This window comes from Elgaria multicarinata, chromosome 16 (assembly GCF_023053635.1).
Source record: "Elgaria multicarinata webbii isolate HBS135686 ecotype San Diego chromosome 16, rElgMul1.1.pri, whole genome shotgun sequence".
NCBI lineage: Eukaryota > Metazoa > Chordata > Lepidosauria > Squamata > Anguidae > Elgaria > Elgaria multicarinata.
In genome coordinates, this window is record NC_086186.1 from 10,437,401 (window position 1) to 10,500,554 (window position 63,154).

At 47.8% G+C, this 63,154-nt stretch overlaps 1 protein-coding gene across 1 annotated transcript; it reads right to left on the reverse strand.

Annotated features, from left to right (window-relative positions):
• Window positions 1-17,182: 17,182 nt before the first annotated feature.
• CD276 (CD276 molecule) lies at window positions 17,183-55,943 on the reverse strand. The gene is made up of 8 exons (XM_063142154.1): window positions 55,792-55,943; window positions 36,679-36,815; window positions 30,024-30,374; window positions 29,122-29,418; window positions 25,275-25,415; window positions 23,934-23,966; window positions 20,840-20,875; window positions 17,183-18,906 (listed from the first exon to the last, which is right to left on the reverse strand). Exons 2-8 carry the CDS (start codon window positions 36,803-36,805, stop codon window positions 18,884-18,886), a joined length of 1,008 nt encoding a protein of 335 aa, XP_062998224.1. The 5' UTR covers window positions 36,806-36,815; window positions 55,792-55,943; the 3' UTR covers window positions 17,183-18,883.
• Between the last annotated feature and the right edge of the window lie 7,211 nt (window positions 55,944-63,154).

Genomic DNA, 63,154 nt, shown 5'->3' on the forward strand with positions numbered 1-63,154 from the left:
GACATGTTTTACTCTGTACAGCACCATGTACATTGATGGTGCTATATAAATAAATAATAATAATAATAATAATGTCCCATCCCGCACTTCTCCTCTTCTTGCGGCTGGAGTACCACCATTGCTGCCCCAGTCCAGCAATCCTGAAGGGGAAGGGAGTTTGGGGAACAAGTTATAAGATAAAAGGAGCTGGCTGCAGGGGCGACATGGAGCAGTGCACAGGGGGCTCAGCAATTTGGGGTTGGCCCCAGGCTGCGACTGGGGAAGGCAACGGCAAACCACCCCGCTACAAGGTCTGCCAAGAAAACATCAGCAAAAGCAGGCGTCCCTCTAGGAGTCAGCAATGACTCAAGTGCTTGCATGAGAGGTTCCTTTCCTTTCCTTTCCTTTCCTTTCCTTTCCAGAAATCTACCAGGGCATTTCCCAGTTTTCTGTGGCAATAGCCAGCTCATTTCCAAGCTGAGTCAATATGAGCCAGGGAGAGGTGTCTTATCTCTAATTCAGGCATCCCTAAAGCGTACTCTTTAAGCAAGTCCAGAAACTTTAACTTCCAAAAGTATTCTCCGATACACACACACACACACACACACACACACACACACACACACACACCATATTATTCCTGGGGCTGCAAGGTTTAAATTAATGAACTGATGCAATTAGTCAACTAAAGTTTTAATAGCACATTAAAATCCACCCACCCCCAACCCAACGTCAATGGAGTTGGCAATAAAGATCTTTCCAGATGATTGGCTTATAGCAGAAGAAATAGGTAGGCTGCGGCATTACTCATCGGTTGCATGGGATGCCTTCCTTCCTTCAAGGTAGCACTTATGCCGGGGGAGTAGCTCAATTTCCCTGCACTCCAACTGCTATTTCCAGGGGCTTAGAAAATGCTGTTCTTCCAGCAGCTAGGGCTGGCGAAGAGCAAATTCCCTCCTTTGGTTGACGGCTTCCTGAGTTTGCTCTGCCCTCTGTTTCACTCCTCCTGCATTCCAGTTTAATGAGGAATGTTTCTAAAATTAATTCCAGGTCTGGAAATCTTCAGCTCATCGGCACGGCTTCGCTCAGACAGAGCGGATGCAATGTGTCCGGCGCTGATAACTGGGTACCTATGCTTGAAGGCCTCATTGCATTGCACCAAGGGCTATTTCAACCCTGTGCAAAGCCAGGTCTGTTTGCTAGCGGAGAACAAGGCTACCAATGTCTGCTATGGTCATGTTCAGGGATAATGGAGAAATCTGTAACAGATTCAAATCAGTTTGGATTCTGCAGCAGACCAGGTTTTTCCTCCAAGTCACGTGGATTCCTCAGATTTGCAGACCATTTTTTTTTTCATTTTAGGGTGGGGGGTCGTTGTGCTAATTTGCTTTTGTGCTTTTGTGCTAATGTATCTTAGAGGTGAGGAAGGAAGGAAGGAAGGAAGGAAGGGAGGGAGGGAGGGAGGGAGCCAGGTGGCTACTAGGAGGAGGGCCTTCTCTGTTGTGGCACCCCGGTTGTGGAACAAGCTCCCCAGAGAGGTTCGCTTGGCACCTACATTGTTTTCTTTCCATCACCAGCTGAAGACCTTTTTTATTTTCTCAGTATTTTAACACCTAATTTAACTTAAATTTAAACTTTGCTGTTTTGATCTCATATTTGAACCTATATTAATTTTTGCTGTGTGGTTTTATTCTGGTTGTGCTTTTGTATTTGTGTTTTAAATTTGTTGGTCATTTTTATGCTCTTCAAGTTTTTAATTTTTGTGAACTGCCCAGAGAGCTTCAGCTATTGGGCGGTATAAAAATGTAATAAATAAATAAATAAATAAATAAACAAACAAACTAGTGCACATTAGCGCCTTTGCGCAAGTAGAACAAAATTATGGTTAAAAAAGAATCTCCAATATTTATTTATTTAATTTATATACCGCCCCATAGCCAAAGCTCCCTGGGCGGTTTACAAAAGTTAAAAAAGGGGGAAATAAAAAAGTATACAAAATTTTAAACCATCAACTATATATATATATATATATATATATATATATATTAAAAAACAGTATAAAACAACAGTATCCATTTAAACAACAACAGTTCTGGGGTCCATTAAAAAATGACACCAGACTGTCCACAGAACACATACAGAAATGATTTAATGAAATTGCTGCATCCCTAGTCCTGATGAAAATATTCAACCAGAAGTGCCGAAATGGCGTCAGGAAGGCTAAAGCTCAGAATGAGCTGAGATTAGCGAGGGATGCTAAAAGCAATAAAAAGGCTTTCTTCAGATACGTGAGTAGTAAAAGACAGAGGAAAGAAATGGTGGTTCAAGAGGCAGCTGGACTACCATCTGTCAGGGATGGTTTAGGGTGGATTCCTGCATTGAGCAGGGGGTTGGACTCGATGGCCTTGTAGGCCCCTTCCAACTCTGCTATGCTATGATTCTATGTCTTATCTAGAATGCCTCTCAATATCAGTTGTTGGGATCACAAATGGGAGTTTGCTATTGCACTCATGTCCTACTTCTGGGCTTCCAATAAGCATCTGCTTAGCTACTGTGGGGACAGAAAGGTGGACTAGATAGGGCTGATCCAGCATAGCTCTTCTTTATGTCCCTAAATTCTAGATACCCACCTGAAATGTAGTATGTCCCGAGGACCTCCCTAAAAACACAGGGACAACATTTTGAAGATGCAATGGTTTGGCAAGCACTTGCTTAACAAATTGACCTCCCACTCTTCAGTGTGAATATTTCCAGCCAATAGCTATAATTACAAATGAACCAAGAAAACAAATTACATGGCGTGTACACCACCTCAGTCCCAAACCCCAAATCTGAGTAAAAGCAGGCCAAGTTGGCGTATCTCAACACGAATCCAATTCAGGAACGGTTTGGGCCGCCTCAACGCAAAGCGGCCAAGTGCTTTGGGCCAATTCAGCTGATGGCTGGCTGCTGCCCCCTGCTTACCTGTGGGAAACACCTGAAGCTTCTGCTTGCACCATCAAGCCATGTGTTGTAAACTACGGTGGCTGGGAAAGGCCATGTCCTGCCACCATAGCTTGCGATGGCCTTATAGGCCCCTTCCAACTCTGCTATTCTATGACTCTATGTACGACAGGCCAGAGTGCATCTTCTGGAAGATAGGTGGCCCGCTGGTGCAAGTGGAGTCTTCAGGTGAGGGGCACGGGTGGGGGGCAGCTGGGTTTGGGGGATCAGTGGGGGGGGGGAGTCCTTGGAAACTGCAACAGCCAACCTGTTTTGGAGTCGGAAACAAATCTAAAGTGGGCTGGGGGGGGTGTTCCAAGACACCCCCATCTCTCTCTCTCTCTCTCTCTCACACACACACACACCGGGTACACTTAGTCCTTGTGGCTAAAAAGCTCTCTCAAGCTGGACATCACATTACCATACCTTCCAGAGTGAGAAAAAATGAACCATGAGAACTATTGTAGCGCACGAAGGCTTATTTTGCATATTCAATCTGAAAGGACTGGTGACAATAAAAATAATTAGGGTAGTGCCAAGCTGAACGCTGCCCTCCACTCCTAATCCATCATTAAGGAGCTCATTTTTCAAGGAAACCCACTGGGAGGAATAAAACTATATATATATATATATATATATATATATATATATATATATATATATATTGTGTGTGTGTGAGAGAGAGAGAGAGAGGAGGGATTGAACAAACACCAAGCATATTGTGGAATGAAATGTATAAGTTAATAAAGGAGTCGGTGCTACCTTGCAGGCTTCCCTTATTGATTGGTGGCGCATTGTAGAATACACATAGCCATTACCTTCCATCCATCGATGTGGCCTTCTGGGACCGAGACAGAGAGAGAACACCAATGAATGCACTCCTACAGCAATGATTATGGTCCATAAGAGTCTATGGTATCCTTTCAGCATCCACATCTTCTTTCCTCTCACTTTTTTATCTACACGATAATGCTACTGTTTAAGCTGGCCATCCCCAACCTGATGCCCTCTGGATGTTTTGGACTACAGCTCCCATCATCCCCAACCACTGGTCATGCTGGCTGGGGCTGCTGGAAGCTGTAGTCCAAAACCTCTGGAAGACCCTAGGTTAGGGAATGCTGGGTTACCCTACCCCACAAGCTCAGATCTACAGGTTTAACTTGGATGCCTTTTATTTGTTGCCTATGGGTGGAGGTCACATACTTTGCACACAGGAGGCCCCAGGTCTGATCCTTGATATAGCTCAGGAATAGCGTGCATGCTTGTTGAACCTCTATCAGCTCAAGGACTGAATCCTGTTTCAGAGAAGCTCTCACGGGCTTCTCTGTGGTGTGCAGAGCCAACATATGAGAACTACCAAAACCACCAGCATATTTTAGCTTTTTCATTTATGTGTTACATTCATCTCCTGCCCTATCTCGAAGGAACCCAAGCTGACGTACATGATCCTCCTCTTCTCCCTTTTCATCCTCACAACAACCCTGTGCAGGTTGGTCAGGCTGAGACTCAGTAACTGGCCCAAAGTCCACCAGTGAGTTTCATAGTCCATGTGGGGACTTCACCTACGGTCTCCCCGGTCCCAGCCCAATGCTTTAACCACTACACCACACTGGCTTTCTGATTGGGAGTAAAGCTCTTCCTGCAAGTCGATGTGCTTTAGAAGAGGAATTTAGAGTGCAAGGGTGAGGGAACCGTGCAACAGCCAGGAAACACCACCCAGCGATAGGCGGCCAGAAGAATGTCAGGTGCTGCACCCCTGGCCTATAGATTAAGGAGAGATACATGTTCAGCATATATATCTCACTGGCCATGGAAGTTAAAGAACTATGGAAACAGGAAAAAGTCACAATAATTCCATTAGTCACAGCAATCACTGGAATCACATAACAAAAAAACTATATAGAAAATCTTCAGAAACTGGGCCTACCAAAATCCACCCACACCAACATCCAGAAAGCAGTCATACTTAAAGTGTGCTCAATTGTCAGGAAATTCCTGAATCAGTAAAAGACAGCATGACCTGGCAAAGGACATCATGTCTGTCTAGAAAAACCGCCACCAGTGAGAAAAGGTAAGAGGAGGAGGAGTGGTAGTAGTAGTAGTAGTAATTCCTTCTGGTCACATACCAGCTCAGAATGATTATTTTATTATGGGAACTTTGGTTTGGAATCTGAGTTATTTTGCTATTCTGGAGAAATCCATTTGTTGACTTATTGGCGCTCTGTCACAAAATGACATAAGCCGAACTCATTGTGTCCAAAATGCATTATCTCTCCTGTGCCACCAATAAGGGAGGTTTTATGGAGTATCAAAAAGGACTTGTAAGTCAGTGAGTTCAAACAAAACCCACCACCCACCTACGCAAGGATCCATTCAATTAAAAAGAACTGAACAATGGCCTTTGGACTGTATAGAAAATTATCTTCTTTTAATTATTTAATTAGCCTGGGGGACGCTTAATGAGCATTGCAAATGCGCCTTCATAATGTGCCACTTACAGCCAGCTCACGACACAGGTGAATGAGCATAATGTATATATGCCCAGCTTCACGATTAAGGTTTCGTAAGTATATTGTACAGCCAGGCTTGTGTTGCTTCCAAATGACGTGGTTTATTCAAGTGCTTGTGTCTGCGAACAGCACATAGAAGATGATAAAATACTGATCAGAGGACACCAGGAAAAGGATATGCAGGGGAGAGAAATTTGGGGTCTGGGGTGTCCGCGTCAGGGTTCTTTTTCCAAGAGACCTTCTAGGCAACCAATCTGGTACCTCACCAGAGATGTTTCACTGTAAGAGGGGATGCTCATCACTCTACCATTCAGTCCGCCTTTGCCCAGCAAGACGGCACCATGAAAGCCTCCAATATTTCACAGTTAAAACTAGGAACATACTTTTAACATCACCCCGTTATTAAGTCCCTACCAGTGGAGGCTGATGGCTCTGATGTCAGTGGGACGATGGATCTACTCTGAGTTTCAGCCAGAACCCGAAACGGGCTACACAAGTTGCTCTGCAGAACCAGTCAGTGCTCCACATTTTGGATAGCTCCTTTGGAGTTCTGACTGGTTCTGACGGAAACCCAGAGCAGGGGCGGATCTACACTGCGTACTGAAGGCGTTTGCGTGCGCCTCCAGTGCGCCCCAAAAATGATTGTGTAGATCCTGCCTGGAAGAGGCGGAGGAAGAGGCAGAGGAGGAGGAGGCTGGGGAATCCGGCCGCGTCCTTGCCGCCGCCGCCGCCCACCTCCCCGCCGGCCTCCTGCTGCCGGCGAAAGAGCCACCCGGGTCGGAGAGCTCGGCAGAAGAAGCCGCCCCACCTTCTCCTCCGCCTGTTCCAGGCAGGATCTACACAATCGTTTTCGGGGCGCACTGGAGGCGCACGCAAGCGCCTTCAGTACGCAGTGTAGATCCCCTCCAGATTAACCACTCTGCTGCCAGCAGAGCTACCAACCTCCACCAGTCCCAACTCCACCAGGTTTATACTAGGACTGTTCATATGCCCCCCCTCCCCCTCATTCAATATATGTATGAAGGAGAATGGGATTGTGCCTGCTGGCCATGCCTTCCCCCCGCCCTCTCAGTGCATCCACCACTATTTAGCAGCCACATCAGTGTGAAGCTGGGTCTATGCACATCTGAATGCATGCATAGCTCCTCCAGGCAAGCATAAAGAAGTGGTGGCCCACCTTGGGTGCCCAGACATTGTCGGTCTCCAACTCTGTTTTAGGGTAACCTGTGGCAGCTCAGCAGCTCCTGGGGATAGCGCTACCCAGGAGTGTTGCTAGGCACTTGAAAGAGTTGGAACCCAGTCCCATAGCACAGGCATTTGCATATGCTAATTTATACATGCAGATTTAGAAATAATTACTAGGATTTATATAAATTTCACAAGAGACAAAGCCAGCCAGTGAATTTCTCCTCCGAGTCCCCTCAAATAAAATAAATTCTTTAACATGCATCCCAGCCCAGATCAACCCAAAACAGGAGTTCCTCTTTAATTACAATTAATTTGCTTTCTTCTGCTCTCCCATCCCCACTTCTGTCTCCCCATTCACACTTCTCTCTTTTCCTCCCATATGAAAATTGCTCCCACCCCATACAATTAATCTTAAAAGAAAGAAAAAATCATTTGGCATCAATGGACGCGGGTCCCAGGGGAATAGTTCCGGGGCCCAAGGGAATAGTTCCGGGGCCCAGGGGAATAGTTCCGGGGCCCAGAGGAATAGTTCCGGGGCCCAGGGGAATAGTTCCGGGGCCCAGGGGAATAGTTCCAGGGCCTAGCCCTAGCAATACCCCTGTTACTATAAGTTGAGCAGCAGAGAGCTTGCAAAATCGTGCCACGGTTTTGTGCCGCATTGATGAGCAGAGAGAGTGTGCTTTGGGTTCCTTCCAGTCCCAGACACGGTCACCGCAAGGCACTCAGCGGCCCTCCCAGAACTGCAAAATCCAGCTGCCCCCATCGCAGCGTGACAAGAACTTCGAACTGTGGAATGTCACATTTGAAGAAACAGCCTCACACGGCCATAACAAACGCCTCCTTTGTTCGGAAGGCATATACATGGCATCTAATGATACACAAGGTGATTTTGGCAGTCGAAGGACGACGGTGCATGCAGTGCCTCTTTTGGCTGGCAGGCATCTGTTAACTGCGGGAACCCATGTCATTTGTTTCAAAAACATCCCCTCGGCTGCCACACAGAGCACTTTTTTTTTAAAAAAAACTTACTTTAATCCAATACAAACCATCTTGTTCCAGCCCATGACTCTCCTCTTCTCCCTTGTTGGCTTGTAAATCAGATGCACAGCTCCTCCAGATCATTAAATTCTGTAATATGCAGTGCCTTTGGAGTCTGTGTTTGCTTTACAGCATCATTTCCTCCTCCTCCTCCTCCTCCTCCTCCTCCTCCTCCTCCTCCTCCTCCTCCTCCTCCTCCTCCTCTTTTTTCGGCATATGCCAGCAGTATCCCATCCTGGCTTCTGCATTGTTCAGCATGACAAACGTTCTACATTCTCGCTTTCCTTTTTAGAGCCAGGCTTTCCCTCCCGTCCCCCATCCTCCCAGTTCCAAGAATTGCATTTGCACCAGCTTCATGGTTAGAAACACAGGAAACAGCCTCAGACCACTGGTCCATCTGGCCCAATATAGTTGACACTGACTGGCAGCAAGGGATCTCCAGGGTTTTAGGCAGTATTCTTTCCTAGCCCTACCTGGAGATGCTGGGAATCGAACCTGGGACCTTCTCCATGCAAAGCTACGGCCCAACACTTGACTCTTACTTCAACACTTAAATCTTACTTCAGCACTGGCAATGGGACAGCAGCATTTATCCCATCCAAGGACAGCAGGCTAGCTGATGAATCATAGAATCATAGAATAGAAGAGTTGGAAGGGGCCTCTAAGGCCATCAAGTCCAACCCCCTGCTCAATGCAGGAATCCACCCTAAAGCATCCCTGACAGATGGTTGTCCAGCTGCCTCTTGAAGGCCTCTAGTGTGGGAGAGCCCACCACCTCCCTTGGTAACTGGTTCCATTGTCATACTGCTCTAACAGTCAAGAAGTTTTTCCTGATCTCCAGCTGGAATCTGCCTCCCTGTAACTTGAGCCCATTATTACGTGTCCTGCACTCTGGCATTTATTTATTTATTTACTTATTTATTATTTTATTTATTACATTTTATACCGCCCAATAGCTGAAGCTCTCTGGGCGGTTCACAAAAATTAAAACCATAATAAAACAACCAACAGGTTAAAAACACAAATACAAAACACAGTATAATAAAGCACAACCAGGATAAAACCACACAGCAAAAATTGATATAAGATTAAAATACAGAGTTAGAACAGTAAAATTTAAATTTAAGTTAAAATTAAGTGTTAAAATACTGGGAGAATAAAAAGGTCTTCAGCTGGTGATGAAAGGAGTACAGTATAGGCTCCAAGCAGACCTCTCTGGGGAGCTCATTCCACAGCCGGGGTGCCACAGTGGAAAAAACCATCCTCCTGGGCCTTCTCTGTGTGACAATATTTCAAGTAGAATCATAGAATCATAGAATAGCAGAGTTGGAAGGGACCTACAAGGCCATCGTGTCCAACCCCCTGCTCAATGCAGGAATCCACCCTAAAGCATCCCTGACAGATGGCTGTCCAGCTGCCTCTTGAATGCCTTTAGTGTGGGAGAGCCCACAACCTCCCTAGGTAACTGATTCCATTGTCATACTGCTCTAACAGTCAGGAAGTTTTTCCTGATGTTCAGCTGGAATCTCGCTTCCTTTATCTTGAGCCCGTTATTCCATCCTTCACTCTGGGAGGATCGAGAAGAGATCCTGGCCTTCCTTTTGTGACCTGAAGAGTGCTATCATGTCTCCCCTCAGTCTCCTCTTCTCCAGGCTAAACATGCCCCGTTCTTTCAGTCTCTCCTCATAGGGCTTTGTTTCTAGACCCCTGATCATCCTGGTGGCCCTCCTCTGAACACACTCCAGCTTGTCTGCATCCTTCTTGAAGTGTGGTACATGAAGTATGGAGCAGGCTATATGGCACATCCTTCTCTGCTTGCCAGCACTTCACTATCACTTGCCCGCCACACGTGCAGAGCAGCGCATGCACTTGGGAAATGCCTGCTTGGGGGGGGGGCATGGTCTGGCTTGGCTTCTTCTCTGCATGCTCACTTAGGAGCCTTTCGCAATGCGATGTGCTGGGAGAAAGCGACTAAGCCGGCCAGCCTAGGCCAAAAAGGATCCAGAGGCGGCCACCTCACTGCCTCATAGTACAGTCAGTCTTAGCCTGATCTTGGTCTGGCCAAACTGCATATCTAAAAACAGAGCTCTAGAAATACAGATTTCTAGTGAAAACAATAAAGCACCTCCCAAATCTCCCCCGTTTGGAGAAATACTTGGCCAATGAAATGTTCTCGCAAACGCGTGAAGGCATAGACAGCCTTTTGTTTTGATCTCAAATGATGTCCATGATGACTCTTCAAGGAAGACCATCTCCAAAAGCACACCTGTGGCGTCGGACAAAAAAAAATTCTCCTGTTATATGGATCTGCTAGAATTAAGCTGGATAAAGACTCTTGGATAGAGTTTCTGGCGGATCCAACCCACTAAAGATTCCCTATCTGTTAAATGGAACCGATTTATTCATTATGCGCTGGAAGCCAATTTCTGCCGCTTCAGTTGCAAAAACTCCAAGCTGTGTTTGCAAAGGGTGCCGGGACAACCTGGAAAGTGGACACCTCGACATGAGGGCTACTTTTTGCAGCGGGTTTCTTTTCTCCTTGGGTGTATGATGGTCCTAAATTGACATATTTGTATTTCTTATGCATGTGTTCAAAATGGCAACGACTGAGGCCGTAGCTAGACCTAAAGTTTATCCCAAGATTGTCCTGGGGTCAAACCTGTTCATCTAAGTGCCACACAGGGCATCCAGCGTTCAGGCAGAGACGAACCCGGGATGATCCTGGGATAAACCTTATGTCTAGCTACGGCCTGAAACAGTTAAAAATGGATTCATTTCATGACGGACACTCCTGATAGTCAAAGTAGCAAGAAAGCAAGAATCATGATAACGTCAGTGATTAGATAGGGTCTAATGCAGCCTCCCCCAACCTGGTGCCTTCCAGATATGTTGGTCTACAACTCTCATGGGTCATACTAGTTGGGGATATTGGGAGTTGTAGTTGAATACTTCTGGAGAGTGCTGGTTTCATAAAGGATGGTCTACTCGGGAATAATCTGAATTAAGCCATTGTGCCTGCTGTAGAGAATGTGGATAAGGAGTCATTTTTCTCCCTCTCTCATAATACTAGAACCCATGAACCTGATTGGTGGGAGATTCAGGAGAGATGAAAGGAAGGACTTCTTCACACAGCAGACAGTCAAACTATGGAATTTGCTACCTCAAGATGTAGCGACAGCCACCAATTTGGATGGCTTTAAAAGGGGCTTAGCAAATTCATAGAGAAGGCTATCCTTGGCTACCAGCCCTGATGACTATATGCTACCTCTGGTATCAGAGGCATTATGCCTAGGCACACCAGTTCCTGAGGAACATGGATGGGAAGGTGCTGTTGCACTCATTTCCTGCTTGTGGGTTTCCTGTGGGCAGCTGGTTGGCCCCTGTGTGAATAGAATACAGGACTAGATGGACCCTTGGTATGATCTATGGGTCCTCCAATGTTCTTTTGTTCTGGTGTATTAGCAGAGCCAGCATTGAGGGTAGGCATGGTTGGGCACCTACTGAGGGCCCATGTCCCACTGACAAGAACCCCTTGGACTTGCTCCTCCTCCTCACCATAGCAACCTGATTCTTGCTCTGGCCCAGACAACAAAGGAGATGAGAAGGAGGACCAGTAGGTGCCACTGCCGACATGCTCACTGGCACTCAGCCTGTCAAGCAAGCCATGAAGAGAAAGAGGAGCAGCAGCAGAAGGTGGCAACGGTGGACTTCTCGATGGAGTGGACCCACTGGGAGTTTCTTGTCTTAAAGCCCTGGAGCCGGCACTGTTCACTGGCATCCCACAGTAAAGATGTTGCTCCGAACCGACCCAACTGTTACTCCAAAGTGCTTTCACCATGTTCACTGCGCCCAACCAGTCCTGCTTGGAGTGCACTGGACCAAAGGCAGCTCTCCTGGGTTACCCATCAAATCTGTAGTGGGTCTCCCCCACCCCACCCCCACCCCACGCTTTTTGAGTCTGCTTGTTCTTGTGCATTGGCTAACTGACGAAAGTGAAATTTGTATAATTGCTCTGAGCTTCAGATGTTTTCCACTCTAATGAGACCTCATTAAGATTCTTGTTGCTATCGGTTGCACTTCTATTAAGTAGTTGAGCATTTCAGCACTTAGGCACTTTAATATTTTTATGGCTACTCTATCGGAAGTATCGATTTGCTGCACACGGATCTTGGCCGGCTTTACCATCCACCTTGGCAATCAAATTCACAACAACTGGGAAGAGAACGGATGCTTCTTCTGAAGTCATCCTCAGCAGACAGGGTGCGAGAGAAGCAGGCCAGTTAAAGGGAAGAGGGGCTGGGGATTTAGTAGCTGTACCCTCATTCCGATCCTTGCCCCAGATTTAATTGTTCTAGTCGCCTGGCTAGCAAACCAGTAGGCCTCGTGGTGGTGGTTGCAGAATGTCAGGTCAATGTGCACCAGAGCATGTCTCCAAGATATACTTCTGGAATAAGGCACTGACCCGGCTTGCATTAGTAACATCTGGGTGGATGCAAGATGTGTGTGTGTGTGTGTGTAGATTTCTCTCAACTGTGCCCACCTGGGTTCTGGGTACAGCTCCAACAGAAAGATACTATAGTATATCCCCAGGGCCACCATCAAAGGTAGGCATAATTGGGCACCTGCTGAGGGTCCACACCTTAGCAGAGGCCCACTGGCAACAACTCCCTGGACTTACTCCTCCTGTTCACCACTGCATCCTGTTGGTTCACCTGCCTCTTGTTCTGGCCCAGACAAGGGTGGTGGTGAATAGGGTGACCATATGGAAAGGAGGACAGGGCTCCTGCAGCTTTTAACAGTTGCATAGAAAAGGGAATTTCAGGTGTCATTGGTATTTATGCAGCTCCTGGTGAAATCCCCTCTTCATCACAACAGTTAAAGCTGCAGGAGCCCTGCCCTCTTTTGTAGCTGGTCAAGAGGGCAGGGTTCCTGCAGCTTTAACTAGATGAAGAGGGGATTTCACGCGGTGCTACATGCAACGACGCCTGCTGAAATTCCCTTCTCTAGACAACTGTTAAAGATGCAGGAGCCCTGCCCTCCTTTCCATATGGTCACTCTAGTGGTGAGAAACAAGAGCAGTAGATGCCCCTACCTGCTTGTGCATCGGCTCTCTGCCTGTCAAGCAAACAAGTCATAGCAATGATGAAGACCAAGAGCAGTTGGTGGCAGTGGTGGTGAGAAGTTAGACTCCCTGAGGGAGGGGACCCATTGAAAGGGTCTTGTTTGAGTGCCCACAAAAACTTGGGAGTTGGCTTGGGAGTTATCAACCACAGCAGTCATGTCAAGAGAAGGCCATGGTAAAATAATGTTTGTAAGGCCTTCTTAAAAGCCTGTGATGATGGAGCATGGCGGACCTCTGATGGCAACTTGTTCCAAAGGGTTGGGGCCACTGCAGAGAAGGCCCTCTCCTGTGTGATCACCCATCTAACTGCTCTCACGGGTGGGCAAATGAGAAGGGCCTCTTTTTCTGATCTTAAAGCGCAGGCAGGCTGATCTGGGTGAAGGCGGACCTTCAACCGTTTAAGGCCTTTAAAGTCAAAACCAGCACTTTGAATTGGGCTCCGAAATGCACCGGTAACCAGTGTAACTTATTCTGTTCTCTTTCCATTGTATTTTGGCATGTGCTGCTTTATTTTATTCTTTTTGCTTTTTATTGCTGTACACCACTCTTGAGAGCTTCAGCAGAAGAGCAGCTAATTAAAATAATAATTAAATAAATGCATCTATCAGACTCCTGGATTTGCCTGGTGCACATTCTGGTTTCAGTTGTCATCCAAAGCACGTTTACGATGAAGTCAGCCCCGTTGGAGTCAGAGGGGGCATTTTTCAAATCAGCATGTTTCATTCAGAGGGGGCTGATGGAGTGTGCGAGGAGGACTCTTTCCTTTTCTTTGCAACTATGACTTCATCGGGGAATACGGACTCCAGAGCTGAAATGAACATTTCACACTAAAGGCAATCTGGGAATGGAAGGAATCTTAATTCAGGTGGTGGTGGTGGTGGTGTTTTGCATTTCAGTGTGTCGGAGTCAAAGTAGATAGATGTGACATTTCCCAAATACCAACTACCCAAGGGGAGGCTATTTCTTTAATGAAATAGGCAGCACAGGAGGAGGAGGAAGAGATCAAGAGCCAGGTTGAGATTGTGGTGGAGGGTAGAGTTGCCATATTCTGAATCCACAAAACCAGGACAATGTTTTCTTGGGGGGGGGGTTTCTTTTATTTCTCCCCTCTCTCCTTTCCTCTCCTCCACCCCCTCACCCCCCAAAAAACTCTCTTTCTTCCCCCACAAATCACCCGGTCGCTTACCCTAAAACTGTGACCACAACCAGCCAAGTCCTCCAAACTCCTTTGCATTGCATGGGACTCAGGCAGCATGAGGAGAGCACGTGCGCCTTTCCTTGCTGTTGTTCCTCTTCTACACAGTGCCTGAACTGAGCATATGGAGGAGCGGTGTCACTCTGGAAAAGGTGCCAGATTGATGCATCTTTTTCTCTGCTGCTGCCACTCCACTGAGCAGGCTCAAGGCACCATTTCGGAGGTTGGGATTTCTCTGGCTGGCCGGACCAGGATTCTTGACTGACCTGCGGGACGTTTTGGAAATGCTTGGAAACCATAACATTCCCCGTTATCCGGAACACATGGCAACCCTAGTAGAGGGACGCCTTCAACCCCACTGTAGTCCCAATGAGGCAGGCGCCCCCTATTGTTTATAATGAGAAGGTCTCCATTTGGCACCCATAGCAGCCTCCTTCCCATTGCAAAAAGTAGATGCACACAGATGGGGAAGAGATCGCAATTGGGTCCATGGCAAATGTGAAGGATAAAAAGCAAGGGTGGGCAACTTGAAGCCCTCCAGATGTTTTAGCCTACAACCCCCACAATCCTCCACTGGCTATGCTGGCTAGGGCTGGTGAGACTTGTAGGCTGAAACATCTGGAGGACGAGGACGAAGTCCGGATGCTTGTAAAATTCTGTGAATGGGGACGGGTGTTGGAAGCCTTGTCTGGAAGCACACCCTGTATCAAACTTTGGAAACAAATTACAATCAGCAGAACCTAAATCTGTTTCAGCTCTAGATTGAATTCACTTGTCTTGTGGGCGGATTGACTGCGCCATCTGCCTGTTGGCAAATTTTGTTTGGTGAGCAGGAGAAATCCAGAAAGAGGCTGAACTCTCTTGGAAGATACCTCCTTAACACTTTGATGAGGGGCTTTCAAGAAAGAAAAGAAAAGAGAGCATTCTGTGCAACTTTAACTGTTTTAATTTCTAGACAGCTCTTTCCAAAGAGTCTTGAGGCAGGTAACAATGCGTTGGACTCGATGGCCTTATAGGCCCCTTCAAACTCTACTATTCTATTTCTTCCCCTCTCTCCATCCTCAAAAATGCATAAAATAGCTGCTTAAAAATAACCCTAGCAAATACTTCACATACTCCTTTTACCAGCTCAACTGAGAAAACCCAGATGCATCGTTTGAGAAAATGGGTGGGTGGGTGGGTTGAAATGTGCACCACGTTTACCACTTACAAAAGCTTCATCTTATGACATCATTTCCTCCTAATGACAATAGAATCCAGGTCCTCTGTCCCTATTAGTCGTAATAGCTTAACATACCAGTCTTCAATATACGCTTTCACTTCATGTCCTCATTGAGATCAATCTCTCTGGACTACAAATGGGAATTCCTGGGCAAGGCGGAACTGGCATATAAACACTTGGACTGGGGAAACACAAACACAAACACAAACACAAACACACACACACACACACAGAGTTCACCCCATGGCTTCAAATGTCCAGAAATACTACATCTCCACCACGAACAAAGGAAATATTCTCCAAAGGAGTTGAGCATTTATTAGATTTCAAAAGGCACCAAGTACTAATTCATTTTAAAGCTCAATAAAAAATAAATGACACAAGTTTCTAGCCCTTTTGAAAAACCTGTCAAGAGACTGGTCTTCAGACACAGAAAGCAGATCTTTTAGGTGAGACATCTGGCAGTCGCTGGCTCATTAGAGGTTGTAGACCTTCCACTTGGCCTGCAGCCCCCTATCCCAACCTTTGTACAGACCTACTCTACTTTGAAGTGTTCCCTGACTTCCAACTCTCCTGCCCCATTCCTTAGGGGTGGGAGGAAGAGGGAGAGGTTATCCCCTCCCATCAGAATGGATCTCTGTGAACATGACAGGGTAGTCAACCTGGTACCCTCCAGATGTTTTGGACTGAAAAGTCCCAAGCTTCATGGTCAATGGACAGGGATTATGGAAACTGTAGTCCAACACGCAGGGAGGTTACCAGTTGACTAACCCTGGCATAGTTCGTGCTAAATGTAGAGTGTTCTAGCACTGTATTCTAAATTCGTTGACTATCGTTTGGGCCATGCACAGAAATGCAATAAACTACATCTACCCTTTGGTTTAATCTACAGCTATGTCCCTCGGAGCATCATAAAAGGGGAAACAATCCAACCAGCAGATTTTCCCTTAGCTAGTACCACAACCAGCTGTACGTTTTCAGTCTTGGTTTTTTTTTCGAGAGACATACCTTTCCTCCTAAAATCCAAGAGCCAAACACAACTGGAATTAACTCCAACAGCAGTTACATGGTAGGGACAGATACAGGAAATAGACGATTAAGGCGGAACAACATGGCCACATGGATCCGTATAACGCCACCCCCTGTTGCGTCGTGACAAAGAAGCCAAATGCAGGAGATTAAACAGGGCTCCGGAGTGGCCCTTTCCAATCTTGGATCCCCAGAGGTTGTTGGACTACAATCCCCAACATCCCCAGCTAGCATGGACAATGACCAAGGAGAATGGGTGTTGTAGTCCAACATCTCTGGGGCCAAGTTTGGGAAAGGCTTCCATCATCAAAGCCTAAACCAGATACCCACATTTTTGGAAGAGGGGCACTCTTGAAAAGCTCCCAAATCAATCTACCCGCCACCCCACAGCCTTTGCTACCCGAGATCTTTTTAAACAGAGGTAGGATGGACTGAACCTGCAACCTCCTGCATGAAAAAAGCAGCTGCTCTGCTTCAAAACCCTTCCCCATTTGAATCTAATTCCAAACCATTTTCTCTTGCAATAGCCCCAATTTTCACTCTGTAGTTCTGGATTTGCGCTCCACCGTGTCAAACAGCTGTTGACAGTTGTTGCAAAGCGCCTTCGGGATGTTTCGATCCTTTCCAGCAAATCAAGAAACACGAATGGAGAGGAAATGCACCTGATCCTGCAACATTCCCGTTGCACAGAATCAAGGGTTCAAGTTGGTGCTGCGGCTTAGTCCTGGAAGATGTGGTGCAGGAAGGGACCTCTGAGCGTGCACAAAAGGCCCACTGGGACTGCAATCCTGGGCACACTTGCCCAATGAGCCCCACTCAATGAAGTGGGATTGACTTCCGAGGAAATGTGCATGGGAGGGATGGTGCTGCCCCAGATGGCCCCACCCCTTCCTCTGGCCCCACCCCCTTTCCCCCAACCACTGATTGATTGGTGGTTTCCATTCCCCCCTTCCACATTCTAAAAGGTTGAAATGTCCCTCCTAAAGCTTAGTTACTGGCAGTAAGAGCTTCAGGCTAAAATATGCAGCTATTTGGGCTCTTCCCCTTTGCTTTTAGCCCCGCCCACCACTGAGATGTGGTTCCCGGAATTTGCCCCTCGGGCTGAAAACGGTTCTGCACCTCTCTTTTATAACAACTGCAGAATGAAGGGTGCAGTTGGGAAGTGGGGTTATTGAACGCCAGGCATCTTCATGCAAAGGTCGAGTCCTTTCCTTCACGGGAGAGTGAAGACCAGCTCACCTGGAGGACGGTTGACTCTTAATCTTAAAGTTATTACTTGTGTGCATTATATTAACTGTTAAGATTCAGGGCCAGCCGAGCAAACCAGTCCATCACTCCACCCAGTCCAGAGCCGACTTCTTTAGCTAGCAACAGCTCTCTGGAGTTTACAGGAGAGATCTCTTCCTGCCGGCACCTCCTAGTGATGCTCCTTGTTGGAGATGTTAAGGGTCAAACCCGAGGCCTTCCACCATGTGCGTTGCCCACTGAGCTACGGCCATTTTCCTGTTCCTTGGCAGCTCTCATGGTGAAGTTATAGAAGCAAGTACATGTGGCAAAGGACCCGTGATGTAGTGGTATCGGGGGGCTCACAGGGTCAAAGCGCTGGGACATCTTGATTGGCAGGGCTGATTGTACTATCTGCCACCCATCAGGCTACCTATCTCTGAGCACAGTTGCAACGCTCACAGCAGCTGAGGAAAAGGACGGGGATGGATTTCCCCTGCAGAAGTGCGCTGTTGAGAGCTATCCCTGTTGCAACGCAAAGCCTTTTGGGGTGGGCTTGGTCTCCAACGGGCAATTAAGACCCATCCACATGACAAAAGAACTGCTCCCAGCAGAGATGAAAAACGCTAGAAGTGTTTTGTTGATCCGGATCAGCACGGCTGCCTGAATATCTGGCCTGCCCTTAGGGGCTGAGCAATGGGGATTGTCATGAGGAGGCCAGATCGTTAAGGTTTGCACTTCAAAATTCACCACTGCAAAGGATTGTGCCTCCAGCAAAAGAGGGGAGGGGAGGGGAGGGGACCAAACCGGTCTAGCTCAAAATTGAAAAGACAGAATCCCTGCTCATAAATCCAACCGGTGGCAGAAAAGAACCTGAAACGGCTCTGGGCACCACAGTCTCCTGGGTCACTCTCACAGCAGAGGGTGCCGAGTTGATCCATGCTCTCTACCCTTCCAGTACGGCACAGAGTAGGGTCCACATTCCTGCCAAGGCAGAGTTTGCTATGTTGATGAGACCTTTGTTGTCGAACTGACAGTGCAGCGCACAAGTCTGTGAAGAAGGATTTCGGGTGGGGAGGAAAGGATGAGTAAGAAGAAAAGGAGGATGTGCTCTGTGTCTAAACGCACAATGAGAATTCTGGGGAGGGGGGTGTAGAGGGGGGGAATGCAGCCAAGTCGATCCAGGGTTGATCTTTATGTATGAGAAGGAAGCGGGGAAAGGCGACGGGGCCAAAATCAGCAAGGTGCAGGTCCGGGCAAGAGGTCTGTGCAGCCGTCCCTCCAACATGTTTCTACAGACCATCGCTGGAGGAAAGTCTCTGGGACGGGACGGGAGGGCACGGCCTGCCAACATGAACCCCGGGGTGTCGTTATTGCATCTCTGCTCATCCCCATCAGTCAATCTCTTCTCCAATGTCTGGAAAGAAAGAGAGGGGGAGTTAAAACAACACAGGGACAATCAATAACCAGACGGAAGGAAGAGAGGCAGGTCGCCATGCGATGGAGCAGGATAAGGGACATTTAGAAGCCTGTAACTGATGCTGTATTTGCCGACGAGGCATGCCAAAGCATTAGAAGGAGGCAGAGAGACCAGGGCAGGGATGAGCCAAGAGTGCCCCCCTTCCCGGCAATGCAGGCATGGCGTTTGCTTTGCAAACAGGACCAAAGCGGTCACATCTGCTATGTGGACGTGGCTGTGAAGCTTCTCTGTCCCGTTCCTGCTCTTTGGTTTGTGGTAGTGGTTATTTTAACGTCTCAACATGCTCTCACTCTGAATTGGCTTCACGATGTCCGAAGAAGAATCAGACAGAGGCCAATGCTACCTACCCTCACTCTGGTGTCTGGTAGATAAAGCGGATGGAGGGGGGGGGATGTATTTTTCATATTTGCGTTTGACTAAATTTGTGTACAATTCCAGAAAGTAAAAACAAAAAACAAAAAGCCTGGTCCGCCAGCCCGTGGAATCGGTGAGGCTCCGAAAATGCTGGTCTGCTGCAGAATCTGCAAGGGAGATTCAAAGAAATCCGAACACATTTGAATCCATTGTGGATTTCTCAAACGTTCCTACTGATACCTATGAAAGGAAAGGAACCTCTCATGCAAGCACTGAGTCATTACTGACTCTTGGAGGGACGCCAGCTTTCGCTGACGTTTTCCTGGCAGGCCTTATAGCGGGGTGGTTTGCCGTTGCCTTCCCCAGCCATGATTACCTTTCCCCCAGCTAGCTTGGTACTCATTTTACCGACCTCGGGAGGATGGAAGGCTGAGTTGACCCGAGCCGGCTGCCTGAAACCAGCTTCTGCTGGGATCGAACTCAGGCCGTGGGGAGAGTTTCAGCTGCAGAAACTGCTGCTTTACCGCTCTGCGCCACACGAGGCTCACTGATACCTATAAGGCATTCAAAAGTGCCCTATAAAATGTTGCCCTTTGGGAGCGGAGTAGCAAGTTGATCTATAATAAAAGTTTTTCTCCGGAGCCTAACAACCACCTGTGTGTGTGTGTGTACATGTGTGCATGCATGCATGTGTGCATTGGGTACGGCAGGGAAACCAGGAGGTGACTAGTTGGATAAAAGTAATAAGACGTTGCCCTCCCCCATTCCATTTGACAGCAAACACCGTTTTGTGCAGCATCTGCAAACATAATTGTGTTTGGCACAAGGCGGAGATAGGAAAGCTCACCCCAACTCACTTCAGGTGAGGCAGAAAGGCCAAAGCACAATTTGCTCCATTGTCCAGCTCTGATGAAAGGTGAACCTCCTGGGTCGGCCTTTTGACTGGACTTCTTACGACAGGGGCTGGGCAACTTGTGGCCCTCCAGACGTTGGACTGCATCCCCCATCAGCCCTTGCCAGCACAGGCAATGGTGAGGCACAATGGGAGACACAGTTCTGCAACCGCTGGTGGACCACCCCTGTTCTATGAGAACTCATACCAACTCCAGCCCAGGACGCGACTGTCTGTGCCGCCACAAAATTAGCTGGTAGAACATCACAACATCAGGAGGTGCTTTACCCCGAGGCTCACGAAACCATGAAACCAGGCCTGGTGGGACATACAAAGCTGTCATACATTCAAGTCAGACCCTTGGTCCATCTAGCTCAGTATTTCCTACTCTGCCTGATAGAAGCTCTCCAGGGTTTCAGACATGGGTCTTTCAAGGTCCTACATGGAGATGCCATGGAGTGGACCTTCTGCATGCAAAGCAACTGCTCCACCACTGAGTTATGGCCCCGTTCCCACTGATAGTCTTCCACGGAGAAGACCATCAATTCATTTACTGAATACATGCAGGTTCTCGCCTCAAACAGCTCAGCAAATTAACGACCATCAAGAGGACACTTCCTTTACCTTCTTTGACGTCCATGTTCTTCAGGGGCTGCAAAGCTGTCGGAGGAAAGAGAAAGAGAGAGGAGACGTGTGTGAGTTTATTGGGCCCCAGAGCACGATGCCAAGTGAACGGACTGAAGAGAGCAGCAGGAATCTCGGCGGATCTGAATTTCTGTCTACGAGAATTTCGCGGCACCTGCGTTGACCTTAACTCTACTCCAAAGAAAATTCTTTCCTTCCTTCCTTCCTAAGCTGCCTACCTCAGCAAGCGCTGCACTGCCCCCTGCTGGTCACTATCAAAACTATAACAAGGCAAGGGAGCTCGAGGTCCCCGACTTTGATTTACTGCTGCTCTTTTTCTGGGTTGTCCAAGGGAGCTGATGGCAGGTTGTAATACGCCCCAAGCTACTTTTATCCTTCCTCCAACCTTCTGAACTAACAAACCCTGGAAAAAACCAGGCATGAATTTTGTCTGGGACTGAGCTTTGTGGCTAAGAGGCACCCTGTTCAGCACCGGATCTGTTAAGCGGGATTCCAGGGTTATTGTAAAGAACAATGAAGTAGGATTCCACCATTAAAGGCGGCCTAAAATAATTCAAAACCAAATACAGGTTTGGTTGCGGAATTCTGGGAATTGTAGGACTTTTTTTTTCTATCTAAACGTGCCTACGGTTCCACCCATAAAGGTTTTATATCACACATGATCAAACTATATTTGGATGGCTTTCAAAGGGGGTTGGATAAATTCCTGGAGGAGAAGTCTACCCATGGCTACTAGCCCTGAGGGTTATGTGCTGCGTCCAGTATCCGAGGCAGTGAGCCTGTGCGCCCAGTTGCTGGGGAACATGGGCAGGAGGGTGCTGTTGCACTCATGTTCTGCTTGTGTGTCTCTGGTCGACAGCTGGTTGGCCACTGTGTGAACAGAGTGCTGGACTATTATTATTATTATTATTATTATTATTATTATTATTATTATTAATTGCATTTATATCCCACCTTTTTCCTCCAAGGAACCCAAGGTGGCATACCTCCTCCTCCTCTCCATTTTATCCCAACAACAACCCTGTGAGGTAGGTTGGGCTGAGGGCCTGCGACTTGCCCAAAGTCACCCAGTGGGTTTCCATGGCCGAGTGGGGACTAGAACCCGGATCTCCCGATTCCCAGTCCAACACTTTAGCCACTACACCACACTGGCTCTCACAACCTGGCATTTCCATCTTTAATACCTTCTATTCCCCAGCTCAGTTTACACTCCTGGGGAATTCCACCTGCTTCTCGAGGTCCTTCAATTCCAGTATGGAATTGTGGATTCCTGGTTGGCCACTGTGTGAACAGAGTCCTGGACTAGATGGACCCTCACTCTGATCCAGCCTCAGGGCTCTTCTGATGTTCTTATATACAAAGGTTTTAATTTTAGTAAACTGCCCAGAGAGCTTTGGCTGGGCGGCATAGAAATGTAATACCGTATTTCTTCGATTCTGAGACACCATCGATTGTAAGACGCACACTAATTTCAGTACCACCAACAGAAAAAAGGCTTTGATTCTAAGAAATAATAAACGCACCCGCGATTCTAAGACACACCCCGTTTTTAGAGGTGTTTATATGAGGGGGGGAAGTGTGTCTTAGAATCAAAGAAATACGGTAAATTAAAATAAAATAAACATTAAAAACAAAACTGGGAGTTGGGACCGCTAAACTGTAACTCCTCCCCGGGCTCACGGTCAACTGGCACGATCTCGTTAGCGTGCAAAATGTCAGCCCGAGCACCGCCTACGAGAGGAAAGGCTACGGAGCATTTATTGGAAGAAGCGGTGAACGCATTCACAAACCTCCCCTCCCCACCCCTGGTTTCAAATACCGCAGTCAGCCACGCCACCGTCACGCAGGTAGGCAACAAAGCCCTGAGCCTATGAAGTCTCGGGGAAAGATTCGACACCAGCCAACCTGAGCGTGCTGCGTCTACCGCTGTGCTCCGAGCAGATAAAGGGAATCACCGGGCTTACAATTAATCCGTTTGATTGCGGCAGAGGGCAGCTATCAGACTTTATTAAAACGATAATCCCGTTTATCACAGATCTGCTCGGCTGTCAGCCCGGCTGCAGCAGCACAGAGGGGAATCCTAAGCTGCAGGATGAGATTTACCAGGGGGGGTTGGGGCAGGGACGACATCAAAAGCTGCCTGATACTGAGTCAGGTCCACAGGTCCATCTAACTCTGTATTGTTTGCACTAGGGGTGCATAGTCTTTCCAAGGTTCTTGATTCAGCTCTCCAGGGGTCTCCAGAAGGCTCCACTCCTTATGATCCTCTCGTGCAAGCACTGAGTCATTACTGACTCTTGGAGGGACGCCAGCTTTCGCTGACGTTTTCTTGGCAGGCCTTATAGTGGGGTGGTTTGCCGTTGCCTTCCCCGGCTGTTATTACCTTTCCCCCAGCTAACTGGGTACTCATTTTACCGACCTCAGGATGATGGAAGGCTGAGTCGACCCGAGCCGGCTGCCTGAAACCAGCTTCCGCTGGGATCGAACTCAGGCTGTGGGGAGAGTTTCAGCTGCAGAAACTGCTGCTTTACCACTCTGCGCCACACGAGGCTCGACTCCTTATGATAGCACTCTTCAAATACTTAAAAGGTTGTCACACAGAGGAGGGCCAGGATCTCTTCTCGATCCTCCCAGAGTGCAGGACACAGAATAACGGGCTCAAGTTACAGGAAGCCAGATTCCGGCTGGACATCAGAAAAAACTTCCTGACTGTTACAGCAGTACGACAATGGAATCAGTTACCTAGGGAGGTTGTGGGCTCTCCCACCTTAGAGGCCTTCAAGAGGCAGCTGGACAACCATCTGTCAGGGATGCTTTAGGGTGGCTTCCTGCATTGAGCAGGGTTTGGACTTAATGGCCTTGTAGGCCCCTTCCAACTCTGCTATTCTATGATTCTATGATCCCCCAAAACAGGAGCAGCCCTAGACCAGCAGACAGTCCTTCCTGTTCCCCATGGCGCCCAAGTTGGGCATCTATGCATGTGTGCTCTGAAAGCAGTCTAAGATGGAGGGGATGTGTGCAGTCAGATCAGTTGGCAGAAACCGAAGAGAAAAAGACTTGACGCTTGACTGACCTGTCTTGGATCCTTCTCCTTCATCCTCTATTCCTGGGGAGGGGGAGCACAAAAGGGGCAGGGGAATAAATGAGACATGTTGCCTACCAACATCCATTTGACAAAGGTTTACAATTCCCACACCTAAATCAGGGCAGGCAGCACTGTGTATCACAGAACATACTGAGACGATCAAGACTCAGATTGTCTTAATCCTAACATAACACACACACACCTGTAAACATGAACAAAGTATCCCAGATTTATTTAAGCCACTCTGATTGGGGCATGGGGGTCATTTGCAGATCACTGTAAATGGAGACCTCCTTTAAAGTTCTGACTGAAACCCAGAGCAGATTCACCATTCCACTAACAGTGGAGCCACCAGCCTCTGCTGATGGTAGCTCCAGAAGCAGCAACGGACCTCCTGGCGATGGTTGCTATGTCCCTCCCCCGCCTGGTATGACACTATTGTTCCAAGGGACGGTCATGACCCCCCACCCCCAGTCAGACCTTCCAATGTGCAGGAGAGAATTCTGATGAGGACCGGGCTACTTCCTTGGGGGTATGGCAGTTAGTGCTTTATCATCCCCTGCCATGGCCTGTGGCTCAAAGAATGGGCGCCCAGCAGAAACTTCATCTCCCCAACCTTGCAACAGCAGTCTATAGAACCCTTAACAGTCAAATCAGCAACTTCACATGACAGAACTTATCATCCTGTTGAGAAGAGTGAGACAACATCCTCCTATTGTTGTAGCTCTCTGCTGAGACAACATCCTCCCATTGTTGTAGCCCTCTGCTGAGACAACATCCTCCCATTGTTGTAGTAGAGGAGAGTTCGAGTCAGCAAGACAATACTCACAGATATCCAAGCTCCTATTTTCTCCTTGCTTCATTCTGAATGCCATTGGCTACTACTCAATGATCCTTAAGGAACCACAGAATGGAACATGGGCATTCTGGGACAGGGGGATGACTTTTGCCTATCCCTCCCTCCCTCCCTCAAATGCCCTTCAAAATAACTACATTAGGGCAGCCTTCCCGAATGTGATGCCCTCCAGATTTTTGGACAACAATTCCCAGGATTCCTGACCATTGGCCATAACAGCAGGAGCTGATGAGAGTTGACGTCCAACACAACACAAAGGGGTGGTGCTCCATTGAGGGTGGGTGAATGGCAGATGCCAAGGGGCATCCCAAAAAAGAAACCCCAGAAAAGAAAGCCTGTCTTGGCGCATCACTCTACCCTGGCTTCTTCCTCGGTCAGCTCTTTGGGAGTAACGAGACTTCCCATTTCTTGAAGGGAGAGCTGAAGATTACGTCGCTCAGAAATGGAACAAGTCCACACCCGATTATAATTACCGGCGTTCTCTTTCTCTTCTTTGCAGCTCTGTCGGATCTTCTTCTGGCACACATATGCCAGGACAATCAAAAGGACAACAAGGCAGACGGCCAATCCCACTGTTACCCAGAGAGCCACCGCTGGAAACAGGAGGTGCTGACCTGGGAAGGAGGGGTGGGAAAGAAGACACCGTCACTGTCCACACCACCGATTGGACAAAAAGAAGGAAACCTCTCTTAAGGGGAGGAGAGCCCACAGGGGGCACCGCAAGGTTGCCTGCATACAGACAACCTTGTGGTGTCACACGGGGTGCAAGAGGAGTTGCGTTACACTCATAGGCAAATCTCACACATTCGAAAGCGATCCAACGTCGGCTTTGCTCCTTGCACAAAGCTTCTGAGTTGGGTTTTCGTTTGCTGATGGAACATGGATTGCCCATGCGCTTGAGGGGGAGCAGCTGTGCACAATGGAAAGTAACTGGGGAACATGGGCCGGAGGGTGCTGTTGCACCATGTCCTGCTTGTTCATCCCTGGCCGATGGCTGGTTGGCCACTGTGCGAGCAGAGTGCTGGACTAGATGGACCCCTGGTCTGATCCAGCATCAGGGCTCCTCTTATGTTCTTATGTTCTAACTGCCCCGCTTTAGCTGTTCACATGTGCAATTTCCTTTGCTTTGCCAATTCATCACTGGTTGGGAGAGTCCACCACCCTCACCCCTACAACCGCATACAATTCTCTTAGAGAGCAATCCTACAGTCCCTGGGAGAGCAAAGGATGGCTTTTAAGACCAATCGGAGATGGCTCTCCAATGGAGCAGTGGCCGGACACTTCCTGCAAAACCGGATTCAATCATGCACTGTCGAGAGCCAACAGTCCACAGCCCATGACCAAACGTCGCACCCACTGGAGCCCATGGACGGTACGCTCAGACCCTCCCAAATCAGAGGCTTAATGATGCTGGCAGACGCTCCAGTTCCTGCCTCTTCGCAGGGCCTCCGGATGCCCGAGAAAAGGCGAGGAAACAGCAGGTTGAATTACCCTATAAAACACTTCATTAACCTTTAAATAATTATGCTAATAAATTCAAATAGATGCTGATCTGTCACACTTTGCTGGGAGGAGTGGAGGATGGGCTAAAGGTACTTTGAACACGACCGATTCCCTACAGAGAGAAGTCCTCTGTGTGTCTGGGGGCGGCAGGCAAACTCACGCCCTTCGGTAGGGATACACTGGTACTCTCACTTCCAGAAACATTTCGTCAGCCACACCACCTTTGTCATCACCATCATCAAAAGCCTTTTGCTGCCTTTTCTATGCTCTGCGGTGGGCTAATTTAGGAATGAGTGAGAATTTGGGGGGTGGTTGGGTAAGAACTTTAGCAAAATTCTGGGCTCCACAATTCAAGGACGCAGACAAGGTGGAGCGTGTTCAGAGGAGGGCAACCAGGATGATCGGGGTCTGGAAACAAAGCCCTATGAAGAGAGACTGAAAGAACTGGGTATGTTTAGCCTGGAGAAGAGAAGGCTGAAGGGAGACATGATAGCACTCTTCAAATACTTAAAAAGTTGTCACACCAGGAGAAGGGCCAGGATCTCTTCTCGATCCTCCCAGAGTGCAGAACACGGAATAATGGGCTCAAGTTAAAGGAAGCCAGATTCCAGTTCGACATCAGGAAAAACTTCCTGATTGATAGAGCAGTACGACAATGGACTCAGTTACCAAGGGAGGTAGTGAGCTCTCCCACACTAGAGGCCTTCAAGAGGCAGCTGGACAACCATCTGCCAGGTATGCAGTAGATTGGATTCCTGCACTGAGCAGGGGGTTGGACTCATTGGCCTTATAGGCCCCTTCCAACTTTACTATTCTATGATTCTAAGATGTAGCAATGGCCACCAGTTCGGATGGCTTGAAAGGGGGTTGGATAAATTCCTGGAGGAGAAGGCTATCCATGGTTCCTAGCCCTGATGGTTATGGGCTACTTCCAGTATCCAAGGCAGTAAGCCTGTGCATGCCAGTTGCTGGGGAACATGGGTGGGAGGGTGCTGTTGTCGGTTTCCTGTCGACAGCTGGTTGGCCGCTGTGTGAACAGAGTACTGGACTAGATGGACCCTCAGTCTGATCCAGCAGGGCTCTCCTGATGTTCTTCCATTGGGAACTGTGTGAGTTGTATATCTCGTTTCCCCTCCGTTGGGTATCCACTTGCGGGGAAACCCACCCACTGTGAAGCCTGCAGCACTTCTATCCATTTCAAGAAGAGTTGCTGGGGAAGTGAAACTAGGGCCTTTTGCACGAAAAGCAGGAGCTGCCTGGGGATGATGGGAGTTGTAGTGTGACACATCTCGAGGGGGCTAGGTTGGGCAAGGCTGCCATAGAACCGTTGAGAAGCCCCCATTAAGGGCAAGTGGGACAGTTCTCTTCTCCCCCGCCCCCCACCGCCCCCATCCTTTTCATGCAGCTAGCAAAAACGTAGGGCTTCAAAATTAAGCATGCAAATTAAATGTGCTCCTTTCCTTTTAATGTCAGCATTATCATAATGGCTGTTGCTTTTTACAGCAATTGCAAGACGAGTGAAAGGGAGGGTGGAGGGGGAGAGGGATTTAAGAAGGGAGGGAGGAGAAGTGTGGGGGGGGGTTATAAAAAAAATAAAATGTGAAGGATTCAACAGGTGTTGTGTGTGTGTATGTTTTTGCAGTGTGCAAAAAAGCTTGGAGGATGGCAACACGGGAGAGGGCCTTTTCGGTGGTGGCCCCCTGACTGTGGAATGATCTCCCCGATGAGGTTCGCCTGGCGCCAACATTGTTATCTTTCAGGCACCAGGTCAAGACTTTTCTCTTCTCCCGGGCATTTAAGTTTGTTTTTTTAACGCACCCCCAGAACTGTTGTTTTTAAATGGATACTGTTGTTTTTATATTTTTAAATTTTGTATACTTTTAATGTTTACTGTTTTTAACTTTTGTAAACCGCCCAGAGAGCTTCGGCTATGGGGCGGTATATAAATGTAATAAATAAATAAATAATAAATATATAAATAAAGCAAATCCATGACCCTGACTTATTCCCATTGCAGAATTTTGAGGATTCAGGTTGCAGAATGAGAGGGGAGCCCACTGTAGCACAGAATCCCAGGAGAAACGCCCGTCCGCCCATCCCAACACTACTTCGAGGTTACAAGGCTGCCTTCAGCTTCGGCCGCGCCGAAGAAAGGGTGCCCCGCCGGGTGCCCCGTGCCCAGCTGCACTCCCGTCACCGCTCAGGTGGCACTGTGCATTTAGCCAAAAAAGGTTTCCGCACCTGGGGGGACCCTCGTTCACAAGCCAGCAATTGCCGCGCCAAGGGTAATTGAACACTAATTAATGTTACCTGCAAACGAACAAGGTTACAAAGAGCTCGAGGGGGGTCTATAAAAGTTGAAATGGCGTGAAGACAACTTGGAAGCCGCTCCGGGGAAAAAAAGAAAAACAAGGTAAGTCCCTCGAATGGGAGTCTGTCAGCTCCATAAAGCATTTTACAGAGGTGTGGGGGTGGGATCAGAGCTTCAGCAGAAATTGAACGTCTCAGCCTGCGATTGTAAACCTACCTACCTAGGAGTAAATCCCACTGGACTCAGCTGGGTTATACTTCTGAGTAGACATGCATAGGATTACCTTGGAAGGCTTCGACCCTCACATCCCACTGCTAAGCCAAATCCATGGCACCACAGTTGCACCAGTCCTGGAACTGGCATAAATAATTTCCCTCCCATTGTTTGGGACGGGAGGGAAATAGGTCAATGCCCCCTCCTGGCCACTGGAAGGCCGGGGGGGGGGGAGAATCTCACCCCTCCCTTATTGGTCTCCTCGCCCTCTCCCTGCCTCCCCGGGAACTGACCGGTGATGGTGACCGAGGCGTGCGTTTCCTGCCGTAGCAAGGGGTTCTTCACCAAGCAGCTGTAAGTGCTGTTGGGCTCCAGCACGACCCGCAGGACACTCCGAACATCAAAGAGGCCCTCCTCGTTGGCCACCTGGGAGGTGGTGATGTTCTCCGTGATGTTGCTGCCACGGCCGTCTTGCCAGACCACAATCGCCTCGGGATAGCCGGAAAAGGTGTGGCACGTCACCGTTACCAGGTCCCCCGGCTTCAGATTCTTGTTGGGTTCCAGATTCATGTTGGGCTTGGAGTAGAAAGCTGAAGAATAAGAATAAGAATGGACATGGTTTGGCTCACGAGAGTCACAACTGGGAGAGACAATGGCTGGATTCACACAACACGATAGCCAACATTCAAGGTTGAGTGTGGGTTAAGCATGTGTTGTCGTTGAGCCACGAGTTGCTGTTGAGCTGTGGGCTGCTGTGTTGTCTGAACTCAGCCATCCTAACAAACCATGGCTGGTTAACCACGAACAATCTGCAGTTCACAAGGCAACATGGGCTGTTTTCATGTGTTGTTCGTGGTTAACAAACCATGGTTTGTTAGGACAGCTGAGTTCAACACAACAACCCATATTACCATAACAACCCATGGTTCATTGACAACCCACACTCAACCCATATTCAACCTTGAGTGTTGGCTGTCGCCTCTTGATTGTCTTGGACCACATTAACTGCCTCTGGTCCTTTCGACCAACGTCTTTGGAACTGTGATGCACACCTGTCCTGGGCTGCGCAACCTGCCAATGGTCCCTTAGCCTGAGAGCCAGCAGCCCTGAACACCCCAAAACCTGGTCACCCGGCACTCTGACTCCACTGGACCCCCAACGCCGACAAGCGTCTTCCACCCGGCTCCTACCTCACCTGCCACCTGCAGTGTGACGGCCGCGCTACCGTAGTCCGTGACCCGGACAAAGCAGGTGAAGCTCCCTTCGTCAGCGATCCTCACGCGGTGCAGCAGCAGGGAGACGTTGCCCCGGGGCAGCTGGTCATAGAAGAGGGCGGTGCGGTTGGCGTAGTCGCCCCGTTGGTTGGCCAGCTGGTCCCGGCCCCCGGCAAAGCTGTGCACCAGCCGCTTGGTGTCGGTCAGCTGCCAGATGAGGGTCAGGTCGTCCAGGCTGAAGTTGGCGTCGGGAGAGAAGGAGCAGCGCAAGATGGCGTCGCGGCCAAAGATGGCGACCACAGGGTCATCAGGGACCTCGAGTTCCAGGGCACCTGATTGGGAGGGGGGGGAAGGTGAAAAGGCGCACGGCAGCAGTCTGAAGGCGAAGCCACACAAACACGGTGTGGCGCAACAGCGTGGCGGCAGGGCCTCAGGTCCCAAACTGGCTTTCCTGGAGTGCCCAGATGGCCCCGCCCCTTCCATGACCCTGCCCCCTTTCCCAACTGCCAATCATTTGTTTCACAGCTTTTGCAATTTCCTCCCATCCTGAAAGCTTGAAGCGCCTCCGCGAAGGGTTTAGTTACTGGCAGCTTTAAACTAAAACATGCTGCCATATTTTTAAATATATTTTGGCTCTCTGCCTTTGCAACCCCCCACCAATGCAATGTGGGCCCTGGAAATCTTCTCCACAATGGAATTTGGCCCCCAGGCTGAGAGTTTTTAATACCCCCGGCACTGCTGGGATAAGCCCTGGCTCTCATACTCCTTCCTTTCTTTGCTCACTCAGTTGAATTACTTTCCTTCCCGGTTTATGCAAACCACAGTTGCGTCTGATATGCGAACCAGCAAACCATGGTTTGCACTTGCCCTGCCAAAGTGATGCTCTGAAGAGGAATGGGGAGCCGCTTGGTTGTTGGCCTGGCTCTGTTGCATTTCAGAGCCCACCTGCTACTATGCCACAGCCTTCCCCAACCTGGTGCCCACCAGATGTTTTGGACTTCAGCTCCCAACAGCCTCAGCCAGCCTGGCTGATGGTCAAGAATGCTGGGAGCTCTAGTCCAAAGTATTTGGAGGTCACCAGGTTGGGGGCAGGGGGCTGCACTGCCACCTCTTCAGCTTCGACCAAAGTGTTGGATGGGGAGTCAGGAGACCCAGGTTCAAGTCCCCCCTCGGCCATGGAAGCTCCCTGAGTGACTTTGGGTGAGTCACAGACTCTCAGCCCAACCTACCTACCTCACAAGGTTGTTGTTGGGAGAATAAAATGGAAAGGAGGAGGAGGAGGATTATGTACACGGCCTTGGTTTCTTTGGAGGAAAAAAGGTGGGATATAAATGTAATAAATAAATAAACCAACATTTTCTTTTTAAAGGTGGAGTGGACAGCGGCAGAGCAGGACCACGCAAGTAACTCAATCCTCTCCCCCACACAAAAATAAATAAATAATGGTTGGAACGCACACGATGCTGATGCTCAAGTTATGGGAGCGGGGGCAGAAGGGGTCTGCCCTTCTTATTTTTTTATGCTGCCCCCTTTGACTACTGTTTTTAGAAGTCTATGCGAGCACATGGTTTGGCTATGGGGGGATTCGAGAAACGGGAGTCTAAATCCCATTAAAGCCCCCTCTCCTTCCCCAACCCATAATTTGAGCCCTATATTCTGCCATTAGCTACTTGCACCTTTCTTGCGCTATGCGGAAAAGGCAACCGGGGCTCACGTCGCTTGATCCCCTCTACAAGCCCCAAGACTATAATCTTGATGAAAAAGTACAATACTAGGGCTTTTTTTAAAAAAACAACAACACCAGCAGCTTGGAGCAAAGGCAGAGGTAAATGAACTCCGCAGCTCATCAGCAGGGCGGAATGAGACCAGTGCCATGCCAGGGCACTGCTGCCCCCTCCTGTCCAGCAAGAGCCATTGCATCTTCCTCCTGATCTGGAATCACGTCACCCTTGAGTTTTTGAACAGAATCATCAAAGTGCTAATTGCAGATTTCTAAACCAAAACCAATCCAACCCTAATCAAATCAGCAGAACCAACAAGAAAAAGGCAACTAGGCTGGATCTCTTTATAGCAGGCCCTCCTGATGTTGCTGGCCTGCATCTCCTATCATCCCTCACCACTGGCTTTGGCTGATGGGAGTTGCAGTCCACCAACATTGGGAGGCCATACGCGCCCCACCCCTGCTATTTATTTTTTCATAACTCATGCTTGCATATCACTTCATATGCTAACACCTCTAGCATGCATTCACTGTCTCCTCTCTGTACCGGATGCGATTGGAGGAGGAGAGGAACCCTTAAACATGATTTTGCACCAGTGTTTTGCTCAAACAAATGAACTTGGATGAAAGTTTTGATGGATCAGACTGAAACTCATAGAATCATAGAAGACTGAACAGTAGAGTTGGAAGGGGCCTATAAGGCCATCGAGTCCAACTCCCTGCTCAATGCAGGAATCCCCCTTAAAGCATCCCTGACAGATGGCTGTCTAGCTGCCTCTTGAAGGCCTTTAGTGTGGGGAAGCCCACAACCTCTGTAGATCATAGAATCATAGAATAGCAGAGTTGGAAGGGGCCTATAAGGCCATCGAGTCCAACTCCCTGCTCAATGCAGGAATCCACCTTAAAGCATCCCTGACAGATGGTTGTCCAGCTGCCTCTTGAAGGCCTCTAGTGTGGGGAAGCACACAACCTCCCTAGGGAATTGGTTCCATTGTCATACTGTCAGGAACTCCTCTTAGTCCAGCATCCTGAGATTCCTGCAGTGGCTGGCCAGTGGCCTAGGACAGGGTACAAAGGCAATAGCTCTCCCTGGCCTTCATTCCCCACCTTGAGCAACTGGTATTCAGTATGCCTCTGAACATGTTGATGCAGGGTGCTGAACCGCAGACCGAGGGACAGTTCTAGCCCACCTGGAATCCTAACCTGCCTCTCCAGGGTTCCCCAGATAGCCACGCCCACTTCCTCTGGCTCCATCCTTTTCCTCTGCCCCCAACCTTACCCCATCCCCCAATCATTTGCTGATTTCACATGTGTGTGCGTTTTCCCCCATTCTAAAAGGTTTAATTGCTTATTTGCTGGCAGTAAGGCAGCAGCCGAATTTGGACGAATCGCTCAGAATTTGGACAAACTGCTCAGGAGTTTGGACACACTGCTCAGAAATTTGCGCAAATTGTGGAGCTTGCGAGGAAATGCGCAAAACACCTGGAAAATCCACAAAATGTCTCCACTCGCTGCAGACTGAGTTGGGCGCTGCAGTGCGAACCGGAACGAAGTCTGAGCGGCTATATCTAGGGAAACTCGATAAACTCCACCCACAAACAGATTTTGTCGACGTCCCTCAAATTAACCAAACCAGGGTTTTTGACTCCAGCTCATTGACTTTATATGTATAGTAAAAAAGCAAAGCGAAGAAAAAAGGCAGAAGTTTCCCGACTCACACTCTAGATGTCACCCTTGCCCTGATTTTATTGCTCCAAACACTCCTCCAAAGACAGCAGGCCCTGTGCTTGTGGACAAGGCCGGTGCCAGACTATTTTGCACCCTAGGCAAGGTGAGCTACTTTCACCCCCACCCCCACCCCCCAAAACTGCCAACTTTGATTTTTAAGAACATGTTTCCTGGAAAAAATAAGCACAAAACTTGAAACTGCTAAATTTATTTTAAAGTGCAAGAAATATGTCATGCCAGTTATAGCAAACAAATTGGAAAGGAATGTCTATGGGTCTAAAATGCATTATTTAAAAGGAATATCACCTCCAAATCATCCCCCCCAACTCACATGCACGTGCGCGCACACACACACACTCAGCATCACTCACTCCAAACAAACATATGCATGAACACATGCATTCACTCAAAGACCCCATGCACCCCATACATTCTCTCTCTGTGTGTGTCTCTCTTCTGGGCACGTTCCGGAAGTCTGAACGTGGAGCCGCCCCACCCCCACCCCAGCGTCCCTGGCTTTGCTTCAGCTGGGTGGGCGCGGGGCGCCATCTCGCCTGCCCAGGCCCAGCTGAATCCTCGGGCTGGCCCGGCTCACAGCCAACGCGCCTGAGTGCTGTGCCCGGTGCCCCTCTTAGATTGGCACTCTAGGCAGCCGCCTGAGTGGCTTCTATGGTAGCACCGGCCCTGCTTGTGGATTCTACCAGCATTTAACACAATGAAAGACAATTGGGAAGGTGGGAAGGGAAAAGGTTCCTGGTCAGAGTTCTGAGGCCGGCCTCATTGTTACAGAGAAAGCGGGAGGGTGTATTCCACAAATGTACCTTGAGCAGAACCCCAGAATCATACACAGCCTCCTCTAGCTTTGTGGCTGACCATTAAGCAACACAAGATGGTTGCCTCAGGTGGCAAAAGCTAGGAGGTGACAAAGGTGTTGGAGGACAGAACTGTGTCGATGGACGCTACTGCCCCATTGTCAGCATTGAAGATTACAACTCCCAGTCTGGTTGGGGTTTTGTACATGAAATTGGGCCCAGGGACATCTCATTTTTTGCCTCAAGCAGCAAAATGTCTTGAGCCAGACAGAGAGGAACTACATCCTAAAGAGTGCTGTAGTGGCTGTAGTACTGGACTGGGAGTCAGGAGATCTGGGTTCTAGTCCCCACTCGGCCATGGAAGCTTATTGGGTGACTTTGGGCCAGTCACTGACTCTCAGTCTAACGTACTTCACAGGGTTGTTATGAGTTTAAAATGGAGAGGAGTAAGCCAGCTTGTAAGTAAGCCGCCTTGGGCTCCTTGGAAGGGGAAAAAGGCAGGATTTTGTGGCTCTGTCTATAACTGGTTTGCCTCCTATCTAGCGGGTCGCTCTTTCAGCGTGTTGACTAATGGCAGCTCGTCTTCCTCCTTTCCCCTTTCAGTAGGGGTTCCGCAAGGCTCAGTGCTTGGCCCGTTGTTGTTTTCCTTATACATGTTGCCCTTGGGCAAGCTTATTCAATCTCATGGCCTCCAATATCATCTGTACGCCGATGATACACAACTATATCTGTCATCTCAGGAACTTTCTCCTGATGTTCACGATCGTATCTCGGCATGTCTTTCAGATATCTCAGCTTGGCTGCTTCATCGTCGTTTGAAACTTAATATGGCAAAGACTGAATTGCTTGTTTTTCCTCCTAAACCTTCTCCTCATCTCTCATTCTCTCTTACTGTCAATGATGTTACGCTCACTCCGGTCAAGGAAGCTCGTAGCCTTGGCTTTATATTTGACTCCTCGCTCTCCTTTATTCCTCATATTGAGGCAGTAGCTAAATCTTGTCGTTTTTTCCTGTATAATATTGCCAGGATTCGATCATTTTTGTCTGTCTCTTCGCCAAGACACTTGTTCATGCACTGGTTATTTCACGGTTGGACTACTGCAACCTTCTTCTCTCTGGCCTTCCTTCTTCTCACATCAGTCCGCTGGTTTCTGTTCACCACTCTGCCGCAAAGATCATCTTCTTGGCTCGCCACTCTGACCATGTTACTCCGCTTCTGAAATCTCTTCATTGGCTTCCAATTCACTTCAGAATCCAATATAAACTTCTCCTGTTGACCTTCAAAGCTTTTCACGGTCTAGCTCCTTCCTATCTCTCCTCTCTCATCTCACACTATTGCCCCGCTCGTGCTCTTCGCTCCTCTGATGCCATGTTTCTCGCCTGCCCAAGGGCCTCTACTTCCCTTGCTCGGCTTCGTCCATTTTCTTCTACTGCCCCTTACGCCTGGAACGCTCTTCCAGAACATTTGAGAACTACAAGTTCAATCGCAGCTTTTAAAGCTCAACTAAAAACTTTTCTTTTTCCTAAAGCTTTTAAAACTTGATGTTGTGCGGACTTTATACTGTTAGTTTTACCCTACCCTGTGCCTGCTTACCCTACCCTGTGCCTGTTGGCATTCTCTTCCCCTCCTTAATGTTTTATTATGATTTTATTAGATTGTAAGCCTATGCGGTAGGGCCTTGCTATTTACTGTTTCACTCTGTACAGCACCATGTACATTGATGGTGCTATATAAATAAATAAATAAATAATAATAATAATAATAACAACAACAACAACAACAACAACAACAACAACAACAATAACAATAATATTGCCACTGTACTGCTTGGAGACATTGCTCAGATCAAACCAAAAAAGGATCCAGGATGGGAAAAGCAAACAGCCAAACTCAACTAGTTCACCTCCCTGGCATAATGGAATCAGCACTATTCTGCACACAACTGATGCAGGTTTATGTACAATAAATTCTTTATCAACAGAAGAGGCAGGAAGGCTGGCTACAGGAGCATACAATAGAGAGAAATTTGAATGGGGAAGGGCTGTAGCTCAGTTCAATCCCAGTTATCTCTATGTAGAGCTGTGGCGGGGGTGGGGGCTGTCTTAAACAGCCACTCCCCAGAGTCTTTGCTGCTACTGGCCACCTGAGATGTTCTTACCTGGAGATGCCATGGACTGAACCTTGGAGGATCGAAAAGAGGGGAATGATCGGCCAACCCTTTCCCCTTTCTGCCAACTTCCAAAAATCTCGGAAATATATTGAGATATGCAAGAGCTTTGAGTGCCAATCCGTAAAACACTCCTAGGGAAGCAAAATTTGAGAAACTGGGGCAGAATTTGACAGAGGCCGGTTCCATACGCATCCCTATTACTCACCAGCCAGAGTTGACAGCAAAAGACCTGCGATCAACAGATGGCAGCACATCTTCGTTGCAAAGTAAGTCAAATGAGAGACAGGAGGAGCACAGTGGGCGTCGGGATGCGAGTTTGGAGGGATGGCCATCTTTGCTCGCCTAAGAGGAAAACAAAACAGGCATCAGTACACAAAAAGAAACACAGTGAATCAGACCAAGGGTCCATCTAGTCCAGCACTCTGTTCACATGGTGGCCAACCAGCTCTCGACCAGGGACCAACAAAGCAGGACATGATGTAACAGCACCCTCCCACCCATGTTCCCCAGTAACTGGTGCACATTGGATACTGGAGATAGCACACAACCATCAGGGCTAGCAGCCATGGGTAGCCTTCTCCTCCAGGAATTTATCCAACCTACCTTTAAAGCCATCCAAATTGGTGGCCACCGACACATCTTGTGGTAGTGAGTTCCATAGTTTAACTATGTGCTGTGTGAAGAAGTCCTTCCTTTTATCTCTCCTGAATCTCCCACCAATCAGCTTAATGGGATGAGCCCATTGGCTTTGAGTATTGTGAGAGAGAGAGGAAAAAATGTCTCCCTATCAACATTCTCCGCACCATGCATAGTTTTATGCACCTCTATCATGTCTTCCTTCCCTTTTTTCTAGCATAGAGACATCCCAGATTTCCATCCTGAAATTTCAGATTAATAGTCCCAGATGTCCTAACTTTTCCTCAGAGGGGTGTTGCTCATTGATAAAATTGGATTTTTATCAGTTTCTCAACCTTGAATTGGACAGGGCACACTTGCGGAAACGTGCACTTCTAAAAATGCGTAAATCCCCTCTCCAAATGCATAACCACCACCACCCCAATGTGCATTTTCACACTTTAATCTATGGAGGGAAATGTGCATTTTCAGTCAGTCTTTTGTCATATCTTTTGTACAACTACATTGGCATCCAATTCCAAAAAGTTTTTTTAAAAAATGGTCTGCAAGCCTGCAGAATCATTGCGATTCAGAAAAAGCCGGTCCTCTGCAGAAGCTCATTGGAATCCATCTTGGACTTCTCTAGTGCCCCTATTCACACGTTTGTTGCTGATCTCCAAAAGGGTCAGGGAGGCGAGACTTCCCTTGACATACAAATTGCACAGAACTCAGGGGATGTTCCAAGTTCCGGAGCAGACAGAAGTTTCTCAGCAGAAAAAAAAAAATCCCCTTGCTCTTCGGAGATTTCCTCCCATAGCCACAACATCCTGCCCCCAAAAATACTGCAGCCAAGGAGAGGAAGAGCAACCAAGCCACAGCGACTTCCTGAGCTGGGATTCCCTTTCCGTGTCCTTCCGTCTCCAGGCAGCTAAATGGCTAGAGCCCCAGCATTAGAAGGGCTGTAGCTGCTCCCCAACAGCCTCCTCAGCTACCGTGGGGCATGAGGACCCCCTCCAAGACTGCCAAAGGAGGGTCGTTAAAGCTTTAGGATTTACTCTGGGAGCTTTAAACTGTCATGAGGCATCCTGAGCACTGGGGCTACAGGGGAAGGATGGAGCATAAATTCTAACAGCTGAGAAAACAAGCAAACTAACCGTTTGGAGAAAGGCGGTGGATGGAGCAATTCTACTACAGAGCCAAGGTGATCTCATGGAATCGACCAGCAAGGCAGACGATAATAATAATAATAATAATAATAATAATAATAATAATAATAATAATAATAATTTTTTCTTACCGCCTTAAAAACATACTAAAAGCATCGTAAAAGCATCCTAAAATTCCACTGGGTAGGCTTGCCAGAAGAGATCAGTCTTTATAGCTTTCTTAAATGCTAAAAGACTGTTAAGTTGACGAATCTCCTCCGGCAGATAAAACCATTCTGAACACAACGACGGAAATACATTTACGGAATGTGCCACCAGAGACGTGGTAGCTCTGAGAGAATTGGACATATGGGTGAAGTCGGGGCAGGCCCAAGACAATTTGTTGGCTGATAGAAGGGACAATATGGTACCTGCTCCCGTTTCATGTTTAAAAGCTGGCTGGAGCAGCAGCCGAATTTTTCTTCAACACTGGGACAGCTTTGCTGACCACAACTGAAAACAGCAGGCTATCTTATTGGGCACAGGGCAAGTCGCTTGGTCCACAGCTCACCTGCCAGCATCTGCTGCCTGAAGCAACACCTCACCCTGCCTCATGGTACGGCTGGCCCTTTAAAGAAGAACGGTCCATCAGAGGCTCTTTCATCATTAGGACTGTATGAAATCTATGTTTAGAGGCGATGGGAGAAGGCCATTATTTACAGGCCCTGCTTGCAAAACCAGGGCATGGTTTGCTGTACATGATGCAGCCGCTTGGTTAAAGCTAAGCAGGTCCAGGCTGATGAATGCCTGGATGAGAGACTCCCTTGAAAACCCATGAACAGAGCCCTGATTTCCACAGTGGATGAGAGGTGGGCTTTAGATGTACTCATGTCATGTATCTGCTTGACTACTGCGGAAAACGTGACGGTGAACTAAATCAGGGCTCTTCTTAGGGGGCAATTTTATGCAAGTCCACTCAGGCACATGGAATGCAGTAAATGTGTATAGCAGACGTGTTGAATCTCAGGCCCAGGAACCGAAATCTGGCCCTCCTAGGGACCCACCCTGGCCTTCAGGTTCCGCAAAGGGGCCTGCACCCTTTCCCCCCAAACTCCAATCATTTGGTGATTTCCTTTTAGGCAGTTTTTGTCATGACTAGGCCTGCTCCCCTTAGGCTGGGGGAAGGTGTTTCAGGCGATCAATCAGAATCAGATTCTGAAACAGAAGAGACGGTGCCAGAAACATGCCAGCCTACACGGGGAGTGGGGGGGGTGACTCTCACGGGCTCTTCACCAGCTGGGAATGAACTTTCGCCAGACCTTATCTCTGAAAGTGTAAACAACACGCAGTCTGTGGGCACTGAAAGGCTAGCTGATCCTAGAGTCAACCACTGACTAAAACAGGCAGAGCTAAAGGAAGGGCCTTGCTAGACCTACCTAGTAATCCAGTGGGGAGTAGGGGCGACGCCGCGCTGCAGCTAGCGCGGGCCGTCGCCCCTAGCTAGACGTAACACGCAATGGGGGAAGGGAAAGCCCCATTGCATCCTCCATTTATTTATTTATTTTTATTAAAGGGCCATGTGCGCAAGAGCGCACCAATGAGAAGGCAAGGCTTTTTTAAAAAATAAAAAATAAAGGGTTCCCCGCTCCCCCTGCCCCCGATTTCCCCCAATGTCTGATGCCCCCGCTCGCCAGTCCGCTCTCCCCACTCACCCACTTGATTGCCCGTCCGCTCATCCCCCCACTCGCCCGCTTGCTCGCCCGTCCACTCACCCCCCCCACTTGCTCGCCCGTCCGCTCACCCCCCCCGCTCGCCCACCTGTCCGCTCACCCCCCGCTTGCCCGCTCGCCCGTCCACTCGCCTCCCCAGCCCCCATCTCCCCCATTCCCTCGCCCCCGGCCCGATGGGCACAGCGGCTTCTCCTGGCTGCTCACGAGTAAGCCGCGTAGCCGGGAAAAGCTGTGGAACTTGCTAGACTCAACGGAAAAACCGGGCCAAAAGTGGATCCGGTTATCCCGGGTCAAGGGAGGGTTTAGCCCCGCCTGACCCCGGGATCCCCTGTGCGTCATCTGCATGCACAGGGGTGAGCCCGAGTTTCAGCCCGGGCTAAACCCTCGTCTAGCAACGGCCGAAGGCGAGAGAAGGTCTGCCCAGCTAGCTTCTCGCCAAAGGCGTCTTCAGAACCAGCCTCCTTGAAGTTAAAACGTTCTGGGGAAAGACTTTCCCTTTTTCTTGAAAGGCCAACTGTCTCGCTTAGTTCACATAGTTTTGCCTAGAGGAAAGTTCCTGGAGGTTAGACTCTCTTCAGGTAGGAAGAGGGGTTTCTTGCCTGAATAAAGCTTTGTGGATTATGTGACAGACCTCTTTATTGTCTCCCAAGAAGGCGAGAGGTTTTGTGAAACACAAGAGTTTCCCCCCTTTCTAAAAGGCAGAGATGTCTCTGCTAAAGCTTATCTATGTTGGTAAAAATATGCTGGTATTTCTATATTTTGGGCACACCCCTTTTGCCTTTAGGCCCGCCCACCACTGAAACTGAATTCAGCTCTGGGGCTGCGAGAGGTTCCCCATCCCTGCTGTATTGGATAGCAGGCTTAAGCTCTTAGCCCTGTTTACGTGGTGAAGGTATGCCAACTTAGCTATGAAAACACTTCACCGTACAGCTGAACCACCCCACTCTCACTGCAAGACAACTGCGTCTTCTTTTTTTCTTCTTCCTGCAATGTTTCAGGGCATGCTTTTATCTGAAAACACACGGGGAAGTGTGCGCCCAGGAATCCACAAAATGCCCTTCAAGTGTTATAAAGGAGACACAACCCACCTGCAGTGGAAATGCACCAACTCCTCCGTACTCTAGCAATTTGGTTTCATTTATTTGCTGTAGCCCCAGGCCATAACAAACAGCTAAAAACTGGAAACCGAATATATACAGTACCGGAAACCTTACAAACAATAAAAAAAATATAATTTCCAATACAGGAAAATCTCAAGTATATCCTCAGGGTTGATCCAGATGACAAATCAAGAGCCCGGCTCTCATTAAATTGTTGTCATGTTTGTGCCGGAGCCACAGGCGAGGAAGCTGCTGTCTGGGTAAGACGCTTGTCATTGCATTAACAATAATCATAAATTTATTTGCTAATGCAAATGGGTAATCACAACCTCATATCACCACCACCACCCCAAAAAAAGTGGGGAGGGTCAGTAAGGTTAGACATGACAGGAACAATTTAAAAGGGCAATGTACCAGATCTTTCTGTCTCATGGGAGTTTGCAGGTCCTTTATTTATTTATTTATTTATTACATTTCTATACCGCCCAATAGCCGGAGCTCTCTGGGCGGTTCACAAAAATTAAAACCATTCAAAGTATAAAACAACAGTATAAAACCATAATATAAAATACAATATAAAAGCTCCACCAGATAAAAACAGCAGCAATGCAAAAATACAAATTTAAAACACCAAGTTAAAATTTATTTATAGACTGTTAAAATGCTGGGAGAATAAAAAGGTCTTCACCTGGCATCTAAAGGCATATAATGTAGGCGCCAAGCGAACCTCCTTAGGGAGCTCATTCCACAGCCGGGGTGCCACAGCAGAGAAGGCCCTCCTCCTGGTAGCCACCTGCCTCACTTCCTTTGGCAGGGGCTCGTGGAGAAGGACCCCTGAGGATGACCTTAGGGTCCGGGCAGGTACATATGGGAGGAGGCATTCCTTCAGATAGCCTGGCCCCAAGCCGTTTAGGGCTTTAAACGTTAATACACACTGTCGTCATCCTCCAGGCCTCTCCTGTGCTTTGCAACCACTTTAGCAGGAGGTTATTTTTCCAACAAGGAAAGTCTGGTATTATTTGTAAATGGCAGGAGAAAGCCTAGTGTAATTGCACAACTCCGCTATACCACAGCACCACCAGGTGCTTCGGTCATGGAACTACAGGGGTGTACAGTTCCATACATGTTTCATGGATTGTCAGTGGCCTTTTGCTCCAGCTATGGTTGTCCAACTAGCCCAGTATTGTCTTCTCTGACTGCCAGCCTCAAGTAGAGCTCATTCCTCCCATCACCCGCAACTTTTAACTGGAGATGCCAGAAATCGAACCTGTAACCTTCAGCATGGTCCCTCCCCATTTGGAACCTTGTGCTGCGGACACCACTTATGCCTGCTTTGCTCAACCCGATGCCCTCCAGATGCTGGGAACTAAAAATCCCAACATCCCCAACCATGTTAGCTGGAGCTGATGGGAGTTGTAGTCCAAAATGACTAAAGTGTACCAGGCAGGGAAAAGGCTGACTTATTCCAGGAACCTGATCTCTGCTTTTTGCCACTGTAGTCTGGTTTCCATAGCTTCATTTGCTTTGGGGTGGTTTGTGGGTAGACAGTAGGGGCGTGCACCTCCTTGGTCCCAAACCTCGAATCTGAGTCAGGGCTGGTTTGGACCATCTCAGCCTGAAGTACATGAAACAACTGGTTTGGCCTGATGGCCAGCCACTGCCCCCCACCCATGGGACTTACCTAAAGCCTCCTCTCACACCGGCAAGCCACGGCTCTGGCCTGCCAGAAATATGCTGTTGCAAACTACGGCTGCCAGAAAAAGCCGCCAACAGACAACCTGCTTCAGATTCGTATCCGAATCCGAAGTGGACCGGGGTAGTTCCGAGGCACCCCAAGCTGAACCAGGGCTGATTCAGGAGCTCCAGATCAGCCTCCGAGGCAAATCAGGGGGGCTGTGCATGGCCCTAGTTGACAGCCCAACCACAAGTCAAAGGCTTGGCCGAGATCAGGGGTGTTGTGTCTCTTTCCGCCCGTGGGCTCGATTCAATCTTAGAGAAGCGGACAATTCCAGTGGTGGCAGGGGATGAATGCCAAAGGGATGAAGCCAAAAAACACCACCACCAAAGACACCAGCTTAAAGCTCTTCCTGCCATTAGAATGGGATCAAAACCACGCAAAAGGCCAGGAAGCCACCCAATGACTGGCATTTGGGGAAAGGAGGCTGGAGAACTCCAGAAGGCCAGATCTGGGCTTCACCCCTGGCCTAAATGTCCCCGCTCTGGTTCTACTCTTCTCAGTAAGACCCATTCTGCAAAGCACAGGCAATTCTACTCACTTAATTCTCGCCACTGCCTTTCTTCCGCCCGTTCCTGGCACACTAATTATCCTTTCCCATGGTGGCGGATCTATTTATTTTTATATATCCAGCAAGTCTCTATTTATAAAGCTGTCTGTGTTTACATTTTTAGCCTTATGATACCTCCTCCTCCTCCTCCTCCCAGGGTTCTCCTGGTTTCCCTTTCACTACGAACACACCACCGCAACTTCAGGACACCATCCTGATGCATCCCCCCTCCCCTTCGCAAAGTGCCGCCTGCATTAAGCGGCAGAGAGCACAACCGAGTGTCGGAAGGGCTACGGAGGGGGGAGCAAAGTCCCTGAGAGCCAACTCTGAAGGTGGCAGCGGAGAGGGAATTCTAGACTTGTTTGTGTAATTATAGGAAATTACAATCAACATGGCATCTTGCCTAACTCCACGACTGGACTTAAAATAATGTGTGCCTGTTGGTTGGTTTTCAAAAAAGGAAGGCTGATACATATTCCAGAGGGGTAGCCAACGGATTCATTGTGGCACAAGTTTTCATGGGGCAGAATCCACTTTGCAGCTGTTATTTAGGATTCCTGCCACCCTGCCTTATTTGCCCCCCCCCCAGCCTGTGGTTTGCTTGTTTTTACTTCCCCCCACAACCACAACAGACCATCAGCACTCCATTGCGACTGAGCATGCTCAGTCCTCATTGAGTGGGTTTTGGGGGGCTCACCTCTATAAGGGGTGTTTCCCCTAAAGATCTGTTATACTCTAGCAGCCAGGTTAATAACCGGGATCCGAACGTCTAAGAGTATCACACCAATTCTAGCCCACTTGCATTGGCTGACTGTATGCTTCCCTGCCTGATTCAAGGTGCTGGTTTTATTTATTTATTTATTACATTTATATCCCACCTTTTTTCCTCCAAGGAACCCAAGGCGGCGTACATAACCCTTCTCCTCCTCTCCATTTTATCCTCACAACAACAACCCTGTGAGGTGGGTTGGGCTGAGAGTCTGTGGCTGGCCCAAAGTCAGCCAGTGGGTTTCCATGGCCGAGTGGGGACTAGAACCCGGATCTCCTGACTCCCACTCCAACACTTTAGCCACTACACCACACTGGCTCTCCAACCTATAAAGCCTCACACGGCTTTATACTTGATGGAGTGTCTCTCCCAACATGAACCTACCCAGACGCTACAATCAACATTTTCCAGCCCTACCTGGAGAAGCCAGGAATTGAACCTGGAGACTTCTACATGCAAAGTGCAGGCTCTGCTACTGAGCTACAGCCACTCATGCTAAAATTCCCACTCATACATAAAGGCTATCAATGGCTACTAGTCCTGATGGCTATATGCTTAGGGTATGAAAAGGAGGACAGGGTTCCTGTATCTTTAACAGTTGCATAGAAAAGGGAATTTCAGCAGGTGCCATTTGTATATATGGAAAACCTGGTAAAATTCCCTCTTCATCACAACAGTTAAAGCTGCAGGAGCCATACTAGAGTGACCAAATTTAAAAGAGGGCAGGGCAGCTTTAACTGGTGTGATGAAGAGGGAATTTCACCAGGTTCTCCATATACACCATGTACCTGCCCGGACCTTAAGATCATCTACAGGGGCCCTTCTCCATGAGCCCCTGCCAAAGGAAATGAGGCAGGTGGCTACTAGGAGGAGGGCTTTCTCCGCTGTGGCACCCCGGTTGTGGAATGAGCTCCCCAGAGAGGTCCGCCTGGTGCCTACACTGTACTCCTTTCGTCGCCAGCTGAAGACCTTTTTATTCTCTCAGTATTTTAACACTTAATTTTAACAAATTTAAATTTTACTGTTTTAACTCTGTATTTTAATTTTATATCAATTTTGCTGCGTGGTTTTTATCCTGGTTGTGCTTTTAACCTGTTGGTTGTTTTATTATGGTTTTAATTTTTGTGAAACGCCCAGAGACTTTCTGCTATTGGGCGGTATAAAAATGTAATAAATAAATAAACAAACGACACCTGCTGAAATTCCCTTTTCAATACAACTGTTAAAGATACAGGAGCCCTGTCCTCCTTTTCATATGGTCACCCTATATATGCTACCTCCAGTATCAGAAGCAGTATTCCCAGGAACATGGGCAGGAAGCTGCTGTTGCACCCATGTTCTGCTCGTGAGTTTCCCATGGGCAGCTGGTCGGCCACCGTGTGAACAGAGGGCTGGACTAGATGGACCCTTGGTCTGACCCACCCTCAGGGCTCTTCTTCTGTGCTTCCTTGGGCCACTCACTGTCTCTTAGCCTAACCTAACTCCCAGGGTTGTTTTAAAATTAGATAAAACGGAGGGTGGGGGGATAACTATAATGACTTAGATTAATGTTAAATATAATTAAATTATTATTATAGCAGGAGAAAGAGTATACCAGCTGCAAGACACATGTGATTTGCTTCCTGTAAGATGTTTGCTATAATCAAAACACTAGAAGGAGGAGGAGGAGGGGGGGAGGGGGAGGGGGAGGGGGGAGAGGGAGAGGGAGAAGAGGAGGAGGAGGAGAAAGAGAGGGAGAAAGAGAGGGAGAGGGAGAAGAGGAGGAGGAGGAGGAGGGAGAGGGGGAAGAGGAAGAGGAAGGAGGAGAGGGAGAGGGAGAGGGAGAGGGGAAGGAGAGGGAGAGGGAGAGGGGAAGGAGAAGGAGAAGGAGGGGGAGAAGGAGAGGGAGAGGGAGAGCGAGAAGAGGAGGAGGAGAAAGAAAGGGAGAAAGAGAGGGAGAGGGAGAAGAGGAGGAGGAGGAGGAGGGAGAGGGGGAAGAGGAAGAAGAAGGAGAGGGAGAGGGAGAGGGAGAGGGGAAGGAGAAGAAGGAGGAGAGGAGGGAGAGGGAGAAGAAGAGGAAGAGGAGGAGGAGGGAGAGGGAGAAGAGAAGAAGAGGAGGAGAAGAGGAAGAGGAAGAGGAGGAGGAGGAGGAGGAGGAGGGGGAGGAGGAGGAGGAGGAGGAGGAGGAGGAGGAGGAGAAGAAGAAGAAGAAGAAGAAGAAGAAGAAGAAGAAGAAGAAGAAGAAGAAGAAGAAGAAGAAGAAGAAGAAGAAGTGTTTCTAGAGCAATTGTGATGGCAAAAACAGTCAGCGCTTGTTTGGATGCTGTTTCCTCCCGTAGGGACAAGAACTGGAGGACTCAGGCTCATGAACTCCATTCCACAGCCCCTTTACTATAGACAGCTGTGACTGACCATCATACAGGAAATCCTGTGGTTATATCTCTATGTGTGATCTCCTTTGCCCTTGGCAGAGTAAATCTGGAAACTCAGCAGAGAGCCTAGACATCAATAACTGCAGCATCTCTTGTTCAGCGGTGGGCTCCTCCCCACAGAGCCGGGATTGGAAATGTGTGCTTTTAGTGGGGATGTATGAGAAATTCATTCCAGTCTGTTTCTGAGCAGGATTTTACCCAGTTCATGTACTCAAACATGTACTCAAGACGCAATGTCGGGTAAAAGTCCATACACGTCCGAGGTTTGACATGGAAAAAAAGTGTTCGACAGCATGCGTACATTTTAAAAATGTGCACAATTGATGCACCTATCTGGAAAAACACACATAGAAATATGAATGGATTTTCGTGCAAAAAACCCCCAAAACCTCGCAATCTGATATGGACTCGAGTCAGAACAAGCTGACTCAAACTTCAGGGGGCCTGGGTTTTCCTGATTCGCACATCCTTAGATTTAAGACCAGATCTATTCCCTGGGTCAACTGGGACCAGGCAGGAGGGGAGGTAGGCAACATCCAAACAGTCTATAAAAGACCCAAGAATCAAATCCAATTAATCCCCAATCACAATCTTTTACAGCCTTGTGGTTTTCAAGAGCTGCCGTTGAACAACTGGACCACTCTGGAACCCCAAAGAATGGCCTCTGGACTACCGTGCCTATTACCCCCAACCAGCATAGAAATATAGGAAGATGCCTTATACCGAAGTCAAACCCTTGGTCCATCTAGTGCTATCTTGTAGACTGACTGGCCGCAGCGGCTCTCCAGGGTTTCAGACAGGGGTAGTTCCAACCTACCTGGAGACACCAGAGATTGAATCTGGGACCTTCTGCATGCAAAGCAGTGAGCCATGGACCTTCTCCAAGGAATATCCATTGGCTTTGTTGCCTGGGGCTGATGGACGTTTTAATCAAACCTGTTGAGGGTTGATTAAAATGTTGGGGAAGGCTGCCATAAACATTACATATCCGGACGTTATGATCAACGTCTGGGTGGACATGCAAGGTCCTCCTCTGAGGGAGGCTTCGAGGGTGGCGACAAGAGAGGGGGCCTTATCAGTGGTGGCCCGCCAACTATGGGACATATGATGGGGCATTTATGCCGGTCATCTATACAGACCTAGTATTTTGTTGAAACTGGTTTTAGTTGTCTAAATTGTTTTAAATTTGGTACATGTAAATTTTTATGCTGTATTACTTTTTGAATTGTTATAAACCACCCAGAAAGCTTTGGTATAGGGCAATTGGCAATACAGAAATGAAATAAATGAATAAATAATAGAAGGAGACGCAGCGGCAGCAGGACAGAACATTATCATTTAAAATTAAACATTTAATTTATTTTTTAAACGGAATTGGTTCTTGTGTTTTGCTTTGGCTTGCTACTTGAAGAGCTGATGTTTTAATGCGTCTTTTAACACGCAGTTGCATGGTTTTTATATTGGATTGGTTTAGTTTGTTTTTAAAGTTGTGCACGCCGTCCCAAGACCCGTTGAGGAGGAATGATGAATTGCAGGACAAAAATAATGACAGAGCCTCCAAAATGTTTGAGCGTTCTGCAACAATTGGAAAGCACGTACCAGATATGGCTTCATCTCTTTCTGGGGAAAAAGTGAAAAGGTGACCCCAATCCCTCGTCACGTGGCTTTGTGGGGAAGAAACCCACAGCTTGCAAAGGGGTTGGATGTGGGTCAGGAGAGGAGGGAATTAGGAGAGGCAGGGCTGGATACACGAGGGAGTCAGTTGTTCCATTTTGCAGCTTAAGTCTACAACAGAGCTTCCTAGCGTTTGTGGGAGGTTGAAAGCATTGATGGGGCGGGGCTCTGCCAAAAAGAAACCCCATTAAATTGTGGCATGTTTGGGGGTTTTGTAATGGCTCTGGCGGTTTGTCCCCGAAGCAGATTGGTTCTAGGGAGCGTCCTCTAGGTCAGGAACAAGCTGGTGGCACCCGCTCATTTTCTCATATCCTCTAGGCAAAATCGGTGGTTAAGTTATTTATCCAATGCACAGCATCTGTATTGATTTTCCTTGGAGGATTCAAAGCACCCAAATCAATCTCTCTACTTGTGGCTTTGGGGCTAGAAGCCTCCAGTGAATTTCTCCCTGCCCACGCCCCCATCTGCCCGCTCCCATCAGGTTCAAAACAGGAGGGCCGATAGATCCACAGAAGAGCTGCATGGGCAATTTACTCCCTTTTGTCTTATTAAACGCCAGCTGATTCCCAATGGCCTGGAATAATCAGGTTTCATTAGCTAAAAGCTAGAACAGGGGTCATCCCACAAAGCCGAATGGTTCAGGAGGGAAAAAAGGAAGGACTTCTTCGCAAAGCGCCTCGTTAAACCTATGGAATTCACCACCACAAGTTATAGCGATGGCCACTAATTTGGATAGCGTTAAAAAGGGATTCCAATCCATGTGAAACTGGGTCCGTAGGCGAGTTCTCTATAAAAAGGTTTGTTCACACATCACAATAAGACAGCACGGTTAGATTAGATTTTTATTATGCGGTCACAGACCCAATAGTAGCCAGCACGGTTAGCGTTGGACAGTGAACCACGGTGGCTTAATGTGTCATGTCGTGGGAGAAAAACCCACCAACAATGGCCAATTAACCACCCAGGTAATGTTAGAAGAGGCATTCCCTCCATTGTGAGAATGAATGCCTCTTCTAAGATGGCACCTGCTATCTGCCATGTTTATACAAACTAACATTTAAAAAGAATTAACTTTTTTTTAATGTACTGCGTGATTGATCAGGGATGACAATTAGTTGATTAATCTCACTGAAACAAGGTCCCGTGGCCATGAACTTCCCTGCCAAATTTATAATATGGGGATATATCACTACCCATTCACCTTATTAGTTTGCAGCAACAATTATAACAAGAATGCCTGTAAAGTCCTCTGAACACTCAGAAGCGCTACACGAATGCGAAGTATTATTAGCTTTCCTCCAAACTCGAACACTTGCATCTAATCAAAGACTTCTTGCTCTCTTAAACCCCTCTGCCCATTTTATGCCAGTGTTGTGGAGGGGGGATGCAGGGAAACACGGCTGTAGGATTTTTTGTCAGAACAGGAGCAGTGACATTATCTGGTGGAGCAGGAAGACAACTGCTCTGGCAAGTGAACGGGAAGATAATGAGCTTAGTTTTACCATTGTCCATGACAGGTTTGCAAAGAAGAAGTCAGAGATTGAGAGAAATAATCATGCAGAGGCTGGATACTTTTCTTTTCTTTGATGGAGTTCCTACTTTACACTTCGCAATTTCAGGGCTCTTCGTACATTCTTATGAAAGGTGGCCTGGTGGCCTGCATTCAACATGGTAGTATCTCCTGGGGGTGTGACACATGCATACCACACAAACACACACACACACACACACACGAGTGTGTGTTGGAATTGTGACTTGGGAGTTGTCATTATAAGCTCCTGCACTTCAAACATTTCCCAATAGACCATGGCTTGTAACTTCTTCCCAGAACACCTGCATCGCCAATTCCAATGATTTCATTAAAATAATTTACCTCCTATCTAACTGAGAGAAAGAGGTTACATTTAGAAGTGCAGAATTAGCAGTAATAATATGGGTTCTTGAATGCTCATTAATTTGCATAATAAAAGTACCAAGCATTTGAATCCCCCTGTGTTACGCCTCTGCTGTATCTCACAATGAAGAACCACCTCCGTACACCTTAATTTAGCACTTTTCTTGACAGTAAAGAACAAAGGTGACCAGTCTAATCAGACTTACAACACAATCCTTTACATGTCTACTCAGAGGTAAGTCCCGCTGAGTTCATCATTTTATGGTAATACTTGTGAGCTATTGCTAATACAGCTGAGCATGCTGTGTTTTAATCATATATATTAAGCTGCTCCTGCCCTGAAAGGTGGCCAAGAAACATTTTAAATAATTCTTCCTCATCTCAGAGATGAGAGGAAGAAGCAAGGCCATTTCACCAGCACTGTTGAAAGACTTGATTTTTTCCCCTCTTCCCTCCTCATTCCTTCTTCCTTGTGTGCCATGTCTTTTTAGCTTGTAAGCCTGCAGGCAGAGACTGTCCTGTTTTACCAATCATACGTAAGCCACTCTGGGCGCCTTTTTGACTGGTTAGCGCTAAAAAAAAACCACTTTAAATAAATAAATAGAATATACTCATACACACACTCACACACACACTCCCAACTTCCCTTCGCAATATTCCATCTTTCCATCACAATCTAGTGTGACCAAGAAACAGAATCTAGAGTGGGGCAATGCAGACAGCAGCAGACTTGCTCAAATTACAGGAGGCCAGATTCCATCTGGACATCAGGAAAAACTTTCTGACTGTTAGAATGGTATGACAATGGAACCAGTTACCTAGGGAGGTTGTAGGCTCTCCCACACTAGAGGCATTCAAGAGGCAGCTGGACAACCATCAGTCAGGGATGCTTTAATGTGGATTCCTGCATTGAGCAGTGGTTTAGACTCGATGGCCTTAGAGGCCCCTTCCAGCTCAACTATTCTATGATTCTCAATGGCACCCATTACTTCCTCAGGACAAGGCATGGTTCTACCCAAGACAACAGGCCTCTATTATGGATGGCTGAGGTTGGAGGAGAAGGACTAGAAATCTCCAACACATACCATGCATGGACCTTTGGTGCAACAACTCCAAAACTGCTCTAACAGAACACCCACCTAGCAACCTCCCTCTTTACCATTCTGTTTTGGGAGGTGCACAACTCGATACTTCATTTCTGCAAAGTTGTCCACTCTTCCACACCACAGTGTTGGGCAGCTGTCAAAGCTCCATGGCATTTCTTGGGTATCCAGAGAGTTTCTGAACAACTTCTCTGAATGCAGTTTTTGCCTTGACAAAGCCAGACCCTAACCCAACACCACCACCACCCCACACAGAGACCTTTCTGCTTGCTTGCTTGTGCAAATGTTTACATCTCCAACTGCCAGCAGTGAAAAAGCTCAGCCTTAACTGTGCATGGTCTAGTCCCACAGCCCAGTTGCGACACTGACACGCACATTCCAAACCTCTGTAAGCAAACCAAAGTCAAGGCAGAGCTGAAATTGACGAAGACTTTAACACCGCTTGTCAATTGTACTTCTAAATGTGACTTCTCAAGAAATGTTGCAGAGATCGAGGGCAGAGAACGGGGGGGGGGGGGGAGCGCATACGCGATCTCTTTGAACCGACCCTCTCAACGGGAGAGGCTTTTCTCAAAATGGAGAGAATTCTCTTCACCAGCCAGCTACACTTTTGTAAATTACCCAGCCGTACTCCGCCACACTGAAGAGTTGCCTGTGAACTACATCATTCCTGCTTCTTCGGCTGTGGCATATAATTAAATCCCGTTTTGTTTCAGCATACAGGGAGGAAAGTGAGAAACTAGCCCCAGGAAGATATGGGTTGGGGGGCGGCGCAGCACCACCAGTCTTTCCTGCTGCAGGAGCACTGTTGCAACCTGGCTATCCTACCACATCCGTACAATGTGAGCATCAAGGTGCTGTGGCTCAGTGGTAAAGAATTTGCTCTGAATGCAGAAGGTCTCAGGTTCAATTCCCAATTCCAAGTAGGACTCAATTCCTAACAATTCCAGATCAATTTCTTTGTAGGTTGCTGAGAGTGTTGTCCGAACCCAGCCTGCTAGGTCGTTTAAGGGCTAAACAACCATGTTTCACCATTGGGTTAATCTCTGTGTTGTTTAGTCCCTAAACAACCCAGCGCTCCAGGGCTGGAGGACATGCTAAACAACCTACAAAAGAGGTGCTCAGGGGTTGCTAAGTAAAAGCGGAAGTGGCAGAGCTGCTGCCCTGCTCGTCCCCAACAGCCCACGGGTTGCTTAACCCACGGGCTGTGGTCTCACGCAGTGCAAACTGGCCCAGTGTAAGCCAGGGGCGTTGACCTTCTTCCAGCGCAAAGATCAAATTCAATTTCGAAGAAGCTCTCAAGAACCGCATTGCAGGGGTGGGTGGACAAAAATATGAAATACTAAAAAGGTTTTAGATTAAATCTTGTACTGCCAGTAATTGCGCCTTAGGAGAAGCATTTCAACCTTTTAGCATGGGGGAAGGGGGGCACAAACGCAGGGAAATGACTAAACCATCAGTGGTCACGGGAAAGGGGCACGGCCCTATAGAGAACCCCGAAAGGCCAGATTGGGACTTCACTAGCGGGCCAGGTGTAGTGCAAGGTTGAGAGGTCCGGCATGCCAGTCCCAAGCTAGATGGATCAGTGGTCTGACTCAGGAGAACACAGCTTCCCATGTTTTTGTGAAAGCAGGTCTAGGGGCAGGGGGCCATTTCTACAACACCCACTGTTCTATTTTGCCTTGCGCTGAGCATCCGTCATCCCGTAACACCGCTTCTCTGGCTGGATGCCCAGAGCCACAATTAAATCTTCGCAGCACTGCTGCAATGGTCTACATCTTCCCAGCAACACCACGCTTTTGAGGCCCGACTTTCCCAAACATGAAGGAAACATGATGCTCCTGTCATTGAATGGGGGCGGGCAAGGGGAGAAATCGCTGTGGCCAAGTGACCATTTCATTTGCCTCAGTAAGGAAGTGGGTGCAAGTTGGGGATCCTCTCTAGGTTGGAGTGGGGAGGTAAAAAAATGGGTTTTTTTTTCTTAAAACAGCTAATTTGTATAAAACTGTGACCCTTAAAGGTCAGTACTGCACCCCTCTGAGGTCTGCTCCCTAGGCGGCTGCCTAGTTATTATTATTATTATTATTTATTTATTTATATAGCACCATCAATGTACATGGTGCTGTACAGAGTAAAACAATAAATAGCAAGACCCTGCCGCATAGGCTTACATTCTAATAAAATCATAATAAAACAATAAGGAGGGGAAGAGAATGCACCAAACAGGCAGTATAAAAGTCAGAACAAAATCGAGTTTTAAAAGCTTTAGGAAAAAGAAAAGTTTTTAGCTGAGCTTTAAAAGCTGCGATTGAACTTGTAGTTCTCAAATGTTCTGGAAGAGCGTTCCAGGCGTAAGGGGCAGCAGAAGAAAATGGACGAAGCCGAGCAAGGGAAGTAGAGACCCTTGGGCAGGTGAGAAACATGGCATCAGAGGAGCGAAGAGCACGAGCGGGGCAATAGTGTGAGATGAGAGAGGAAAGATAGGAAGGAGCTAGACAGTGAAAAGCTTTGTAGGTCAACAGGAGAAGTTTATATTGGATTCTGAAGTGTTGGTCTAATGGTAGTGCCGGCCCTTGAAGCAGGGCCTACTCCATCCCCTTGGCTGAACTACTAGCTCCATTCAGCTCTTCCCCTCCCTAAACTGTTTCAGTTCCAGCTATTCATTATAAGAACCCTGTAACTTTAAGAACTGCTGCCTTGAGTTCACTCATTTTCCTCTTCCCTCCTCATGTCTGTTTCCTTTTATATCATCTCTTTCAGATTATAAGCCTGCAGGCAGCGAATTTATATCGATCTGATGTAAGCCACTCTGTGAACCTTTTTGACTGAAGAGCAAGGACGAACGCTCTAAAGCAACAAGTTATTCACACTGAAATAAAAAGGAATGACCAGGACATAATTACTTGTGAGAATGCAGCTCTAATTTGCACACTTTGTTATGGCTGCAAAGCTCAAGGGTTGTGCGGAGGCAGGTCTTCGTGTCAAAAAGGTTTTGGAGCAGCTTTAAAACTGACGGCAGGGGAAGAGCAGACAGGAACTGGGGAGTTTCCGGCTTCAGATTAGTCATACCCAAGAAATAATGGCAGAAATGTTTTAGGTCTTCATACTGGGAATAAGGTGGAAGTTGGCAATGACGAGACCAAAACACAAATGAGTAGTAATGGACAAATCTTCGAATAAAGTAGCTTAAACAAAAACAACCAATGAAAGATGCGAACCTTTCACGAAGATTAGCCGTTCTTTTTAGCTAAACCACATGTAACATCATCATCACCTCCACAATGGTATTTTTTAAAATCCCAAATCCAGTTAGAACAGTGATGCTGATGGTGGAGAGCAGGGCCGGTGCCAGACTGTTTTGTGCCCTAGGCAGGTGAGCTGCTTTCACCCTCCACCCTCACCCCAGCGTACCTAGGCACAGGGCGCCATCTTGCCCGCCCAGCCAAAGCGAAGCCAGGATGCTGCCGGGGGGGGGGGGCCTTTGGAACGGCATGCCCAGCCGGAAGCCGCTCTGGGAGAGCGACTTCCGGGAGCGCCGTTCCGAAGCCGCCGCCCCCCCACACCGCAGCATCCTGGCTTTGCTTTGGCTGGGCACCCACCCAGCCGAAGCAAAGCCAGGACGCTGGGGCGGGCGGGCGGCTTCAGAATGGCGTGCCTGGAAGCCGCCCTCTCAGAGCTGCTGTGGGAGAGCGGCTTCCGGGTGCAGCATTTGGCGCCCGCCTTACCTTGGTGCTCTAGGCAGCCGCCTGAGTGGCCTCTATGGTAGCACCGGCCCTAGTGGAGAGGATGTAACCAGTGTGGTGTAATAGCAAGAGTGTTGGACTGGGAGATCCAGGTTCTAGTCCCCACTCAGCCATGGAAAACCACGGGATGACTTTGGGCCAGTCACAGACTCTCAGCCCAACCTACCTCACAGGGTTGTTGTAGTGAGGATAAAATAGAGAGAAGGAGGTCTATGTACACCACCTTAGGTTCCTTAAAGGGGAAAAAGTGGGAAATAAATGCAATAAATATATACATTAAAATCTAATACATGTTTAGGATGCAGGGGGTAATTCTACAATTCCCAGCACTCCCCAGCCAACATGGTTGGCTAGAAAATGCAGAGAATTTGTAGGACTTATTTTCTGTCTAAACATGCCTAGGACTGTGTCCAAAGCAGCTTTGGTTACTGCAGCCAGTTTGAGGAGAAGTGACCATTCCCAGTTCTTAGTAAAGACAGAAATTGGGAGAAAGTTTTGTGTTGCTGCACTAAATATACAAAGAGATAAAAAGCAGGCAAAGCAGAAATCTTAAACCTATCTTTGATCATTGTGTATCCTAGGCAGCAATATGTATTTACAAAACATACTTTTTAAATAAATAAATAAATAACACGACTTTAAGAGGAGAAAGAAACGAAAACGAATTGGCGGCAGCATGAAGGCGCAAGAAGAACCCGTTCGGGGACAGTTTGAAGGAGCTGGAAGGGGCGGGAAAGAGACCGAAGAAGCCCGTGCCAGCTCAGATCTGGTGCGTCAACTAGCCCGGGGCCGGCTGCCTCTCGCCCTGCCCGCCTCGGCCGCCCCCCATTCAGACAAACAGACACTTACCCGGCCGAGGCAAGCGAAAGGCGAGCTGCGCTCGGAGCGGCTGAGCTGCACAAAGGGCTTCTCTTTGCCCGCTTCCTTCCTTCCTTCCTTCCTCCGCCTCCCTTTCCAAGAGCGCCCAGGGCGGGTCTCCAATGCGCGCCGGGACGCGCGCGCGTCGCCTCTCCACCGCCCGGGCGCAGAGCAGATTTGGGTAGCCTGAGCCGGGAGAGGAGTCCGGAGAGGAAGCAGCAGCAGCCCCTAACGAGAAGGGAGCCTGGAGGGGGCGGGCGAAAGGGGAGAGGAGGGCCGCCGCCGCCGCCCCCTTCCCCGCCGGCTTCCGGGTTGCTTTGGAATGGCCCAGGAGCTCCCCTCGGAAGGGTCAGAGCGCAACGTGGCTGCTGCGTACAAAGAGACGGGAGACGGTGGGGTTTTTTTCGCCCAACTGGTGTCCTGCCTCCTGATGGGGGAAGGGAGAAGACTACAACTCCTAGCATCCCCCAGCCAGCTGGGGGTTGTTGTCCCACACATCTGGAGGGTTACCAAGTTGGGGAAAGCTGATTTTATTGGGTTTATATCTATTGGGTTTATATCTCTGTCTATCTGTCATGTCCTGGATGTGTCTCGTGGCGTAGATCGGCACTACTGCTTTGTAGAGGGATCGAAGTGCACGGATGACTGCAGGGGCACAAGCCACCTTCCAGATATACTGCTGTCTGAGGCCGTAGCTAGACCGAAGGTTTATCCCAGGATCATCCCGGGTTCGTCCCTGCCTGAGCGCTGGATGCCCTGTGTGGCACTTAGGCCACAGCTAGACCTAAGGTTTATCCTGGGATCATCCAGGGTTCACCCCTGCTTGAGCACTGGATCCCTTGTGTGTCACCTAGATGAACAGGTTTGACCCCTGGACGACCCAGGGATAAACCTTAGGTCTAGCTACAGCCATAGTGTTATTCCCTGCCTTTTATTCCGCATTCGTAATGATTTGACAAAAGGTGTAGATCTGGCCATTGTTTAGAATTGTTTATAGATATTTGTCTCTGTCTGTGTGTGTGTGTGTTGCCTGTTTTTATGTAAATAGTTTCACACTTTGTATGATGCATTTTTATATTATTATTATTATTATTATTATTATTTATTTATATAGCACCATCAGTGTACATGGTGCTGTACAGAGTAAAACAGTAAATAGCAAGACCCTGCCGCATAGGCTTACAATCTAATAAAATCATAGTAAAACAATAAGGAGGGGAAGAGAATGCAAACAGGTACAGGGGTAGGGTAAGCAGGCACAGGGTGGGGTAAAACTAACAGTAGAAAGTAACAGTAGAAGTCTGCACAACATCAAGTTTTAAAAGCTTTAGGAAAAAGAAAAGTTTTTAGTTGAGCTTTAAAAGCTGCGGTTGAACTTGTAGTTCTCAAATGTTCTGGAAGAGCGTTCCAGGCGTAAGGGGCAGCAGAAGAGAATGCTATATATATATAGCTTTTAATCTTTGAAAACAACCCAGACAGCTTTGGCTATGGGACGGTATAGAATTGTAATTAGCAATAGTAATTGATAAGACATAAATAATAAATACATTTTAACAAATTCAATTTTAACTTGGCTGTTTTAAGTTTGTATTTTACATTTGTATTTCTGCACTGCTGCTGATTTTACCCTGGTTGTGCTTTTATATTGTATTTTTTATATCTATCTATCATGGTTTTATAGTGTTTGTTTTATACTTTGAATGGTTTTAATTTTTGTGAATCGCCCAGGGTGCTTCGGCTATTGGGCGGTATAAAAAGGCAATAAATAAATAAATAAAAGTATTGTTTTGTTTGAATTGATTTTATCTGTACGCTGCCCTGAGATCCCATGATACAAAGCAGGATACAAATGTTTTAATAAATATTTCTTTTTGAAAGATAGAAAGACTAACAACAGCGATAGTCTTTCTATCTTTCTTATATATTTTACTTTAAGACTGACTTCATCCACCAGGATCATTATCCCACATACTATTTCCAGCCAGAATATTTTTGGGAGCCAGCAAGCAGGGTTTAATCATGCTGGACTACATTGCTGGGTTGTTGTGCATTTCTCTCAGCGTCCAGTCACATTTGGCAGCACATTATTTTTATTATTTTTATTTTTATTTTTATTACAATCATATTTATACCAGACTCAATGATCTGACTGCAAAAGAGCATAGAGTTGGGCCATTGTTTCTATTTGGGGTATCAGGGCAGAGGGAGAGGCTGCTGCTAAATCAATGCAACAAGGTAATCCTGGATTGCTCCTATGAGCAGCTGTCAAAAATAACCAGGAAATCAGGTCTGCAGACAAAGAAACTGACAGCCCTAGTACTTTCTCCTGCCTGTGAGAGAGTGAGGCCTTTGTCTGGCATGATCTCACTAGGAATTCCTCCCTGTTTAGCCTTCCATTGGCTGAATTGTGGTTCTCCTTTTGGCCTGTTGTTGGCCTAGCACAGCGGATCTGGGCTCCTCGATCGCCATCTACAGCACGGTTAGCTCGTTGTTTCACTGCAATCGATAGGGTTGTCATTCAGGTCCAATATTTCTCAGATCTCATCACTGAGATTCAGCATGATGTAGTGCAAAGACTGGTGAATCAAGAAGACCCAGGAGATCTGGGCGAAATAAAAGAAAAGACCCCAAATCTTGCAGTAACAAAAGAACAACAACAAACCAAAAAAATCCTTACCAAAAAAGAAAGAAACTGTGCCTTAAAAATTGCTGGTTGTATTGTTTTATTGCTATTTTAGTGTGTTTTTGTTTTTATTGTGTTTAGTATTTTATGTGTTTTATTTTTGTAAGTCACTTTGGGAGGACTTCTGCCTTGAAAGGTGGCCAAGAAATGTTATAAATAAATAAATAGTTTGTATAGCAACCCATCCTTCCACACCACATTGTATGCCTTCGCAGTATCTAGAAAAGCTGCTAACAAGTGCATCCTATGACATATAGTTTTCCATATAGCGCTAACCAAATGCGCGATATTATTATCCAGAATGCTTCTCCCTTTCCTAAGGCTATTCTAAATCGCACCGCATGCTGCTCTAAATAAGCTACCAACCTTTGATGAATCATAATCCTTTTCATAGTTTTTTCCTATGCAGGATGTTAAAGCAACAGGCCCAGTATGAGTCAGGAGGAGAAAGAACTTTGCCATGCAGTCTTATTGGGACTGCGGTATTACATGCCTCCATTCCGTTAGCAGGTCTCCTGTGCACCAAACAGGGTTCTATAAACCAAGGCAATTCCTCAAGAATTCAGCAGGCAAATATCATAGCAGCTGATAACAAACACTATCTTTTCCAAATGCTGGATTTCTACTCCAGTATAAATCCCTTTTCAATTCCCATGAAGTTAAAGCTACATTGAACACATGATGATAATGATGATGATTAGGGATGTGCTCCGCTTCTAATCGGACCGGCGAATTAGAAGCGGAGCGGGGGGCTTTGCCTGCCCTTAAGGCGGAGGCGAAGAGGATTGGGGGGCCGGCAGAGCGTGGTGAAGAGGATCGAGGTGAAGGCGGATCCTTCACCTTGATCCGGAGCTCCGCCGGAAAGGTAAGTGGGGTTTACCGGGCCCTGTCGCTGTCGCCCATGCAGCGACAGCGGCAGGGCCCGGTAAACCCCCCCTCCTCTCCCTTACCTGCGTCCATCCGCGGTCCGTCAGCTTCTTCAATTGAGCCCGCGGTTCAACCAGGAAGTCTAGGCCGCACTTGCGGCCCAGACTTCCTGGTTGAACCGCGGGCTCAATTGAAGAAGCCGACGGACCACGGACGGAGGCAGGTAAGGCCCCCCCTCCCCCTTGGTCCCTTACCGGGCTCTGCCGCCGTCGCCGCACGGGCGGCGACGGCAGCAGGGCCACGTAACCGCCCCACCGCCCTCCTCTCCCTTACCTGCCTCCGTCCGCGGTCCATCGGCTTCTTCAATTGAGCCCGCAGTTCAACCAGGAAGTCTGGGGCCCTCGCCCTCCTCTCCCGGCCTTACCTGGCGCCACTCCCCTCCACTGCGGAGCTCCGATTCGGAGCCGGAGCTCCGCAGCGAAGAGGAGCGGAGTATGGGCGGAGCGGCGCGGAGCGGAGCGGGCCAATCTGAAATTTTCGGATCGGCCCACGGGGCGGAGCAGGGGGTCCGTGCACACCCCTAATGATGATGATGATAATCATGATGCCCAGGCCAAGGAGTTCATGCTATCAGCTCTTGAAGAGAGGTTCAATCAGCCTGAGAGATCTATATTCTGATGGTTTTATGTTCCTTGGTAACGTTTGTTAAAGACTGAAAACCTCCTTGGTTATCTTGACAGAAAGGCAGTATAGAAATGTATTAGATACATTTTACTATTGACAAAAACACATATGTACGTGGTGTCCAATCCTGTACCAGCTGCCCATCCAGTTAGATTAGGAAGGGAAGCCACCTTCTGGGTCCCACTTAGTAGGGACGATAGATAGGGCCTTCTTGGTGGCAGCCTCCACATTGCAGAAATCGCTGCCCCACGAAGCTCAGGTGGCATCCTCTCTGGTGGCCTTCAGCTGGTGAATATACATGTGTTTACACTTCAGGTGTATGTATTTTGAAAAATCCATTCCATCTATGTTTCGTGACTTGTCAGGTGCCTCTTGTCCTGTCATTCGCTCATTGGTAGAATCAGACTTTTTCCAGTTTCCTGAATTCGCGCAAATTTGCAAAAATGCCCCAAATGCACAAATCCCTCCAAAAATGCACTTATGGGGGAAATGTACATTTTTGGCCAGTTTTTTTTTCTTATGCATTTTTCTATGACTACATTTGTGTAAAATTCCATAAAGTTAAAAAAAATGGTCTGCAAGTCCATGGAATCAGTGTGACTGAAGAAAAGCTGGGTTGGGTTCATAGTAATCCAAATTGGTTTTATTCTGTTGAGAACTTCTCCAACATCCCTAGACTCAGAGGCTTTTTTGCTGGTGACTTCCTCCCAGCTATGTTGCATCCATGTACAACAGGAATAATTCCCAAAACCATCCCAGAGGGATGAAACGTGTCACAGCAGGTGCAGCATGAGAAGAATCACAATTTGCTTAGATTCCCTTCCATCCCTCTGCATCACCATCATATCCGGCGGGCAGAAATTTTTTGCAGAACCCAAGAAAGAAGAAGCCACATGGAGGAAACCCATTCATCCCTAGTCTCAAACCATTCATTCACGCCAGCCAGATAACCACAGGAGCTGGCCTCAGGTGCCTGCCAGGTGCTTTTTCGATTGTCTGGGGCCAAGGCTATGAATTAAATCCATGAGCAAAGAGACAGGGAGTGGGGAGGTGCTTCACATGAAGCAACTTTTGCCTGAGTCATTTGCTGCTGGTTGATTTCTGAGCAGAGAAATGGAGAACAGAAGCTCTGAAGACACAGCAGTGGAAGCTGATTAGTAAGCCAGCCATGTCATGCCCGGGTTCACTAGCAGCTGTGGTCTGCCCAGAACGTCAGTTTGGCGGATATGGTGAGTAGGCAGAAGGCTGTGCCTTGTTCTTGCATGCCTGTCCAATTTATTCAGATCATACAAAGAACGACGTGCAGTAAATATCTTTACAAAATAAACCCTACTTTCTGTTATAGAGTGCTGGAACAAATTGCATCAGAGCCCCATGCTGAAGATAGTTCTGAGGGCCAGCATAAGCAATTCTTCAATTGGGCAACCAAGGGTTTGGGTGGTGCACATGGGATCTCAGGGTCTGGGTAGGTAAATGTAGGAGGATGTGGCCCTTCAGGGATATGGTCCCAAGCTGTGAAGGGCTTTAAAAATCAAAACTAGCACTTCATTTTCATGAAATTATATTTCATTTTGAAATAAAATTAACAAAATAAAGGTAACAAAATGGATGTACATAATAATACATCAAAAGAAACAAGGAATTCATTAATTCTATGACTTAGTCTATAAGAGATATGCTTATGGATCACCTTGAGTAAAATGGCCTAAAGTAGGAACTCATTATCTATAATATCATTCAAGTTAGGATTCCTTGCTCGCTGCAATTTCAATTGGGCCTGGAAAGAGACTAGGGGCTGAAGGAGAAGATAAGGAACCAGTGTGATATCCCCCAATCCTGGTTAGCAATCTTGACACCATATTCTGGACTATGTGATGTTTCCGTATGATTTTCAAAGGCAGCCCTATAGACAAGACACTGCAGCTGGAGCATGGAACTGTTTTCAGGCAGGTCCATTACATGACATCATCAACATCCAGGGCATCCCCTGTGGTATCCCCTGAAAATCAAGCTTTTAACAGCAACAACAGATATTGTGGTATTATCTGGGAAATTGCAGAATCTCCCAATGTATAAACTTGGCTTTGTGCTATATTTCCAACACTAAATGGTGCTGTTTCATTAAACTCAATGGAGTGTTTCTGAAAAGGGACGTTTTCAATTCAAAATCACATGATCGCATGTAAAGGACTGCATTGTCATGGTGGGAAGACTGTGAAGGATAAAAGCTCTGGTAAAGCTAAAGGATTTTTTCCTGTGTGTAGGGAAGCTCTATGATTTAAATCCATGAGTAAAGAAATGTGGGGAGAGTGCTTTGTATAAGGCAATTCCTCTCTGAGTCATTTGCTGCTGGATGGTTTCTGAGCAAAGGAACTGAGAAAAGACGTTCTGAAGAAACAACAGTGGGAAATGCTTAGTAAGCCAACCATGTCATGCCCTGATTCACGAGCAGGAGATAGAAGTCAGGATGGGGGGTGGGGCAATAGGAAGCCAGATATCTGGCAGCACGGAGGGAAGGGCGAATCACAGTAAAGTTATTTTGTTAATGGGATTAAAATATGGCGGCTGCAATCCTATCCATCCTCACTTTGGAGAACATCTCCTGAAGGCAGTGGGGATTACATTGAGTTAACAAATATTAGGATTAGGATGCAACAATTACAAATCCAGCAGACTCTCACTTCAGAGAGGTCCATCCTGTGTTTTGCCAGTATGACAGATACAATTGGCAGCATAGCAGATGCAAATTCAATACAGCAAACGGTCTTTAAGCGATCTGTCATTGCTCTTTGGGATCTCCGTAATGACTGGCTGGCCGGATACTCTAGGATGCTCCTGGCTTGATTGTTTTTATTCCATTGTAATTAAAAACGTTTAGCAAACATATTGGCGTTTCTGGTTGGCTGGCTTCATCACAGCTCGATGTACAGTTAGAGCATACGGGTGGAGGGGGAGGTACTGAAGTGACTGGAGCTGTGAAAACCGCTCCGTGACATTGATCAGACCCGTGAAGCTAGCTGACCTTTCTCTACCTCTTCTGCTGCATGCTCCTGTGGGTTCCAGTGCCTGCGTCTGCCACTTCTAACTGGTTACCCAACTGTGTACCTGAAATTGTGTAAA

Bases quoted from the DNA above. Each gene is read 5' to 3' on its own strand.
- CD276 (XM_063142154.1), bottom strand. From the start codon at position 36,805: ATGGCCATCCCTCCAAACTCGCATCCCGACGCCCACTGTGCTCCTCCT. The intron at 30,375-36,678 runs GTGAGTAATAGG...CCTCCCAATCAG, and splicing joins TTTGCTGTCAACTCTGGCTG to GTGCCCTGGAACTCGAGGTC. The intron at 29,419-30,023 runs GTGAGGTAGGAG...CTTATTCTTCAG, and splicing joins CGTCACACTGCAGGTGGCAG to CTTTCTACTCCAAGCCCAAC.